Raw genomic sequence first — 72,089 nt, 5'->3', positions numbered from 1 at the left:
AACTGCAACAACTACCAGTGTGACAGTATTTATTTACAGGTAATTTTTGTTGGTAGCGTAATCTTATACACCTGCTAAATTTAACGTTTTATTGGTCTAGTAGACTAGTAAACGTAATTCCTTCTAGGAACGGTAGGTCCTACCCATAGATACCAGAATAATGATATGGATATGACACTAAATTAAAATGAGCTTCTTAAATTAATTTGCTGAATTCGTATATATCACTGATAACTTAGCACTATTTGTGTAGCTATGTAGCCTACTGTAATGTTGTAATGTGTAGAGCTAGCGTTAGTGCTACCTCCTGGGAAACGGTCTAACGTTAGGCTATTATAACGTTATATGAACTCATCACTTTATTCCTGTCACACTTAGCCTAATGTAGAGAGTAACACAACTTATAAAATCCTTGAACTTCCCTGTCAATGTAAGTTGTTTGGATCACCTAGCGCTGCAGATGTGTATGGAAGTGAGAACCGGAAATGATTACATCTGTTTTCCGGTTCGAACGCTGAGCGCTCCGCATAACCCCGATTCAACCAAGCCCCCACCCCTCGCCTCTGGGCTTGAGGCAACAGCCCCGGTGGATGTAGGTGGTATTGCATTTACGGTTAGGTTCCCGTGTCTTCTGGTCGTTTTTATTCTATTAACTCCAGTCAACATTTACAAAACTATCTCCCCCCCCAAAAAATTTGTGATTCTCGAACCTGGCTCATACTACTAGCTTTTTCATAGAAGAATTTTTCCTGATTTTTGCTAAGTTTGAAACCAATTCGAAATGGGTAAACTAGCACCCCATTTATTAGCCTACGTAAATAAAAGTTGCCTGCAAATGTGTTTGCGGATACTAACAGGGCACGAGCACAATAGTTCACCTTGGCCGATAGCCGATTTACATTGAGCTGAATGAGCCGACTTATATTCAATGAGCACAGGGAGAAATGGCTTGAGTTGCCTGCCTTGTTGTAGCAAGTTTAGCAAATCTTTGTCACATATACATGAAATGTTGTTAATATAGTTTATTCCCGTTATTTTAAAACACATTTGATTCTTCGTAAAAACGTTCATGACATGATGGCAAATATATTATGTTAAGCGCGAGCATAGATTGTTGACATGTCTATCTGGAGCAAAGACGAAGATTAATACTTTAACTGTTAACCACAATAGGAAATTATATATATATTTAAATAATATTAGTCTTGCCTTCAGAAGCTTTTGTTAAACACACCCATTATTCTTTTTTTGATCGTGTCATCAAGCCAGACTGCTTTTGTGGGACAATGAACGTCCTCAGTGACTATGTTTCACCCCCACTTACATGTGATGGAAACGTCTTGTAGCCTAGATATGGTTCTATGAATATGCCCTTTCAAAGGCAAATGTTCAATAAAGTATATTTTAGACACACTTCTCAAGCTTTTATTTATTACATTATTAACACGTCTTGTTAGATCACATTATATCCATTAATAGACGTTTGGTTTTCTAGGTTGAACATATAAAACACAGGTCACATTTCGACACTGATGTGAAATTGAAGGCAGTGTGAATTTCGTGGCATTTCGTTTGAATATAAAGTTGACAGTAAGCTATGGTATGTCTGCATTATGGAAGATTTCGGTTACCAAAATAACTACTAAGCTTTCTTTGCCTGGCGAGAACAACGACGGAGCTTTTCATGTTAACAGTTTATTTCATCCGATACAATGCATTGGAAATCATACTCATATCCATCCATCCATCATCTGCCGCTTGTCCGGGGATCGGGTCGCGGGGGCAGCGACCTAAGCAGGGAGGCCCAGACTTCCCTCTCCCCGGCCACTTCCACCAGCTCTTCCTGGGGGACCCCGAGGCGTTCCCAGGCCAGCCGAGAGACATAGTCCCTCCAGCGTGTCCTGGGTCTTCCCCGGGGCCTCTTCCCAGTGGGACGTGCCCGGAACACCTCACCAGGGAGGCGTCCAGGAGGCATCCTAATCAGATGCCCGAGCCACTTCAGCTGGCTCCTCTCGACGCGGAGGAGCAGCGGTTCTACTCTGAGCCCCTCCCGGATGACCGAGCTTTTCTCACCCTATCTCTAAGGGAGAGCCCGGACACCCTGCGGAGAAAGCTCATTTCGGCCGCTTGTATTCGCGATCTTGTTCTTTCGGTCACTACCCATAGTTTGTGACCATAGGTGAGGGTAGGAACGTAGATCAACTGGTAAATAGAGAGCTTCGCCTTTCGACTCAGCTCCGTCTTCACCACGACGGACCGATGCAGAGACCGCATCACTGCGGACGCCGCACCGATCCGCCTGTCGACCTCGCGCTCCATTCTTCCCTCACTCGTGAACAAGACCCCGAGATACTTGAACTCCTCCGCTTGGTTCAGGATCTCCTCCCCGACCCGGAGATGGCACTCCACCCTTTTCCAGTCGATTACCATGGCCTCAGATTTGGAGGTGCTGATTCGCATCCCAGCCGCTTCACATTCGGTTGCGAACCGCTCCAGTGAGAGCTGAAGGTCACGGCCCGATGAAGCCAACAGGACCACATCATCTGCAAAAAGCAGCGACCAGATCCTGAGGTCACCAAACCGAACCCCCTCAACACCCTGGCTACGCCTAGAAATTCTGTCCATATAGGTAATGAACAGAATCGGTGACATAGGGCAGCCCTGGCAGAGTCCAACCCTCACCGGAAACAAGTTCGACTTACTACCGGCAATGCGGACCAAACTCTGGCACCGGTCGTACAGGGACCGGACAGCCCCGATCAGGGAATCCGGTACCCCATACTCTCGGAGCACCCCCCACATGAGCCCCCGAGGGACACGGTCGAACGCCTTTTCCAAATCCACAAAACATGTGTAGACTGGTTGGGCGAACTCCCATGTACCCTCCAGGACTCCGCGGAGGGTATAGAGCTGGTCCACTGTTCCACGGCCAGGACGAAAACCACATTGCTCCTCCTGAATCCGAGGTTCGACAATCCGACGGACCCTCCTCTCCAGGACCCCTGAATAGACTTTCCCAGGGAGGCTGAGGAGTGTGATCCCCCTAAAGTTGGAGCACACCCTCCGGTCCCCCTTTTTAAAGAGGGGAACCACCACCCCGGTCTGCCAGTCCAGAGGCACTGTCCCCGATGTCCACGCGATGTTGCTGAGTCGTGTCAGCCAAGACAGCCCTACAACATCCAGAGCCTTAAGGAACTCCGGGCGGACCTCATCCACCCCAGGGGCCCTGCCACCGCGGAGCTTTTTAACCACCTCGGCGACCTCAGCCCCAGAGATAGAAGGGCCCCCCCCCGATGTCCCCAGACTCTGCCTCCACGTCGGAAAGCGTGTTGGTGGAATTAAGGAGGTCTTCGAAGTATTCCTTCCACCGATCCAGGACGTCCCCTGTCGAGGTCAGCAGCGCACCATCCGCACCGTATACAGTGTTGACAGAGCACTGCTTCCCCCTCCTGAGCTGCCGAATGGTGGTCCAGAACCTTTTTGAAGCCGTTCGGAAGTCATTCTCCATGGCCTCGCCGAACTCCTCCCATGCCCGGGTTTTTGCCTCCGCGACCGCCAAAGCCGCATACCGCTTGGCCTGCCGGTACACATCAGCTGCCTCAGGAGTCCTACCAGCCAATAAATGTCCCCGGCTCCCCCCGAGACATGATCGAAGCTCTCCCGGAGGTGGGAGTTGAAGCTCCTTCTGACAGAGGGTTCCGCCAGCCGTTCCCAGCAGACCCTCACATTACGTTTGGGCCTGCCAGGCCTGACCGGCGTTTTCCCCCACCATCGAAGCCAACTCACCACCAGGTGGTGATCAGTTGACAGCTCCGCCCCTCTCTTCACCCGAGTGTCCAAGACATGCGGCCCCAAGTCCGACGACACGACTACAAAGTCGATCATCGAACTGAGACCTCGGGTGTCCTGGTGCCAGGTGCACATATGAACACCCTTATGCTTGAACAAGGTGTTCGTTATGGACAAGCCGTGTCTAGCACAGAAGTCCAACAACAAGACACCACTCGGGTTCAGATCGGGGGGGCCGTTTCTCCCAATCACGCCCCTCCAGGTCTCACTGTCATTGCCCACATGAGCATTGAAGTCCCCCAGGAGGACGAGGAAATCCCCAGGAGGAGCGCTTTCCAGCACCCCCCCCAGAGACTCCAAAAAGGGTGGGTACTCTGAGCTGCCGTTTGGTGCATAAGCACAAACGTCAGTGAGGACCCGTCCCCCCACCCGAAGGCGGAGGGAGGCTACCCTCTCGTCCACCGGGGTGAACCCCAATGTACAGGTGCCGAACCGAGGGGAAACAAGTATTCCCACCCCAGCTCGACGCCTCTCACCAAGGGCAACTCCAGAGTGGAAGAGAGTCCAGCCCCTCTCAAGGAGACTGGTTCCGGAGCATATGCTGTGCGTCGAGGCGAGGCCGACTATATCTAGCCGGAAACTCTCTACCTCGCGCACCAGCTCAGTTTCCTTTCCCGCCAGCGAGGTGACATTCCACGTCCCTAAAGCTAGCTTCTGCAGCCGAGGATCGGACCGCCCCCTCCTTGAGTCACCACCTTACCGCGGTGGAGGGGTTTGCGTGTCCTAGTGATCCTGGAAGCTATGTTGTCGGGGGCTTTATGCCCCTGGTAGGGTCACCCAAGGCAAACAGGTTCCAGGTGAAAGACCAGACAAAGCGTGGCTCAAAAAACCAACCATGAAGAAAAACATAAATGGTTCTCAGTTGCCCCTGCCCGGAAGCGGGTCACCGGGGCCCCTCCCTGGAGCCAGGCCCGGGGGTGGGGCTCGATGGCGAGCGCCTGGTGGCCGGGCCTTTTCCCATGGGGCCCGGTCGGGCACACCGAAGAGACAACGTGGGACCCTCTTCCAGTGGGCTCACCATCCGCAGGAGGGGTCATGGGGGTCGGGTGCAGTGTGAGACGGGCGGCGGCCGAAGGCGGCGGCCGAAGGCGGGGGCCTTGGCGGTCCCATACTCATATCACGAAGAAAAAAAGCAACACATGTGATGAGTTCCATCTAGAATAGTAGGTTACTATATTTAGCCCTATAGCCTATTTCTAAAAAAACAAGTGAAAGGAATACTATACAGTGACAGAATACATTTCCGTTAAGTTTGCATCATGTGTCTGATTCTTATCGGACTTGTACCCCATTCTGCCCATAGATTCTGCAACTGCAATTCCTTAAGGCCGTTATATGCTACTCCGTACTATACGATTACGGACACATGGGAAGACCCTACGCATAGTTGGAACACCCTGAAACGCCCTCTCCGTTGTCTGCGGGGCCGACGGAGACCTTTCCCGCGCACCGTTTAAATTCCTGTCGTTCCGTCGTGCCGTGCTGTACGCAACGGATACCCCTTGGCCGTGATTGGTCCGCTACGACATCATTTCCAAACGACATCATTTCCGACTTCGACAGAAAGGCGTTTTCTCTAAGGTCGTCTTTTTGAAAGACGTCTGTGATGAGAACTTCTTGGAGAGAAATGTTATTGTGAGCTAGTTTATGCTCTACTCTAGCGAATTCAGAAACGTGAGTTTGTTGTCTGTGCACTGGCTGCCACAGTTTAGTGACCTAGAGTAGTACATTGTAGTTTTGACTGTACATACAGTTTGTATGGATCTTTTTGTTTCCAATTATATCAGTCTTTTTGTTTATCATTTTTCACATTGGATTATACACTTGGTGGAGAAATGAATTCACAAAACCGTAACGGAGTCGGAGTTCCATACTGGCACCTTTAGCTCACACGCTCGTAACCATATAAATCTATGCTTGCGACTGGTTGTCGCAAAGTATGACGTATACAGCTAGTTGCAAGCGTGCATGAGGTCTCGGAGCTCAAGAAAAAAAGAGCCACTGTTTAAAGCTAGACCGGAAGACACGGAAGTGGAAAGATGACCGCGTCCAGTCTCGCGCTCTCGCTTGCCTCACTGCGCCACTGAGCACTTTTCATAGAAATGAATGGGGACGCCATCTTGGAAGACAAAAGTAGCGTACTTTAGTTATATTAACTCTTTGGATTCAACCCAAGCGCTCTTTCGTGACGTTGTTGATTACGTTACTGTTGATCATTTGTCCATCATCGTATAAAGCCCGCCCTGGCAATTTCATTGGTCCGCCCAGGTCTTGGTTTTATATAGTTTGTCCCCAATACGAGCCCCTCCATTTCACCAAGGACTGTTTTGCAAACTTGGAACAATGTAAAGCACGATTTGATTTGAAGCTGTTGCTGAGAGGTGCGTTCCAACCTTATGTTCATCACAACCGCACAGCTGTAGGATGATTTTGTCGGTAACAGTTATTAGCAAAGCTAACGTATCCTGTACAGTGTTGGGTAAGTTACTTCAAAAAAGTAACTAATTACTAATTCCTTCATCAATATTGTAATTTAAATACTTTTGTAATTACTCTTTCTGAAAAGTAATTTAATTACTCAATAAGTAATGCAATTTATTACTTCTTACAATCCCTATAAACCTTGACCAGATAGACGACAGAAAGGAAATAATTAAATACGAGTCAAACTTGGAATAGTTTAGCCTTTTAGCTTTTTAAAAGATCTTAGCTTTTTAAAACATAGCCTACTAATACTTAGCATTTTTGTAACTAACACAACTTTCTTTACTCTTTAGTTACCAAACAATATGTGCATAACAAGAGCTTAACTTTAAGTTAAACATTACATCAAGCTGTAAACATGAAACTTACTTTCAAAGCAATGAGTACCATATATCATACATTTTGTAGATATTTCTAATTCACTGTAACCTTTAGTTAATTAACAGAATTCCTGTGAAAAATATCTGAATAACAAAAAATAATGACTGCAAAATTCATGAATAAAATAAATAAATGTAATTACTCTGCAAAATATACAAATGACAAAAAATATAATTACTCTGTAAAATATCAAGCTGTAAATTTTACATTTTTCAAAGCAATGAGCACCATATTTCATTTACATTTAATTTTTGGATACATCATACTGTAGTAATTTCAGACATTTTTTTGATCACACATACTATATGATAACATATGTTTTTCAGCCAAATAAACTATTTCCACTATTTCTACTAAATTCATTTCTACTGCTCAGCTGACTGCCCTGCCTCATTTTTGAAAAAAGTGGTTGTATCTCATTAATGTAAGACTCTCAAAACGTTTGCTTGACAGTCTGTTCCTTCTGGGGGTGAGCACAAGATTGCCCAGACTGAAAAGCCTTTCCACTGGTGCGCTTGATGGTGTGGCTGTGTTGTACCTCAGTGAAATGACCTTGATCCTGGGAAACTGTCTAAGAACACCCAGCTCGGACCCTGCAGATTTCAGATATTCTATGACCTCTGTTTCAGCAGAGTAGGCACAATCCTCCTCCTCAAATGAAAAAAAGTCATCAGTGGAGTCAGCAGGCTTCTTGTCATGTTGAGCATTATGCTGTTGGTCTTCAAGGGGCAACCCACGGCACTCTGTTGTAAGCATTGCCCTAACCATGTGTTTTTTCTCTTCTTCTCTGATCCAGCGTAACTTAAATTTGGGTAAAGTGACTGCAGCCAGGAGAGCTTCTTTGTTGTCCATCATAGAGGAAAAGCATACCTTGATTGCCTATGAAGGGAAAAAATACATCAGACACTTCACTTTATACAGGAGTATGAAAGATAATATACCAAGAATGTGGGGAGTCAGGTGGCTCAACGGTGAGGGAATCGGGCTCGTAATCTGAAGGTTGCGGGATCGAATCCCCGCCGTGCCAAATGACATTGTGTCCTTGGGCAAGGCACTTCACCCTACTTGCCTCGGGGGAATGTCCCTGTACTGACTGTAAGTCGCTCTGGATAAGAGCGTCCGCTAAATGACTAAATGTAAATGTAAGAATAAGTACCAATAGATAATAACCAAGAATTTAGCAATCTATATAAATCTCAGATTACCTGAACAATGACATCAGGGAGAGATGCTATCATCCCGCAGTGCCAGCGTCCTGGACATTAGAATATCCAGAGTTGGAAGAAGGGTTCCAAAATAGCAGTTATCTTCTCCTTGCAGTATGTCAAGGGCTACAGTGAGTGGCAATATTCCTTTAGGAACAGATACTCCCTATCAGAGAAGCATTTTATTCCAAACTGAGTGCAAACAGTATTTAACTCAGCAACTGGAATGTCAGTGATCCTGGACAGGGCGTTGTGAAAGGAATTCCATCGTGTTGAAGTTGGCACTATGAGTTTTTTCTTGAAAAGTTCTCTACTAACTCTGAAGCCACAGAAGAACGGTTTGCTTTTGTCCACAGTGCAGAACACTTTGAAATTGCATTTTTGTAGATGACTTTGGACTCGTTTTCTTTTAGCCATTTCTCAACATCATGACAGATTAAGTTTAGTGTGTGTGATGCACACCGTAAGTGAGGAGGGAGAGAAAACTGTCCATCAGAGTCTGTGGAGAGAGACTGCTCAACATCAGTAAATGTCACCTCTTCCTCTGACTCCTCATCACAATCTGATTGTTGGAACATTCTAAAAGCTTTGATGAAATTGGACCCGTTATCTGTCACAGTTGCTGTCACTTTAGAGTTAAGTCCATAAGCTGAATGGACTTGCTCGATGTCATTGGCGATGACATCATGTGTGTCTCCCTTTAACTCTTTTGCAAGCTAATGCTGCATGTCCACGTACAAAAGAAATTGGATCAATCCAATGTGCCGTCAATCCGAGAAAACTTTTGTTATGGCTCGTCCAAATGTCGGCAGTTGTGTAAATATATTCCAAACTCTCAAATGTCATTTTAAGCTCTGTTTCCATTTCGGTGTAACACTTATCTAGGTACGAGGCAAACGTTTTTCGATCAGGTAGGGCTGCTTTTTTGCTACACACAGGTACTTTGTCTAATATGCGCCTAAAAGATGGAGATTCTACAGTACGCAGCGGTAGCATCTCTTCCACTATGTAGCCTGCAATCATCTTTTTAAGCTCACCTTCAGATACTTTCTGCATTGGCGATGTGAAAGAAAGTTTTGCCTGCTTAACAGGTGTTGCTGAGGTAGTAGCGTTATCTGTTGATGAACATGGATCACTTAAAAGTGTTCTTCGATGCTGCTTTGTAAGGTGCTTCAGGAGATTACTGGTGCTAGCCGCAGCCGCAGAGAGTTTTTTCTCCCCAGGACATAGATTGCAATTAACATGAATGTTCTTGTCAACTTTTGACAAAAAAGTGAAGTATTTGGAATATTTCCATTTGCTAAAACAGTTAAGGATACTAGCTTTGGCCGAGTCCGACATCTTCAAACCGCTAGAGCCCGCACTTATGCAGCAAACTCACGTCTCACGTGCAGCTACAGCTAACGATTTTAAAGAGGCGCATTCACTTTAACCTAAGACGATAAATTTAGATTATAATTCAATATTGATTTATACAGGATTGTTTGACTAATTTACAGTATGTAACGCAAGTACATTACAGGTAACTGTAATTAAATTACTTAATGAACAGTAATCCCTTACTTTTCTTTTTCAGTGGATAAGTAATTTAATTACAGTAACGCGTTACTTAGTAATGTGTTACACCCAACACTGATCCTGTATCTAGCACCTGCCTTTCTCCAGTTCTTTCAAATAGATAATCTAGACAGGTGTTAACAATAGTCTAAACTGCTATTCGTTTTCTGGCTATTTTTTCGGAAGCGTCCCTGTTAATGCCGAATACAGCTAGTCTAGCTAGAGTCATTTGCTAAGTAAGGTATGTTGATGTGTTTAGACACGTACTTAGCATTTCTAACGATGCTAGATACAGGAGACGTTAGCATTGCTAATAGGCTAACTGTTAGCGACAGAATCATACTTACAGCTTTACGGTTGGAACAGCCCCTCTTTTCATCAACAGCGGCTAAGCAAATCCTTCTTTAAATTGTCCAAGGTTTTTATTCAAAACTGTCCTCTGTGAAATGGTTTGAGCAAATGTGTAATTGAGGGCCGAACTGCACAGATCTTCTCATATAGACAAACATGAGACAGCCCATTGAGTGTTTGGTTCTTTAGGAAGACTCTGAAAAGTGTAAACATTCCCTGTACACTCTGGTACACTACATTTATTCTCGTAGTCCAGTTTTGCTAGAAAAAAAACGTTCTTCTTTAGCCTGACGTTGTCATACTCATAATTCTAGTCAGAATATGAGTGTGAAAACTCTCCGTTGGGCTGTGAATAGTGATGTTTCGTCGATACCGTGCTCACGAAGCGGTATCAACCTTTCGAAACAATTGGTACCGATGCAAACGTGTCGAGCGTGGCTTCAAATGGGCAAAAACCACGTGATCAAAGTCGAAGTTTCGAACACGAGCAGCTGAGACAAACTGCGTTTTATTCAAAGGCTTAAACATCAGAAATCACTAATCTTTGTAGGTTATAGAGAGGAGACATAGGCCTATTTACGACGCTATAGAATACATTTATTGAGAAAGCCAGAGATACAGATAGATTGCCAGAGCTAGATAGACAGAGATAGATACAGATGCGATCGTACACAAGCACATAGCCTACATATTTCCGTAGTTTTACCAGCCTTCAAATGTGGCCATCCCTTTTCCGGTTGCAAAAGCATGTTCCAAAACCTTAACCGCTAGCTTACATTATCATATAATAATGTATTCATTTAGCATATACTTGAACAGGGTGAGCGGATGCGATCTCACAATGTCTGAGTGAGAGGCTGCGCACTTACCACGAAGCCATACTCAATTGAACACTTTGTGTAATTAATGTTATAAGAACCTAAAAATAAATGTTATAAACCTAAAGTAGCAAAGACGTTACGTTGTTTATAATACAACAAGATATATGATATATGATACATATTTTTGACACTTGCAAATCGAAACATTTGTCACACAACCTTTATTTATCAAGTTGTCAATGACAATTGTGAGACTGACGTCTCGAGGACTTGACGTCACTTGATTCCTTCCTTCGCGCGATACAGTCGCCATACCATAAACTGACCAGCAGATGTCCCTATGGAGAAGATGTATCGAACGCTTCGAAAAAGCGATACTTTTTCGAGACAATTGTGTCAAATAGCTCATTCCTTCGGAAAGCTTTGTTTCCCCCATCACTAGCTGTGACTATGGGGCGTGTTTCAACCGAACTCGTAAAACAAATGCCTCTTCGCTCAATTGGATAGACCTACAACCAGAGCAACGTAATATGTTGTTTGTTGAAAATGAATTCAACCCAAGGGCTCTTTCGTGACTTTGTTGATTACGTTACTGTTGATCATCTGTCCATCATCGTCTAAAGCCCGCCCTGGCAATTTCATTGGTCCGTCCAGATCCTGGTTTTATGTAGTTGTTCCCAATACGAGACCCTCCAGAACCAACTTCCCGACCAAATTTTTTTGTGGACAGGGAGAAGTTGGTCTGGCAGCCAAGCTAGTTCTTCTGTGTAATTCTGTGGAAATACATAGAGCAGCGCGCAGCAAATGGGGCATGACACAGGTACAGACCAGAGCCAAAAAAGGGTGGAGCCCTGTTGGGATTTTTCAAGAACTACTGTTTCACAGTTACATTTTTTAGAGATCCTGTAAAACGGAATTCAAAACGAGTTTCAAGTTCACCACACCACAGAATAATGTGTTATTAACTACTCATGCAAATTCTAATGACAAAAAACAGACAAGTATGTTAAATTAGGCTTTGAAATCGTAAAGAACATTTTCTGTTCAAGAATGGGGGGGCGTGTCGCCTGAAGGAGCTGAAGCTCGGCCCCCTCGCTGGAAGGCGCCGCCTCTCTCAAGTAAGCTACTTACAACCCAGATAATGGCACTACGTCAAGCCGAACAAAACAGTATAGAGTATAGAATTAGAATGTATTTGTTCAATGAGTGAAATGAAATGAAATATACACATGCGTATAAATGAAATATTCCCCTGAGCTGTAACACAGGAGTAAACATTTACAGTAGAGACAGCAGACAGTGAGGTCTCCAACTACTTCTAGGACATTAGCTACCATTTCACCAAAATACCATCATTCTACACTGAGTAGCCTAATATCAAGTTAGCGGTTTGCACTAATTATGTCAGAGATACCTCTGGAAAAGTGATCTAGTATAATTCTAACAAGCACACAGAACTGAGTGATGAACTGCTAGCGGCGGTGGATGGTCCAGGTGCGACGGGAGGATGAACGGCCGGGGGGGCGATACTCGGTACGGCTCCGCGCTGCAAGAAAAGCCGTGTTTTGGTGAACCCCGTCTGTCTCTGGTCCATGTTAAAACTGTCCGCCATGAAATGATCAGTGGCGCAGAGGCGGCTGTTGGAATTTATCCAAAGCTTTCCATGAGCGTGGCTCTTCACAAAATGTATCCACCTATTTTTCCTTTCATTATCATCAGGGAACTTACAGTCAGGTCCATAAATATTTGGACTTTGACACAATTTTCTTCATTTTGGCTCTGTATACGATCACAATGGATTTGAAATGAAACAATTAAGATGTGCTTTAAGTGCAGACTTTCAGCTTTAATTGCAGGGTATTTACATCCAAATCAGGTGAACGGTGTAGGAATTACAACACATTTGATATGTGGCCCCCCCCCCTTTTTAAGGGAAGTAATTGGACAATTGGCTGCTCAGCTGTTCCATGCTCAGGTGTATGTTATTCCCATAAAGGGAGTTCGTTATTTCAATGACAAGGAGCAGATAAAAGGTCTAGAGTTCATTTCAAGTATGGTATTTGTGTTTGGAATCTGTTGCTGTCAACTCTCAATATGAAGTCCAAAAAGCTGTCACCATCAGTGAAGCAAGCCATCGTTAGGCTGAAAAATCAAAACAAACCTATCAGAGAGATAGCAAAAACATTAGGTGTGGCCAAATCAACTGTTTGGTACATTCTTAAAAAGAAAGAACACACTGGTGAGCTCAGCAACACCAAAAGACCCGGAAGACCACGGAAAACAACTGTGGTGGATGACAGAAGAATTCTTTCCCTGGTGAAGAAAAACCCCTTCACAACAGTTGGCCAGATCAAGAACACTCTCCAGGAGGCAGGCATATCTGTGTCAAAGTCAACAATTAAGAGAAGACTTCACCAGAGTAAATACAGAGGGTTCACCACAAGATGTGAACCATTGGTGAGTCTCAAAAACTGGTAGACCAGATTAGAGTTTGCCATCTAAAAGAGCCTGTACAGTTCTGGAACAACATCCTATGGACAGATGAGACCAAGATCAACTTGTACCAGAATGATGGGAAGAGAAGAGTATGGAGAAGGGAAGGAACTGCTCATGATCCAAAGCATACCACCTCATCAGGGAAGCATGGTGGAGGTAGTGTTATGGCGTGGGCATGTATGGCTGCCAATGGAACTGGTTCCCTTGTATTTATCGATGATGTGACTGGTGACAAAAGCAGTAGGATGAATTCTGAAGTGTTTCGGGCAATATTATCTGCTCAGATTCAGTCAAATGCTTCAGAACTCATAGGACGGCGCTTCACAGTGCAGACGGACAATGACCCGAAGCATACTGCGAAAGCAACCAAATACTTTTTTAAGACAAAGAAGTGGAATGTTCTGCAATGGCCAAGTCAATCACCTGACCTAAATCCAGTTGAGCATGCATTTCACTTGCTTAAGACAAAACTGAAGGGAAAATGCCTCAAGAACAAGCAGGAACTGAAGACAGTTGCAGTAGAGGCCTGGCAGAGCATCAACAGGGACGAAACCCAGCGTCTGGTGATGTCTATGGGTTCCAGACTTCAGACTGTCATTGACTGCAAATACAAATATTTGCAACCAAGTATTAAAAGTGACAATTAGATTTATGATTATGTTAGTTTGTCCAATTATTTTTGGTCCCTTAAAAAGGGGGGGGCCACATATAAAATGTGTTGTAATTCCTACACCGTTCACCTGATTTGGATGTAAATACCCTGAAATAAAAGCTGAAAGTCTGCAATTAAAGCACATCTTGATTGTTTCATTTAAAATCCATTGTGGTGGTATACAGAGCCAAAATGATATATTGTGTCAATGTCCAAATATTTATGGACCTGACTGTAAATGGTTTTGCAGCGCAGCTGGAGTTCTTGCATCCAGGGAAGATGCAGTTGCGGGCGGTGGGAGACATCCTGAAGCTAGCTGGCTGATGTAAGCAACAATAACAGCACAGCAGGAGGAGCCATTCAGTGATCTGACGTAGATGGGGCAAAGTGACATAGATGGGGCCTTTTTTGGCTTCACCCTTTAAAACCTGATCTGAAAACGGAGAGATTTTTGGTAACTCAACCCCTTCCCCCCCAAGATTTGCAAGCTTCACCCCCCGCCCCCCCCCCCCAAGGCGAGTTTACACGGCTGTATGCGCGTCAATGTTGCTTCACTCCGTTAACCTGCGCGCCGTCTGTTACTGTTTACAACATTAGCTTGGCTACTTGTTTGGCGGTGCCTTTTCAGCGTGAGGTACACACAGTGTGGCGTGACAGCGTGAGAATTGGTTGAAATGAGTGTGTCACACGGCTGTGAGAGTTGGCAGTTCTGATAGCAAAGAGGTGTCAATGGACTTTGAGGTTCACTGTATCTCCATTTTACCCACTGAACTGTCGTTATTCAACTGTGACAAGGGAAATTCGGATCTGCAATCAATCGCCCCTTTAACATTTGGGGCTTAGCCCAAACCTAACATACCGTGAGGGAATTTTATTCTGATCCTCTGTGGATTTTGCACGTGTGACAACTGACCAAGAAATGATCAGTTTATAATTTTAATGGTAGGTTTATTTGAACAGTGAGAGACAGAATAACACCAAAATCCAGAAAAACACATGTTGACATTTTTATACATTGATTTGCATTTGAATGTGTGAAATAAGTATTTGACCTCCTCTCAATCAGAAAGATTTCTGGCTCCCAGGTCAAATCAAATCAAATGTATTTGAATAGCCCTTTTTACACGCAAGCATGTCACAGAGGGCTTCACATACGCCCATAGAACTGCCCCTCAACCAACCTAAACCCTCAAGGAAGACAAGGAATAACAGGTGTCTGGGAGGCCAAGGCAACAAAGGAGTAGCCTAAGAAGAACCACATTAAATTCCTGGAGTGGCCTAGCTAATCTCCGACCTTAATCCCATAGAAAATCTGTGGAGGGAGCTGAAGGTTCAAGTTGCCAAACGTCAGCCTCAAAACCTTTCATGACTTGGAGAAGATCTGCAAAGAGGAGTGGAACAAAATCCCTCTTGAGATGTGTGCAAATCTGGTGGCCAACTACAAGAAACGTCTGACCTCTGTGATTGCCAACAAGGGTTTTGCCACCAAGTACTAAGACATGTTTTGCAGAGGGGTCAAATACTTATTTCAATTTTCGAACTAAACATGGTGACAGCGGTCACGGACTTGACCAGTTTTGCGAGTGTCTAGCTTTAGTTTGAGTGTCGTCAGCAAAAGTACTGTTTTCGAGGGAGAAGAGCTGCCTGCAATGTTCGGCGAGAATTAGCATAAGTCTAGCTGGAGAATTAGCATACTACCACCCGAAATCGATGGACTGAAACCCCCCCCCCTACAGTTGTGCATGGACTCGGGTAATCTTTCAAAGTCATGGACGACCTGGAGGGAAGAGTTTATGCTGTATGCCGATTTGACCGTGTGTGACGACGAAAATAAAAAAGTCAAACTTTTCAGCTATCTCTTCGGTGAGAGTGGGAGAGAGCTGTTGGACACGCTGATGGGTGTGACAGCAAAGGCCGATTGGAAGATGACGGATATTATAGATCAAATGAATGCACACTGCAACCCTAGAGTCAACGAGACTGTGGAACGTTATTGTTTTTTCTCGAGGAACCAAGGCTCGAGTGAAACTATAGACAGTTATGTCACAGACCTGAAAGTGTTAGCTAAGACGTGTAACTTTGGGACTTTAAGAGACTCGCTCATTCGGGATCAGATAGTGTTTGGAAGCAGCAACGCCGGCATGAGGGAGCGGTTGCTCCACGAGAAGAACATGACGCTCGACACATGTTATCAGTTGTGCAGGGCCTCGGAGTTGTTGCGCGAGAACGTTATAACCATCTCCAGACCGGTCCGCTCCGACCAGGGCGCTACCAACGCCCAGCTGATACAGTGGACTGTAAATTTAGTGGCAAATCACATGAGAGAAGCAAACAGAAATTCTCAGCATACGGTAAGACATGCAAAAGGTGTGGCAAAGAGAATAATTTTGCAGCTAAATGTAAGGCAAGTCAGCACCCAAGGGAAAGGGAACAGAGAAAGACAATAGTGCACAATGTAGCAAAACTCGAGAGTGATGAGTTAGATGAAATTCTCTGTGTAACAGCAGCAGAGACAGACAGCGAGTTCAGTAGACTCCGATAAACGTCTCAACACACAGCTTTTTGCTGGAATGCTTTTAGCATAGCATAGTTACAGCAGTGCCAGAAATGAAGACTACAAGGGGCCAATGGACAATGGAGCAGATACAAGCAGAGTATGCTGACGTGTTCAAGGGTAATGGCTGCCTTGAAGGAAAATATGCTGGTGATAGATGAAACGGTGAAACTTGTGCAGCTGCCAAAGAGGCGGGTGCCCCTAGCCATGATGAAACCACTGAAGGCCGAACTTCAGGACCTACAGCGCAGAGGAATCATCACACCTGTAGAATGCAGCATAGACTGGATTAATGGAATGGTTGTTGTCCAAAAACAGAACGGGAAACTACGGATATGTATAGATCCAAGAGCCTTGAACAAGGTGCTGAAGCGTAGCCACTTCCCTTTGCAGACAATTGAGGACATTCTCCCAGATCTGGCTAAAGTCTTTACAGTATGTGATGTTAAAAGTGGTTTCTGGCATGTGAAATTAGATGAACAGTCAAGCTTTCTGACTACATTTGCTACGCCATTTGGACGATACCGATGGCTGAGGCTTCCAGTGGGGGTCAGCCCCGCACCAGAGATCTTTCAGCGTAAGTTCACACAGGCGCTGGAGGATCTGCCGGGTCTGTACATCATTGCTGACAATGTGCTGATCATGGGACAAGTTGAGACACAAAAAATGGCACAGCAAGACCACGATGAGAAGCTGAGACTGTTCCTGAATAGATGCAGACAAAATAACATCAAACTGAATGTGGACAAGTTCAAGCTGAGGGAAAAAGAGGCTACTTACATAGGACATCTCCTGACAGCGGATGGTCTAAGGATACATCCAGAAAAAGTATGTACCATTGAACAAATGCCAAAACCAACAGACGTGAAAGCAGTTCAGAGGCTGTTGGGTATGGTAAACTACCTGGCTAAGTTCTGTCCTCATCTGTCTGACCACTGTCAGCCACTCAGGCAGCTGACACACCAGGACGGTGAATGGAAGTGGACAGAGCAGCATGACCAGTAGGGGTGGGCGATATGGCCAAAATCTTCTATCACAGTATTTTATATCTTGTATTTTATTTTGTATTTTATATAGTATTTTATATCACGGTTACGGTATATATCACGGTATGAGTAATTGTTCTGTGAATTCAATTAAGAAATGGTACAAAATAACCATACCGTACTTCATCATCGCACTCGATTATTTATTACAAACAAAAACAACTGCCTCACATGAGACAACACTTGAGTTAAAAACAAAAGACTCAAAGTTACGAGTACGAGCGTCACGATTGACTGATGCACAGTCATGCCATCTGCGTGGTGACCTACTCACAGCTCAATGCTGATCCGTAATGCCCTTCGACAAAAATTTCAAAATGAGCGGAAGCGATCAGTCTGAGTTTTACTATCCATATAACTTGGGTTTCGGCGTATCAACCTCGTTAAAGCTCGGTCGATACGTTAAAGCCTCAGTTTGATATTTCCCGGCATGACCTCACTCTCAGTTAGTAAGTAGTTAGCCTTCACTAGTCATCCTAGATCAAGAATGCTAGCAACGCCACCAGAGTAATTTTACAACAATAATTTTACAGCACGAGACATAACTTGAACAACAAATCGAATTGGTTACCTGCAGAATGGGTCCTCAAATATATAATTAATTAGCATCAGCATGAATGTGGTCTGCTTAAACAAAATACACTTCACATCGAAAATTCCGTCAGACCAACGCAAATGTGCTTCAAGGTCAAACAAAAATAGCTAATCAAATAAAAGTTCAACTGCAATTCTAATTATCGCAAGAATGCGATTTATATGATGGCTTATATACAATACAACAACCAGACATTTAATTGACACGTGTAATACAAAAATGTACTATAAGAGTATATTTCTACCGTTGCACGGTATATACCGTCATACCGCCCAGCCCTAATGACCAGGCGTTTCTCAAAGTGAAAGAGACTATTTCAAACACACCGGTGCTGAAGTACTACAGCCCAGAGGAGGAATTGACGGTGCAGTGTGATGCCTCAGACACAGGTTTGGGCGCAGCACTGGTCCAGAGGGGTAAGCCCGTAGCATTTGCAAGCAGACCACTCACACAGACAGAGAAGGGCTATGCCCAAATAGAGAAGGAGTTTTAGTGAGGATTTTCAGTTTGGAGACATTCCATCAGTACACGTATGGACGCAAGGTAACGGTACAAAGTGACCACAAACCTTTAGAGAACATTGTGAAAAAGCCAATATTGAGTGCACCCAAAAGACTACAAAGAATGATGATGTGTATTCAAAAGTATGATGTTGATGTTGTGTACTTACCAGAAAAAGACATGGTGTTGGCAGACACCTTGAGTCGAGCGTACCTCCCTGAGTGTTTATCCTTTGGATCAGTGTAAGCTGAAATAGAGGCTGTTAATATGTTGCAGCATGTACCTATCTTGGCGGACAGCCTCAGTTTGATCCGCTCTGCAACAACACAGGATTCGACACTGCAGAAATTCATTGAAACCAAACAGCAAAGATGGCCAAATGACAAGACGAAGACACCATGCAAAATCAGACCACACTTTTCGATCCAGGATGAACTGAGTCACCAAGATGGAATAGTGTTTCAGGGTGAACGTGTTGTCATACCTGATGCGCTAAGGAGAGACATGACATACCGTCTACACTCCTCTCATTTTGGGGTGGAAGGATGCCTATGACGAGCCAGAGAGTGCATATGACATGTGACGTGTGACATCTGCAGGTCAATGGACTATAAGCAACAAAGGGAAACAATGATCTCACATGAAATGCCAAACAGACCATGGGCTAGATTGGGCACAGATTTGTATTGTTTTGACAACAAGGACTATCTCATCACTGTTGATTATTATTCGAATTTCTGGGAAATAGACTCTCTTGGACACAAAATCTACAACTGTGATAAAGAAACTGAAAGCTCACTTTGCCAGACAAGGAATCCCTGATGTTGTCATCTCAAACAACGGACCACAATACTCATCTCAAGAATTCCACAGGTTCAGCGAACGGTCACCTGGATACGCTCAGAGCAATAGCAAAGCGGAATCAGCCGTCAAGACAGCCAAAACACTTTTTCACAAAGCTAAACTGGCTGGACAGGATCCTTACCTTGCTCTTTAAAGATCACCGTAACACACCGTCACAAGGCCTGGACACCAGTCCAGCACAAAGACTTCTCAGTGGCCTCACCAGAACACTGCAGCCCACAAAAGCAAGCCTTCTGCAGCCAAAAGTCGAACAGGTGCAGCAAGGACTAAGAAGTAACCAAGAACGCCAGTCTGCCTACTACAACAGATCAGCCAAGGATCTGGACACATTAAAACCAGGGAACTGTGTGCAAATACAGCCATTTGGACCTCACACATACTGGAGACTAGGCAAAATTCTCAAGGCTGTGGATGTGAGATCCTACGAAGTCCAGCTGCAGTCTGGTGGTGTTCTGCACAGGAATTGCAAACATCTTAGGCGTGCCCACGGACAGACCCTCAGTGAGCCTATGGACATAGAGATTGTTGTTCTTCCACAGACTGTTCCTGAACCACACACACACACCCACAGACGCGGGTGACACCCACCCAACTGGTAACAAGGTCTTACCGGTGACCACAAGGGCTGGTCGCACAGTGGTGAAGCCACAACGCTACAAAGACTGTGTACTAAGAGTTGTGGACAGCTCATGGACTTTGGGGGGACATAAAACAAATGTTGAGAAAAGTATTACCTGTTTGACAAATGTGTGTGAATGGTAACAAGGAATATCATTGCAGTTAAATTGTGAAGACAATAAGTTTTTTCAGAGTAACAGGAATGAGTTCTGTCATTTAGAGATGATTTGTATTGTGTGCATTTTTGACAGTTCATTACATGTCAAACAAACAGCATAAAAAAAAGAGAAAGGATGTAACAATATTAATTGTGTCAACACGGACATGTTGGAATGTGGCACGGGAAGGGGGAGTTGAATGTTTTATGCACGTAGGTTGTACTGTACGTTTGGAGTAAGCAAATAAAGCGTTGCCCGGCTTGGCTGTTCAATAGTAATTTTGTAGTCCTTTTAATGTGGAAAGGAGCAGAACTAAACAATAAGTATTTGACCCCTCTGCAATTCTGGATTTTGTTGTTGGTATTCTGTCTCTCACTGTTCACATAAACCTACCATTAAAATTATAGACCATAGAATTATAGATAATTTCTTTGTCAGTGTGAAAATGTACAAAATCAGTAAGGGATCAAATGATTTTTTTCCCTCACTGTAGTACCTTGACTAGGCTTGATTTGATCTGATATAGCAACATTAACAGAAAATGTGAGCATGTGCAAAATCTTTCAAAATCAAACCCACACCCTTTCAGACAGAGCTAATTAGTTAGTTAGACGTTCACTGACATGCTAGAGACCCTGCATTTATTTTGTCAGACTGTTACAGCATGTTATGAACTCACACATTACACTCATTTTTTTTTTGCTGAGATATAAAAATAATATTTAGGGCTACACTCAAAAGGTTTTGGGCTGCGGCCCTGGCAAAAAATGCTGGTGACGCCACTGTTCCCAACCCTTTTGTTTACATGCTGGAAAACATAAAGGTGCATACAGTTCTATATTTTGATAAAAATCTGTCATTATGGTCATAGTTTGAGTGGTTGACCCCCATGGAAATAAAAGACTCTCAATTCTACCTCAAGGGTGATCCTCACCCTCGTAGACAATGTGGAACCCAGGCTTGTTCTGGGAATAGTCACTGTGGAAGACCAAGCTGGTCTCATGGGTGGTACTGAAGAGAGACTCGGGCACAGCAGGTCCACTGAAGCGATCGATCACAGAGCCCCTCTCCGGGTCCCCACTGCGAACCTCCAGGTAGTCATGCACTGCTTCGGTAGAGAAGTTTAGAAACTGCAGGTGGATGCCTAGAAAACAACAACAACAACGCACAGTCCTTTCTAGAGATGCCTTTAGTCAAACAAAACTTTGAAAAGGTTTCAGCCTTTGTGAGAAGTATTGTGGGTATTATATGATGATAAAGAATGAGAATCAGGGCATCTACATCATAAAATCAGTAAAAATTATTGCTTGGTAGGAAACAAACCAAAGCCAATGGTGAGTTTGACTCTCCAGCTGCAGTCCAGGCTGCTCTGGTAATTCCCTGGATAACCGGGGCTCAGGATCACACCGCTGAACTCTGTCATGGAGCCACCGCACTGAGCTAGAGACACCAGCCAAGGATAACATGTTAGACACACTGCTGAGAGGGTGGAATACATTTATGCGTATGTTAGTGGCAGCTGCTGGTCTTTCAAATTGTTTTTTTATTGTCTGCCATTGTGTGCAGTTTGCTAGCTGACTAGTTCACCCCTACTACTAATAATTTGATGAAACAGCAATAGCTAGCAAGAAAGCAAATACAAAGAAACAAGTGGTCGCAGTTTCTTTCAGCGAGTTGCAAAATCCACGATGGGACTGAGCTTGAATAGCTTTGGTGACTTTTTATAGTACAAAATCGTTGTCAATCAAAAGGAGATCTTTCGACAGACCCTCCAATCATCATGCGGAAGCCCAGCGTCCAGGCCAGCCCACTCCTCCATTCACCCCCAGAGACGCTGAGCGTGACCATATAGTTTCAAAGCACTGAAAAAAAACGTTCAAAGCAGTCCCATTGAAGTCCATGGGAGCTTAGCTTCAACAGGGAAATGCACAGTGGCGCTAAAGGAATGTATGAGAGGAAATCAGTCAGTCGACCTGCTAATATTTGTAGCTGATTCTGAACAAACTTGTCTTCTGCAGTCTTAAAGAAATTGCCACTGGCGTATGTATGTGCTAGCATGTATAAGTGTGATTCACTGAGGTATTTCAAAAAACATTCTCCCTTTCTTGACATTGAAAACATTTATCATCAGCGTCACTGCACTGCAGTGGCACTGATCAATTCACCTCCCTCTGTGACACCTTCTTATCTGTATCTCAGAATGACTGCAAGGCAGTGAAGGTTAAACGAATTCACTTGTATATTGCCACATACTTCTTTTATGTATATACCCATGTGTAATGCACTTACATTCACAAGAGTCATAGATAAAAAATTAGTCTGAAGTCTGAATCTTTCACCATCCCTCCCTTTGGCGGCCTGGACTAAATGTGTACTACCTCTGCGGCTTTCTGGGATTGAAGTAACTGCCATGGGGTTTAATTGTGGTTGAGATTTGTTGACCTGCCTGTGTAAAATGAGAGCGCGTATGGATGAATGGGCACACAGCCTGCTGCTTTCCTGTTGGTTTATTTGAAGAAAAAAAAGAATGCAGTCTACCTGTGAAGAGGTACCATATGACAACCACAAGCATCCATCAGGCCTAGGATATCTGTAAACCTGGATTCACTGCTGCAGTGAATTGTAAAATTAGATGTGTGTGTGTGTGTTTAGGGAGAGTGCTGCCAAAGAGAAAGCGAGCTACACCCCTGTGTAATCCTGAGAATCAGTGTGGAAATCAGCAGTGGAAGAAGGAGGAACTGCATAACTATACTCGTCAGACAAAGTTGAAATCAAAACAAGCTGTATTAAGGAGCAAATCCTTATTGACTGGCACAGAGATACATACAGATACATATCCAGACAGATACATATTCACAGGTGAAAATTAGACCTGAACAAAACAATAACATAATGCTAATTGTAGCTGACAGTCAATGGTCAGATGCAAATATCTTGTAAATCTTTATTAAATCGTATGTCAATCACTGTTCACTATAGATTTATGGGATTAAATGGAATATTACCTAGACAAAGTGGCACAGGGTAATTCCATCTTCTTACTGGTCCGGGCATACATGTAATGTGTGAATTACCCTGTTGGGAGACATACAAAAGGCATACAAACATGTCTCATCGTATTTTAAATCACATGGTGACTGTGCAGAGATCAAACACATGGCATGAATGCATGTCAAGCTTAGTGCACTACCAGAGATACCATTATGCAGCATTTCAACAATCGACCCTGTGTGTCAGTGTTTTGATCATGTTAACAGTGGGTGGATGAGCTCCTACTGTGGTTCAGGGGTGCAAACTCATCATCTTTCAGCAAAATTTGCAGTTTTTGATCCAAAATAGGTCATTTGTGTGCTTCGTGTAGATCTGCAATAGGGGGGGGGGGTCCTCCAAGTATCCTAGTCTGTGATAGCAAGCTGTCATGTTCAACCTTGTTGTTTGTCATCAATGTCAACATGACACACACGCTTTTTATTTCGAGTCTTCAGGTCTGTAACTCCCAGAGCCCCAGACGTGATATCTGAAATTTGTGGCCACAAAATCCTAATTTGTGGCCACAAAATGCTATTTTGGGGATAACGACCTAACCTACCTTTATTGCGGGCAGTTCAGTTATGTGTGGGGCACATAAGCTACCCAGAGCAAGCTAACGGTGAAGTCATGGACAGAGATTATTTGACTGTATTGAATTTTAAGCTCGTAAATAGACCGTGGTAAATTTGGTTTGAAGTTCGATATTTAACAGACGCCTAATAGGCTATTGTGTTATTTTAACCGGTGTTAGGACCACTATGACCGGCCGCTTAGCCAATGCTTTCGGCTGCCTAAACAACACGTATGTTTAGGGACCATTAACAAATTACATGTTTCAAAAGTCAATAGCTTCTCAACAACATGATAATAATAATAATAATTATAAATTATTATTATTATTAATAATAATAATAATTATAAATTATTATTATTATTAATAGCGTCAAAATAATGTTACACTGTTGAAGATGTATGCATTCATGCTGCAAAGCCTTTATTTTGTAAAGTTATTAAGTTATTAAAAAGTAATTCTTTATTCAAAATAAACCTTCAAACTTCAATCCCTTTTTGGTCATGTGACCTATAATCCTCAAATTCATTTCAGTGTTCACTGACTATGCATATATTATATATATATTAGCCTACATATGTATATATATTTAAATATAAAAAAATATATTCTCAGAGGAGCATGCCCCAGACCCCCGAGGGGGTTTGGATCCTTGTCACCTTTTTCATCCCTGATGAGTTTGCACCCCTGGTGGTTATTGACAGAACATAACCGGGGAAATTAATTAATCCCCCTAATGCCATGTTATGTGTGATATTATTTTGACTTTAATAGGAAGTTTGTTTTTTGAGCGATACAATTTCATCAGTCTAGAGCAGGGGTGTCAAACTCTTGCCAGTGGGCTAAATCTGGCCCGTGGTGTATTTATATTTGGCCCGCAAGATAATATCAAATTTATATTTGAGCTGGCCCGTCGATAACACAGTGGTGGGCTGTCAGGGCCAGCAATGCCTTCTCTGCTGGCCTAAACACTATCAGAATCACTGACTTATGTTTTAATATATATATATATATTTGTTTTTAACTGACGCCCCCCCCCCCTCCCCCCCACTGCTCTAACGCATGCACCGCTAATACTACAAATCCCAGATATTTTTCTCTTCAATAAATATAAAATCTGGCCGGTGACTTTGTCCCAGTTTTTAATTTTGGCCCCTGAGTATCTGAGAGCTTTCTGATTAAGGGGAGCCGAGGTTTATTTCAGGGTAGGTTCCATTACGGAAGGAAAATATATTGCAGTATATTGGAAAATATAATGTGATACATTAGGCAATATATGTCCATATATGGGATTTAATATTTATATTGTACGGAAATACATGGGATAATATATTGATGATAAATATATTACTAATATATTATAAACTTTAATATATATTCTTGTAATATATTGACATATATTGCAGAATACAGCAATGATTGCCGTTTTCCATATATTGCAACATATTCAACATGAATATATAATATATGTGTTTATATATCCCAAAATATATGCAATTTATGTCTATAAATACCACCATAATGTATTTGATTTATGTGGGAAAATGTATTGGTAATATATGTAAAGATATAGTGTCACATGTATGTTTAATATATGGTAGAATATATTTGAATTATATGTAAAAAAAAAAATATAGCTGCAAGCAGTAATGGCGAATTCCTCCTTCAAAATGGCAAAATATTGTAAAATTGACATAATAGATAGTTACACCGGGATTACCCAGAAAACTAGAGAAAGCCTAGAAAGCCTATGTCTGGATTTGAACCTGGAACCCTTTGTTTACCAGCACAACCTCTCATCCAATTGAGCCATTCCAAGATTTTGTGATGTTCAGTTACTGAATAATAAAATAAGACATTTCTCCTATGGCAATCATAGTCACATTTGGTCCAAGCTCAAACAGCTGATTCAGTCATATTTTCACATATTAAGGGGAAAATTTGCAGGGTACTTTAGGGGGAAGTCACCTTAAAGCCTATTCCTGACGGGGGAATCCTAATTATATGTAAAGATATACATGAAATAAATGTACAGATTTATTATTCAATTTATTGTGGAATATATTTGAAATATAGGTAAAATTATATGGAAAAATATTTGAAATATATACTGACAATGATCGCTTGAAGCGCAAAAATGAAGCTGTGTCCTTGGGCAAGGCAATTCACCCTACTTGCCTCGGGGTATGTCCCTGTACTAACTGTAACTTACTGTAAGTCACTCTGCATAAGATTGTCTGCTAAATGACTAAATGTAAATCTCACCATGTATGTCTGTACATTGTATGGGCATGTTCTCATGTATGTACACATGCATTGTACAATATATCTTTCCATATAATTTTACATATATTTAGAATATATTCTACCATATATGAAGCATACATGTGACACTATATCTTTACATATATTACCCATACATTTTCCCATATAAAGCGGCATGCATTATGGTGGTTATTTATGAATACATCATTGCATATATTTTGGGATATATAACCACATATATTATATATTCATGTTCCATATATTGCAATATATGGAAAACGGCAATCACTGCTGTATTCTGCAATATATTGCAATATATTACATGAATATATATGATAGTTTATAATATATTAGAAATATATTTATCATCAATATATTATCCCATGTATTTCCATATATAATATATTGGTCAATGTTATGGAAAATAAAATATTGCAATATATTAAAATGTATTTCAAATCATATATTGGTGAATATATTTTCTTTCCATAAGGGCTTTCTGAACAGGGTGCTAGACTAGATATTAGGGACTTGCCTTATGTGGTTTGAACAGTAACACAAGGACATGAGCTATGTCGGTGAGCATGTTGTGGAACACTCCGGTGAAAAACTCAATATGGGATTACTGAAGATGCTAGATGTTTGCCATGCTCCTTGACTCGGAATGTGTCTCAGCTGAAACGTCATGGCTATCCAGTCAGGCAGGACTGAGACAGTTTCAGCCTCATAACTGGAGTCTGCTTCTGCCCCTCACCTTTGGGGTCCCCCCACCCTCAGCACAAAAGCTATAAATATCCTCGGATGATGAGTTGACTCCCTAACCACAAGTGTTTCTGACATGGTTTGAGTTTCTCACCTGCAAAGAGTATCCTTGGTCGCACTGAAAGGACACCATATCACCCACAGTGTAGCGATCCCCGACTTTTGCACTGTGGCTGGGGACTTGAGGCTCTGGGCAAGAATCCAAACCTATTGCTTAGAACAGAGTCACAAACACACAAGTGGCGACAGCAATCACTCATCGGCAAACAAGGGAATGTTGGTAAACACAGAACAACAAGCATTCCAAACAATTTAACCAGAGTATGTCTTTCTGGTTGATGACTATTAACACTTAGCACTGAATGACAACACATCTGTGTAATTACAGTAAAATAATGATAATGATTATACATTCTGTATCTACATGTGTAAATAAAAAGTAAAGGTAAAATGGTCCCAGATACCAAATAAGTACAGACAAAATAAGGATAAGAGGTCACAGAAAACAGCCATCTTAAGAGGAAAAACCACAGTATGAAGGGCATCTGAAGTTATTCTCTAAATATTAACATACAGTACTGTACATAGAACAGCTTAGAAAAATACCATGGGTAATGGGAATGGAGTCAGACTACTAGAATGGTGGGAGGGTTAACAAATGCAGAAGGGCAACTGGAACTTTCATTCTCCTCATACCTGTGTAGTCAAGGTGAAACCCCGCGGATGACAAGCTGATGTCTGACTGGAAGTTTAGGTACAGGTTGTTGGATGTGCTGTTTAGCAACTGAGGGATGGTGGTGCCTAAAACATTCCACAGGAGTGAGAAGTAAGTGCATGTCCCTGATCCCAGATGTGACATTAAGCCTGTTTCACACTCTATGGTAGCTACACATACACACAGTGCACGTAGTGCGTACTTGCAATATGTTGGGAAAATACGCAGAAGGGTGTAGTCATTGTGATTGCCAGTTTGCGTTGGCTATGCATACTTAAAAAGAGTTGAAATCATGCTTATGCCTCTACATTGTGTTCCATCAAGATGAGAAGGGTTGTGAAGTTATAATAATGGTGAGAAAGCGATGTTAAGCTTCCCATTTCCACACTGTTTATACCGTAGCTTTTCGGATCTCCACAGATTCGCACAGGGCTATGAGCCCAGGGTTGATTTAAGGATATATCAATAGATCCCCACTGAGCAAAGCATGATACCAAAGCCCTCTTCCTCTCCATGACTCCCTGTCTGCTCAGTTTGTGAGGTTTTGAGAGCTCGCTCTCAAAGGACATGCCAAATGTCATCTTTCCCTGTCATATCTATCAACAGCTCTGTTGAGCTTTCAAGACATGACTTCAGTAGGGGTCAATTGAGATGCAGAATGGGATGAAAAGTTGTAGATGTCTACCTGAATAGCTACCAAGCCTGGGGGCATTACTGTCAACCCCATCAAAAAAGTCCAACGAATCCCAATTGTGCTCTGTGGCGAAGGTTATGACTTGGATCTAAGGACACGGTAAAACAGATGAGCAAGAAAAGAGAATATTGCATGAAAACATTGAAACACCTTTCTCATTAATTATTAGACAACCTTTTGATTAAAGATGTAAAACTCCTGTCAAAGTGTTTCATCAAATGTCAAATGTTCGGAGGTTTCCAAGTGTTTTTTTCTCACTTGAATGCCGGCTCCCTCCGGCACAGAAATCTTCCAGGCGCAGTTCAGATGGTTGGCGTAGGGTTCTGGGTATCCTGGAGATAGTATGGTCCCCCTGCGAGCAGTCAGCATCCCTCCACAGGGGACTGCTCAACAGACAGGAGTTCACACAAGGACATGTGGAGAACATCCACACACACACGTGGTGTGGCACATACGAGAAAAAGCAGAGGAAAGAGAGGATACGATTTAGACTAGCTAAACCTATGTATCAGATATATCAATATTCGAAATAATGAAATATAAAAATTAAGGTGAATGGGTATTTAATAAATGCGTCTTACACTAGAGTAATGTTTTATGTCAATGTACTTGTCCGTATAGCTATATGCATAAAAATAGAATACAGTTTTTTGTGTGTTCACACAAAAGTGTGTACAATAATAGAATATTTGAAAAGCAGACAAGTATGTTTCCTGATTTGTTGAGATAAATTGTTACCGTCACCACCAGTTATGTAAGTCATCACCTTGAGGTTTCCAGTAGATTTTTTTTTTTTAATTTTGAAGGAGGAGGGTGAAAAAGGCATCTTCTTTTGTCCAATTTTCTCCCTTATAAGAATTGTATTTTGTAAATGTCCCTCAAAAAATACAACTAGAAAAGGTACATTTCCTGAAGAAAATGTGTGTGTTTGCTGAAAACAGTTAAAACTATTTAGTTTTGATAGCTTGAATAGTGGTGAATGTTTAAAAGAGGTATGTGCCATAAACTGTGTGAAAGTCTGTTGTGAAGGTATGTCGGTGCGAAAAAGTGTTAGGTATTTAATTACATCACAATAGAAAAATATTTATTTACGCATTGCGATATTTTCTTACTGTTGAAATATGAGAAATAAGAGTGATGGAAAGAGTATCTAATTTATTTTCATCAATTTTAAAGCGTTAAAAGTATAAAAAATTGAAAAATTTAGCAAACAGAAAAAAGTTCAAACGTTGGAATAGTGTTTTCTAGCTCTGTAGTTTGAAAAATTAGATATTGCATAGCAGTTATTAATGTCATACCAGACAAAAGTATGTGTAAGTTGGAACGGTGTTTTCAGAATAAACAGTGTGAAAGTATGGAAGGGTCAGATGGCTGAGTGGTTAGGGAATCGTGCTATTAATCAGAAGGTTGCCGGTTTGATTCCTGGCTAGGCAAATGAAGTTGTGTCCTTGGGCAAGGCACTTCACCCTACTTTCCTCGGGTGGAATGTCCCTGTAGTTATGGTAAGTCACTCTACATGAGAGCATTGGATAAATGACTAAATGTAAAGTATGTAAACAGCGTGAAATTGACCGTTCCCCAGGCCACGCCCCCTTAGTTATTGTTGCTACGTCCGATACAATTCCCGGAACTGTCAACCCAAAGCCATGGCGAGTACGGGGATAAGCGCTACAGCTGTCAGTGTGAGTGAGGATTTTTTTGAGTGATACCTTTGCGATATCTTCCAGATCCAGGCAGAAGGGACTGCAATATGCAGTGGAAAGATTAATTCAAAATATTAAAATGAGCAACGATGGGGAAACAACAAAAATCGAAGCCAAAGCAAAGCATACAGGTCTCAAGTAGCCTTGTCTGGCCAGGCACTTGAACAGCACTTGGACAGGGTTGGGATACCCAGGAATAGGTCGCCCACTCACAAAATTCTACGAAGATCAAAATAAAATAAGTTTATAATGGCTTGTTTTAATGGATTGACGTTTTGTTCAACATTGATACAGTATTTTAAGCTCTTAGCAACTTGCTGGCGTTCGTTGGCTAGCTCAGCTTGCAATTTTACAGACATTAACATTTTGATTTTAACATTAACTAATTTGTTGGAGTCACTAGTTATGCACTAGTAGTGGCAATAATACTAGTTTACATTAACCATAACTGTTTGGGAATTGGGATGTTCTCTCAACTAACATCTTAGATATCGTTCACTAGCAGCTTAACTCTAGCTAGCTACCTTGGAGCAGACATGCTATATGTTTGGTGATATTTTCTAAATTAAGTTGGGAGTGGGGTCTCCCACACAGTTTTATCCACCGCCGGCACCTTCCCTCTTGAGTCTTCGGCTTTGTAAATGGAAAAAATACCACACCTCCCTCTAAACTTTTGGGATATCTAGTGTCAGATCGACACGTCCCATAGGCACACCGTTTAACCATGTTGCTTCTGAGTCAAAGCTTGACGGACCTTCTTCTCTTAGTAGCGGTTGTTAAGGTACAATTGGACGAGGGCCGTTCTAGGGAGGAGTTTCGGGAACGGTCAATTATGTAGGTGAGAAAAAGTTATGAAAGTTTTGTAATTACATCACAATAGAAAATGAATTTCCAGCCTTTCATATTGTAAAAATCATAACAGTTTGACAGTTCAAAACATGCCCTTTTCCATCAATTAAAGTTGTAAAGGTGTTTATAGCTTAAAGGTGACATGACATGCTGTTTTTGGATGCTTTTATATAGGCCTTAGTGGTCCCCTAATACTGTATCTGAAGTCTCTTTCCCGAAATTCAGCCATGGTGCAGAATTATAGCCACTACAAGTAGTCCCACAATCAGTTTTCCTCAGAACGCGCTGTTTCTGTGTCTGTAGCAATAAATGCTAATGAGCAGGAGAGGGGCGGCAACATGCGCTAATGTTTACAACGGATGTATCGCAATGGCTCGTAGCCCCCGTTGCTGTAAGATGCCTCAAATTTAGCCATTCTCTTCTGATCACCCTGGTTTGCAGAGGTGCACACTCATTCATTTCAATGTGGAGAAAGGCGGATATCGCGAGCCATAACACCAACAGCAGAACGGTTATCCAAATAACAAAGAAGTGTACAACACTGGCGTTACAGCGTTTGTATTTACACACACACTTGATGCCATCTACCTTTACATTAGCGACAGTAACTCAGCTGGCTCGTAGCCCCGTTGCTGTAAAATGCTTCGAATTTGCCCCTTCTCATCTGATCACCCTGGTTTGCAGAGGTGCACACTCATAATAATTTCAAAGAGGGGAAAGGCAGATATCGCGCACGCCATAACACCAACAGCATAACGGTTATCCAAATAACAAAGAGGTGTACAACACTGGCGTTACAGGGTTTGTACGTTAGCAACAGTAACTCAGCTGTTAGCTGCAGAGCTAATGTTACAGCCACATTCTAAGGTAGGTAACAATGTACAGTAAAGCATATAATTTCAATGAGGGGAAAGGCGGATATCGCGCACGCCCATAACGCTCGTGGGAATTTTCTTTACTCAACGTTGTCCTGAGGGCAGAAACGTTTGTGATTGTTTTGTTTTTTTTTAAGTATGAAAGTGAAAAAAGTGTTGCTTTAGCAACAAAAGGTGACAAAAAATGTTCACAGTATGTCATTGTTATGCATTGCAATATTTTCTCACTGTTAAAAAAGGAGAAAAAGACGAAATTAAAAGAGTATCTTATTTAATTTCATAAATGTTAAAGCGTTTAAAATCGTTGGCGTTAATCGAGATTAATCTAGATTAAAATGGCTCATTTGAATTCCGCCAAAGGCATTCAGAATATGTGTGCTACCCAAAAAATGACTTAAAAAAGTAAGTCTTTGAAAATGGGTTTCTCAAGCCAGGTGGCGCATTAGACCAGGGGCTCATCTCCTCTTTCCAAAATGCATCACAAACTGCTTGAGAAAGCTGTTCTACTATGATAATTGGTGATGAAAATAAATTATGTTCAATAAGATGTACTTGTGTTTATTAACTGTTTATTAGATTAGTTAGTTTGGCTGATAGAGCTGTGCTTACGGGCTTGCCTCGGTTGCACTCAAACATAGTTTGACGACGACTCTTCCCCTGCGCTACATCAGTGCTTGGCCCGGAATCTTTCGCATTAGCTAAGGGATGCTTTGCGTTTAGGTGTTATTTGAGACTGGAAGAACTCCTACAGTCAACTAATTCTGCATAGTACAAGGTGCAAACAACCTTTATCTTGTCGAGGTTTCTATTGGGAAGCTTCTTAAAAATACATTTTCCCTGAAGCAAACCAGGCGGCTTCATAGCTGCATCCATGTTAGCACATCGCGTTTGATGTGATAATTTCATACACAAGGCATACACACTGGTTCGAAGACTCGTTCTCGCCCCCTACAGTGCAATTCGGCTAGGTATACACCCACGCTAAAATATCAAGGTGAAAGTCATCATAGCTTGCGTAGTATAGACCCAGCTCCAACCCAACTTTGAGAAAAGATTAACGGCGATATATTTTTTATCAAGAGTCTCACGTTAACGCCGATAACGGCCCACCACTAAGAATTATATATAGATATCCAGTGCCTGTGATACAGCTAGTGATGACAGTTCTTCTCTGTGGCTTTGGTACCTATATTTCTCAGATCACAATTGAAATGATCTGTCATCTCTGAAGTACTTGTTCAACCTCCACATCATCTATTCTAGTCACTTAAGCATGTCATAAATGCAGTTTATAATTATTTTAAACAAATTGCCAATGCTCTTGTACATTCATGCATTATTATATAGTTTGCTATGTTTATTTTAACAGTTGTATTTGTTTTCAGTTTCTGTATTGCATTCTCATAAATATGACACGACAACTGACAGTTTGTTTCGTAAATTCGTACGAACATTAAATCCGCTATATCCATGCCGTAAGAAAGTTAGTTAATTTGAGTGTGCACTAATATGGAACGCTCCCTTTTTAAGGTAAATGTAAAAAGGCGTACAGTACTTTATCGCTCAATAATGCACACCCCGGAACTCCCTCTCAACCAATCAGAATGCTTGATTTCATCCACCCGTATTATAAACAAGGCATACACACTGGTTCGAAGACTCGTTCTCGCCCCTTAAAGTGTTCGGCTAGGTACACATCCACGCTAAAATATCAAGGTCATCATAGCTTGCGTAGTATAGGCTAGACCCAGCTCCCAACCCAACTTTGAGAATAGATTAACGGCAATAGTTTTTTATCACCCGATAAGAGTCTCACGTTTACGCAGCACGTTAACGCCGATAACGGCCCACCACTAGTTAAAAGAATTAAAGACTGAAAGTTGGTACAGTGTTTCTAGTTCTCTAGATTGAAAAATTAACGAAAATAGTGATGAGTATATTGCATAACAGATATCAATACCATAGCAGACAAGTATGTCAGCAATAACTTTGGAAAGGTGTTTTTTAGGTTAAACAGTCTGAAAAGTGATTAGGTGAGAAGAAATTCTGAAAGTACTTTATGACATCACAATAGCGAAATATTTTTCAGTCTCAGAATTTGACGTAAACATTCTGAATCATTGGAACCCATTAATTTATTTGCTTTCAGCAAACACACTAATAAATATAGCTGCAGGCAGCAATGCGGGTTCCTCCCCAAAATGGCAAAATATTGTAAACATGTACACTGTAGAAGATCGAGACTTGGACAACAAGAGAGCAAAACAACTTCATGTTTGGCCAACGACAATCGGCTGAACGGGGATTTTAACTCATGAGCAAAAGGTAACAAGTCAGTCTCTCTAGCCTCTCTGCTACACATCAACGGCTGAGATATTATAAATAGTAAGGGCTGAGTATTAACTTTTCATAGGATATTGAAACTCTTCTTGAGTTGATCTCTTTCTAGACTCTCAGTCAATGCACAACTAATAAGTCATGTGGACAACCGGGCTTAGGCAGAGCTCATATTCAGCTCCTTGCAAGAATAGCCTGTGACAGTGTAGCAGCGGACTCTCTGGTCCCATTAAACTACACAACATACACAATCAGGGTGACCAACAAGATTATATTAACTAACCAACAATAACATTACAAACATCTAACTGAACGAACACAACAACTGAAATCCCTCGCACGGCTTTTGTAACCAAACTATTTTCCACAAGTCTGCGTTTTTGGACATGCCGCACTGCATCCTGGGTACCCAAGTAGCTGACGCAGATTATTTAGCTGTGCTCCGACTGCGTGATATGAGTATTCGTTTTTGGTCAGCTTTGGGACAAAGGTTAAGAAACGTTGACATTTCAAAGTGAAATTGCATAAAAAGACTGTGCCTGGATACGAACCTGTGACCTTGCGCTTTGCAGCACAACAATTCAACCTATTGAGCTACCCGCAAAGCTGAGAAATTTTGGTCAGTTTTTGTATAAAAAAGAAAGCCGTTTCTCCTGTAGCGTGGATTGGTAAATTCGGCCGAAGTTTAAACAGCTGTAATTCAATGATCTTTTGACATATCAAAGTGAAATTGCACATGATACTTCAGAACGATGTCATCCTGTTTAACTAAACATATATTCAAATTTAAGACAGACTCAAACAGTGTGGCTGAATTCGAAACTACACTCCCTTATACTTTGCAGGTCACTGTTCCAACTCGTTGAGCTATTCTCAGTGTTGAATATTGTCATGTTCAGTTACTGTACAAAAAAGTAAGCTGTTTCTCCTGTGGTAAGCGTTGTTAGATTCAGCCAAGGTTGAAACAGGTCTAATTCAATCAAGGTGAAATTGTTTATGGTACTTCAGAGAGATGTCTGATGATCAATATACTTCATTCAAGCTAATTTGGTTGTAAATCTGACACTACCATACGTAGACTCCAAGTAGTTAGCGACTGTTGTAAACCTGGCTTGTTTTGCAGTGGTTGACACAGTCTCGCTTAACAGATGATTGGACTGTTGTTATGGGCTCAAATAAACACTCATTGCTATGTTTTACAACCGGAGGATTGACCGGAACACTAGAAACCGTTCTGTAAAAAAAAAAAAAAAAAAGAAATGCCTCTGACTGGTTTTGAACCTACAACCCTTCCATTATCAGCATAACATCTCAGCCGATTGAGCCATTGCTAGATCTGGCCTCTGCACTGTTCAGTCATCAACTGTATAATGAAATAAGATGTTTCTCCAATGGCAAGCATTGTCAGATTTGGTCCAAGCTCTAACAGCTGTAATTCAGTCATATTTTTACATATCAAGGTGAAACTTTGCAGGGTACTTCATGGTGGTGTCATCTTAACGCCTATTGGGTTTGAAAAACCATCATTCAAAATTACATTTGATTTAGTGACACAAACTTATTGAGGCAATGTGGACATTTACATAAATACACCCCTTTCAGACATTTTGTATTTGATTCAACTGTCTTAAATACATATCTGTACAAAATGTCGTCAATTTGACCTTTTTTGTAGGAGATCTATTTTGAAGGTTTTCCCAAATTATCACTGTACAGGAAAATCCATCATGGCGGACCTTATGGGTCATTGAGGCTTTTTTGTTCCTCATGAAAAATGAGGCATGAAAACCAAGTTTCAGAAGGATTGGAGCAATAAGGTGGAAATACAATCACTCTGAAAAGGGACATTTGGGCGTGGCCTGTGGCACCCCCTATGGTCTGATGTGGGCCAGTCTGTGTTTGGGCCGTAGTTGTGGCATGTTGTATCAATATGCCAAATTTCAAAACTTTTTACCAATGTGTTCATGAGATAAATTACAAGGATAATAATAAGAATAAGAATAATACCAACAATTACAATAGGGTCCTCCTGACGGAGGAACCCTAAATATAGCTGCAAGCAGCAATGGAGGGGCCAAGTAGTCCAGAGCTGGACAAGGCCTCCATAGCACTTGCGCAACAATTAAGTCACAGCAACCTGTTGCACTCATGCAACACACCAAGTTTAGTTGAAATATCTGTTTGCATTCAAGAGTACTGAGTGTTCAAATGTTTTTTTTTCTGGTATAAAACCACAGGCCTCCTCTGCTCCTCGTGGGAATGAAGGAACCGAAGTTTGGTGATGATCGGACACATTTTTGCTGAGTTATGCTCTCACGTGTCTTTTGCGGCTTCGCAGCAAATTTAGTAAACATTGGACAAAATTTGGGGCATGTAAAAGGTTTTTACACTTTTCCATTAAATCCAAAATGGCGGCCGCGTCAATTCGGTTGTTATGAAATATTATCGATGGTCAAGCTTGATTTCTCACAAGACATCAACTGACAATAAATTACTTTATTAAAGGTGACATGACATGAAAACTTCATTTTATGAGGTTATTTAACATTAATATGAGTTCCCCTAGCCTGCCTTTGGTCCCCCAGTGGCTAGAATTTTCGATAGGTCTAAACAAAGCCCTGGGTGTTCTTCTCCGTCTTTGACAAAATGAAGGCTCAAACGCTCTGTTTGAAAATCTCCTCCAAGTGACGTAGATACGAGAAAGGTTACCTCCCCCCTCTCTGCTTTGCCCGCCCAGATCATCTGGCCCGCCCGTTAGAAACTGAGCTACAGTACCACCGTGCAAGGGCAAGTGCGATATCGGTTTTTCCTGGAGAGACATCATGGCGAGCAAACAAACGAAGCACAACAGTTGCTCAGTGCTTGGATGTACAAATGCAAGCTCAAATCTTTATTTAATTCCTTCATCCGAGCCTCTGCACAACCAATATCTCAATTTTATTTTCGCTGGAAATGCGCCAACACAACTTCCCAAAGTTTTGCATGTCTGCGCCAAACATTTCAGCCACTACTGTTTCCTCAACTTGAGCCAACACAAAGCTGGCCTTGCTGAAATTAAATTCTGGATCATTACTAAATCTCCTTGGTCAAGCTACAAAACTTGGACAAGTAAGTTAACTAACGCTATATAATTGTGTTGCTTTACTGTACATTGTTACCTACCTTAGAATGTGGCTGTAACATTAGCTCTGCAGCTAACAGCTGAGTTACTGTTGCTAACGTACAAACCCTGTAACGCCAGTGTTGTACACCTCTTTGTTATTTGGATAACCGTTATGCTGTTGGTGTTATGGCGTGCGCGATATCTGCCTTTCCCCTCTTTGAAATTATTATGAGTGTGCACCTCTGCAAACCAGGGTGATCAGATGAGAAGGGGCAAATTCGAAGCATTTTACAGCAACGGGGCTACGAGCCAGCTGAGTTACTGTCGCTAATGTAAAGGTAGATGGCATCAAGTGTGTGTGTAAATACAAACGCTGTAACGCCAGTGTTGTACACTTCTTTGTTATTTGGATAACCGTTCTGCTGTTGGTGTTATGGCTCGCGATATCCGCCTTTCTCCACATTGAAATGAATGAGTGTGCACCTCTGCAAACCAGGGTGATCAGAAGAGAATGGCTAAATTTGAGGCATCTTACAGCAACGGGGGCTACGAGCCATTGCGATACATCCGTTGTAAACATTAGCGCATGTTGCCGCCCCTCTCCTCCTCATTAGCATTTAAAGCCACAGACACAGAAACAGCGCGTTATGAGGAAAGCTGATTGTGGGACTACTTGTAGTGGCTATAATTCTGCACCATGGCTGAATTTCGGGAAAGAGACTTCAGATACAGTATTAGGGGACCACTAAGGCCTATATAAAAGCATCCAAAAACAGCATGTCATGTCACCTTTAAGGTAAACACTTCAACAGTTATTAGCCAAAACACGTTTTTGTTTCCTGCCACGCCCCCTTTTAGTCACATGACACAATCTTTGGAGGACATCCTCAGAATAAGGTTCCGAGGCGGCGGTCCAAATTTGGTGTCACTGCCTAAAAGAACTGCTGAGATATTACTTCATTTCCTGTTTGGTGGCTTTTCTGCTGAATTTGATTGGCTGTCACGGACAAATGGTTGAGAAGATCAATATTTTCTATCATAACTTTTGTGAGGCTTGGTCTGAAGAGCATATCTGGTCATTTTGAAGAAGAGTTGACAATTACTGTAGGAGGAGTAGGCTTTCAAAGGTTTTTGATAAAACCGGAAATAGCGGAAAATTTATAAAACCGGAAATTGACCCCATAGGGTGTGTTGAACTGGTCTTGATCCAGGGAATCCAATGGTACCTCATTTTTGAAAATGGGTCATACGGTTCAAAAGTTGCGTGTGTAAACAAAAGTCCAACTGTGACCCATTGGTGGCGCTAGAGTGCCCAAGTATGAGACATGAAACTTTGTTAATTGGACCAGGGGAATGTCCCCAATGAGTGTGCCAAATTTCACAAGTTTCGACCAAGCGCCTTTAGGACCTGCCATAGGACCCCATGGCGGAAGAATAATAATAATAGAAAAACTAACAAATATAGCTGCAAGCAGCAATGGAGGGGCCAAGCAGTCCAGAGCAGGACATGGCCTCCATAGCACTTGCGCAACAATTAAGTCACAACAACCTTTTGCACTCATGCAACACACCAAGTTTGGTTGAAATATCTGTTTGCGTTCAAGAGTACTGAGAATTCAAAGTTTTTTTTCTGGTATAACACTGCAGGCCTCCTCTGCTCCTCGTGGGAACGAAGGAACCGAAGTTTGGTGATGATCGGACACATTTTTGCTGAGTTATGCTCTCACGTGTCTTTTGCGGCTTCACCGCCGCCTTTGATCAGCTCTACCGAACAAACGGTTTTGAAAATGGAAAATCCAAAAAATGGCTATGTTTATTTTACATAAAGCTCAAAAAACTATTTTGCGCTCATAAAAAGGCCCCAAATTTTTGCTTGTGCGTGCCTGCATTAAGTGTGGAAGTACCTATCTTTCTTTCCAAACTAGCATCACATCAAACACAGACTGTGCATGCATTAGCAGGACAGCTGTGGTGACGTATATTATTACTGATGGCAATTAGAACAAATTATTCTGTTAAAACTTGAAGAAGTAAATAATAACGATAGGAAAATTGTATATTTGCAAACACCCCTTTTCATTTAATTTGGGTCGCGATGGTTAGTCATTTAGAAAATGTGGGTGGCCGAAAAAAAGTTTGAAAACCACTGCCCTACATGGTCATTTGAGTGAAGGAAGCCAGTACTGATCTGCATCAGGCCCTGTTCACCTTCACGACAGGCACATTCTCAATGAAATTACTCTAACTTAATGACTTAAACACCCAAGACCTGGAAGTGAATGTTATTGGTCAGGTATGATTAGAGACCATGACTGTCAAACACTGGTGGATCTGTTGACTTGAAGTAAGGTGTTGGACGAAGGCTTACATTTATTTTCTACAGCAATAGAGCCTTTTTTTTGCAAACCCAGAACTATAAAGCCTTATAAGGTTAATGAGGTTCATCAAGTGGTTTTTCCAAGACTTTTACCAAAGAGACAATCAAACAACCCCTCTGGGAACTTTTCATTGCTACAGCAAATAGTGCTAGACACTTCACCAGGTTTGATTCTGTCTGGGCTTTTTGCTCAGTTAAGGATATTCAAATGTATTGTGTTCATTCAAGTAAGCATAATCAAATCAAGACATAGTAGAATGTTGTATTAGTGTTGCTAAACAATAAAGTATAATTTGAGAGCATTTAGGAATTGTAGTGAGGTCAACAAGACCACACAGAGCCAACATCTTGCCACACCTGGGGGGTGTTCCATCAACGTCGATTAAGGGAAAGCGAGACTTATTTCGCCAAGTCTCACTTACTTTAGCGAGAGTTCCGTTCCATTAAGGTGGATTATTGTAGTTTGAGCTACATAACCAAGGATCGGGACTAGCCTGATCCGTGTCAGGCTAAAAGTCAAGCTAAACTAAAATGTGTTGCAAATAATTTCAAACAGGCGGAAACAGAATCTCAAAAGACAGTTCTGTCAAATAAATTCCTGCGCTCAAAGCACTTTAGTCCATGTTCGGGAACGTAAATTCAGACTTTTTGAAGTGCAGACATGAATGATTCGCGTGTTTAGGCCTACTTCATTTCCAAAAAACATATTAATTTAAATTAACAAGTTAATAAATAATGTCACTTTATCTGTTTTCAAAAGCCATTGATTAATTGACATAAGACATATTGGCCTTAGAAACTAAGCAGAGCCTCAAGACAAGTTACAATCAATTATGGCGTATCCGTTCTTTGACAAGCCTGTGGTGGATGAAGGTGCTCAGAGTAGACAAAGAGCGTTTATCCCACCAGCCCCAAGGGTCTTCAGAGACAGAAGTAATGCTTCCCTGACCAGTATCTGTGGAAGAAGTATAGGTTCAGCAGGCCCAGCATAGTTTATGTAGATAGATTTAATTGTCATTCTTAAATAAAATAAAACATATATATTAGTGCTGTCAGTTTAACGCGTTATTAACGGCGTTAACGCAAACCCAAATTAACGGCGTCAATTATTTTATCGCGCGATTAACGCTCTTTTTGGCCTAGCAAACTTTGTAGTTTTTTTCACATGCTGTTGCAACAACTACCGACGTTAGAAAAACTACAACACCACACCGGATCTAGCTAGACCAGAAACAAAACAACAGGCACGCCAAACACTCGTTTGGCTTGCGAGCTGGCTAAAGAGTAGTAGCAGAGCCCGTTTACGGATATTAGACATTCTCTGGTAGCAGGCTAACGTTACGTTTTGAGTGGATGACGAGCGCGAGATGCCGAAATGGATGCCAATAAGATTCTGAATGGAAAGTTTGCTTTTAAAAAGTTGCCAAATGGTTCTATTGACAAGACCAGTGATCTGTGTGTTTTGTCGTTGTAAACTGAGCTATCATCGCAGCACGTCCAGTCTGAAATACCACTTGATGGCCAAGCACACAGCTGATGCGAATTCTCTGCCCCCTCGTCAAAGCCAGGCGATGTTGTTTTCAATAAAAAAAATATTTGCACAAAGCAATCCGAACCACTTTTCTATGTTGATAAGAGCATTAAAATTTGAAAAATGATTGGGACAAAAAGAAATCAGGGACATTTAGAATAGATAAAAATATGCGATTAATTGTGATTAATCGCAAGTTAACTATGACATTAATGCGATTAATCGCGATTAAATATTTTAATCGTTTGACAGCACTAATATATATATATATATAATAACACTTTAGCAACTCTTAAGGATGGCAATGAACACATAAGAGCAGCCTACCATCCTTTTTAGAAAGTAATAGAAAGGAGAGTAGACTATAATAGTAGAAAGGAGGGTAGTAGACTGCAGTTTATGTAGGTAGGACTAGACTATGTAGTCTGCTGGAATCACACACAAGGAAGCAAACCCACTGTAGCCAAGCCTTGACACTGTTCAGTCTGTCTGCATCTGTCTATGTCTTTGCATGTGGGACGTTCTTGAACTATGCCAGGAAATATGAAGGGTATACTTTGCTCCAAGCAGTACCTGAATATTATCATCAGTTTTTCAGGTAATTCTGAAACACAAAGAATCAAGGAGACTTTTTATTCAATTGCATTAAGTATTTTCATTGTTTAAAGTACCCTATATGTTGACAAGCCTCTATATTACCTCTCCTCTGGCTTCCTCAATATTATAGGTGCAATATACTGTCCCCATGGGTGTTTACAGGCCCATTGGAAGACTAAGGGGGTGACTGCCTGGTGCCCCCATGGTTGAAAGTGTTTCTAAAATGCCATAGAGTGGCAAAAATAAGTGCCCTACTGTCTGCCATTCACATTGTGAAATATGCTTGTGTGCCCAGGATGCCCCACGCAATAAATGACAGAGTGCCCTCTATAAATGTAAAAACATGTCTTAATGAGTTCCTTTATAGTATAGAAAATGTGATGCAGTACCCTATATGGTGCCCTTATAATGGCCTAAATTGGACTGTTCCCATGCCCTTACTTCCAATGGAAAAGGGTGCTGTTATGAAGCGCCCTTTATGCTGCCCCTACATGTCAGTGCCCCACATGTTGCCCTTTCCAAAGAAGGCAATTAGATGCTGTGCCCAACCGTCTCCCCTAATGTTCCCAGTAGGGCATGCTTTCCCAAAGTGAGTCTATCACTGTCCAAGCCCCCTCTGGATCTGTGGAGGCAGACTATGTTAATTGGAAATACTCGTGATATAATAATGATAGTCATGCTGAGCAATTTAAAATGAAAGTATGCAGTTTGGGTCACCTTCTGATCTAAAAAGTCAGTGCTGGATTTGTACAATACTAGTCATTTCAGTGAATCCCTATTTTAGTCATGGTTATCTTTCCCTTTTATCTTAAAGCTCAGCATTTAGCCTATCAGTTAATAAATGCGTGTGGCAAAGTTATTTTGAAGAAATGTATTGATTTTGTTCAAGATGTGAAGACAAAAACATTATTAGCCCACATCAAGTGCAATTAACCATTGTTAACCAACTATTATTCTCAATCTCCTGTTGAGAATATTGGCCATAGGCTAGCCTGTCAGAACGGTTTCAGACAGCTCATCAAATTATGCTAATTATCAGTAGGCCTAAATGCATATATGTTAAGTAGATTTGGTAGGTCTACAATATACGCATTTTAACGGTCGTAATGGTTTGACAAGTTGTCTCCTTTGCCATGTTAATTGCGGCAACATTGCCCTTTTTGGGGACAACTCCCAAAAAACTCAAAAAATCAATTTACGCTGCTGAAACAACACTCTGCTGCTTTACGCTTTGCTTTATGCGACATAACTCCTCTTTTCGACGATCGCCTGATCTGGGCTGCAGAGTCTAAGGTTATTGAGGTCTACCTTGAATTAGCGTTGCCTGTTAGTGGAACGGAACGTTAGTGGAACGGCTTGAGGCTTAAGTCTACGTTGACGTTTACCCAAGTGAGACTTATTCGTGTTAGCGCGACTTGCGTTAGCGACGTTGATGGAACACCCCCTGGAAGAGTGATTCAATCACATCAGACAAACCTAATCAGCACTTGTGACACCCTCAGTATGCTGATTACCCACCAAACGCCGATGCAAAGGAACCATAGAATTGGGGCGGGGACCTCCCCAATCTACCTAATCAGCCCTCTTGTAGCTTGCAAGCTTCAAAGGGCCTGCTTGAGACAACACGTCTCCAGCAACCATTTGCTATCCGTTTTGGCGGCAGTTGAACAAAGAACATACCTTAATCAGAACTTTTGAGGAACGTTCTTCAGACTTCACCTTAACCACAAGAGTACAAGGTGGAGAATTATGAGAGGCTTTTTTTGTCATGTTTGTTACTTTGTTTAATGTTGTGTTCACTGAAATCTTGATTCTAGGGACTACTCCTTCTTCCTGAAAGATAACTACGTCATTCTTGGTATCTACACCAAACTTATATAGTAAAACAATCATTCAACTATATTTTGTAACTGTACCAAGATGTCCACATAAAATTTGAACAATCTTATGAACCAGCCAGAGACCAGATCACACCTTTGGTAGGTGTGAAGGAAGGAGGGGGGAGTTGAGAACCCAGCTTCCCCCAATCAACGTCTGACCCCAGACAGGTCCTCCCTCGAACTCTGAACAGTATAAAGATCTAAGATGACCATCGATCTCTGACTCCAGCGAAACCAACCATGGCATGAACGCCATCAGGATTGGCGTTCCAAAGGACGCGCCAAGCTTCTCCTGAGATTCAACTTTATAGTGATCGGTTACTATCTGAACAGAAGAACCAAAACGCAATTCTAATTGCGACTTGACTGAGATCACGCAGACTCAGTCACATGCAGCAAAGCCGCGCTTTGACTTCAGATTCTTCAAATTGAGGCCGGTTCGCGCCAAAAGTCAATCTCATTGATCAACCCCTGATCGAACATAACTATGGCTAAGGCTCTTTCCCCCCCGACACATCATTCTGTATGCTTTTGGTGTATAGTACTGAAGCCTTGTTATGCTTGACAACTTGATGTTCACAACTGTCAGCATTGTTGTATTAAAAAGAATAAAAGAGATCTTGTGTATGTCCTCATTATAATAAGAATTTGAGTTGATTTGGGCATATGGTACATATATTGTTATTTGGCAAGTAAGTTATAGTGCATCTCAGGTGATGTTACGGAGTATTTCAAAAGTAATGTAACTAGTAGTGTAACTAGTTACTTTCAGCAGTGAGTAATCTAGTAAAGTAAAGCATTACTTTACAAAAAAGTAACTAGTAATGTGTAATATATTACTTTTTTTGAGTAACTACCCCAACTCTGGTCCTAAACCAATATTAGGGTGGTGCCCCGAAACTTTATGATAAATTAAGTATTTCTGTTTTAACACAAGGAAACCCCGCTACAGAATAAAGCTAAGTGTGACAAGCATTGTGTGACTGTTGTGGTCAATTCAGTTGGTGTGAATGGAACAGCGAGAAAGAGAGGAGCTAGAGAGAAAGAAAGAGAGTGAGTGAAAGAAAGAAAATACATTTCAAGCAGGTTCACCATCAGAGACATCTGCCATTAAAAAGGTTGGAATAATTTAGCATATTGTTTTTGTTAAAGTTATATATATTATATCCAACTATCAAACTATATCAATTTTTCTAGATGACTGAACAGCCTGTGGAGGGATGAATCAGCAGGCTTCTATCCAGCAGATAAAAACCATTGTGCTTAAAACACCACTTACAGAATTCCCTATGCCATAAGTGAGTGGCTGTGGACCTCGAAACCACTTCACAAGAGAACCCTTACACATTTTTATTACACAACACAGGCTAAAGTTGTTTGCCCTTCCAGATTAGTCACAGAGAACACAGTCTATCGAATTGTGTGTGTCCCTAGGTATACAGTACATGTATTCCTGTGCATGTCCCTGTATTAGTCTGGATTTTGTGTGTGCAAGTATATCTACTTGTGAAGATGTTCGCTTACCAACACAGGTGGGTACAGTGCCGTTCCACTGTGCGAGCATGTTGGGAACTGCCTCACAGCGGATGGCACTGTCGCCATGCAGAGTGTAACCTGAGTTGCACTCAAACAGCACCAGCGTGCCTATACTGAAGTCATTCCCCACACGCTTTCCAAACCGGGGCTCGGGGACAGAGCTGCACTGGGATGCACTGGTCCTGGGGACAGCTGGAGGTATGGAGAAGCATGACCAGATGGATGTGAGGTTACACCCAGGACACACACTCAGCACCAGTCTCCCACACAGTATGTGACACATACTGAACAAGGCTGTCCCTCAGCCTACATAATGTATTTTAGGCCTGACCACTGATCTATACATGACTGTCATCAACACACAATATTGGCTACAATAAGAACAAATAATGAAAAATATGAAATAATATATATGAGCAGACAATAAGGCAATAGCTGTTCTACTGACTGTCGTTAAGATAAGCACAGAAAGTTCTTGAGAATACGGAATACATTCAATACAGATTGAAGATACAAAGATAGTGTGATGATCAGTCATTCTTTTGTCTGTTGCAAAACAAAATTGTTTCCTGACCCCGAGCTGGACTGGTCAGCCCACACACAGAACTGAGCTGAGAGCAGTTTTCAAAAAGGAATTGACAAATGTGCTTCTGATATTGTAGGAGCTCTCCCCAAACCAGCCCATGCAATCTGTGCCAGAATATTCTGCCCACAAGAAGGGTTCCTTTTAAACAAAGATGTTTTAAAGCATGCGGTAGAATAGAACTTACCTTGGTAGACAAAGTGAAATCCCTTGGCAGTCTCTGTACCCACAGTGGTGAATTTGATGGTGATTTTGTTGCCAGAACTCAAAGGCAATGTTTCTCCTGACAGGAGAAAATGTAATTTAGCCCATTGCATGTGCTTTTTTATAATCATAGTGTCACAATTGTGGCACTTCATTGTAATTGTAACAATTATAAACGGGGAACTAGAATATGTTTACAGGCGTTTTTGTTTATTGTTCTTTATCATGTTAGTAAAATACAATTCCAGTCTTCCACCTGAGTGAAATCCATAGATGGAGGAGAGCAGGGGTGGTTCTAGGGACTGCCCATCGTAGATCTCCACAACATCAGTGGGTAACGTCTGGAAAACCACAAACTGCCCAAAAAGCACTGCAGAAGGATATAGTGAAAAGCATTACTGGTCAATACAAAATATGCTGTAATTACTGTGTAGGCTTTGTCAATTTTTAACAAGTGTGGCCAGAGGAAGCCGGAAAGGAGTTCAGCACTGTGCCCAAACTCAGCAGGTAAACCCTCATAAGGGAGCACACCTGAGAGCGATTCCTGGGGAGTTAAAAAGGGCTGGGAGGGCAGCCCCATGGGAAACGAGGTAGGAGAGAGAAACCAACTTCTGCAAGTGTTTGCCCCACAGGCAGTGAGGTGGAGGACTGGACCTTGACTGAAGCACCTAGCTGGTGCTTCCCCAACTGGTGAGAACCAGTTGCCTGCAGACACGAAAGCGGCCCTCAACGAAGAGTTATTTTTGTTTTTTTGTGCCTTAGTTCTTTGAATTAATGCCCTTAGGGCCCACCCTTCCTCCATGTCAGCATGATCTCCTCTGCTTTGTCACACAAGGATAGATAATTAATCCATCAGATCTACATAAATAATACATAATATTTTTTACGATCTAGTTGATCTTCATTATATTAAGTATTTACATATTCTGATGTAATCATATCATCCACCAACTCAATAAATGGATATGGCCAATTGGATCAGCCAGTTTTTTATTTTGGGAGTCAGAAGAAATACCAGGTCTAATCTCACCCTCTGGTGCACAGGCATCATCTGATAGCTAAACATTCTTTGACCTTGGTGATGAAGATGGTTGAAAACCAGAGGTGGGAGTTCAGTCTGAGAAGGCCAGACAGGCACCATCCTCCCCCTCTGACAGAAAGGTTCATATGTATAACTTCCAAAAGACATGAGGCCAGTGATCCCACTTCCCACTCTCCCCGCATTTTATACTGTAGTCAACACATGCAAATAAAATGGGTATTGGAGTGACTGATATTAAATTGCTGGAACAGAAAGCTTTGGCACATGAGCAACCACTCATGTGTGCTATTAATAAGACGGATAGAGATGGAGGTAAGAAAGAGAGAGAGAAGTGAGAAGGACACTGCTAATGAAGTTGCCACCAGTTTAGCCCAGAGCCACAGAATTAGCTAAATGCCTGCAGGTGAGAGACTAGGACATCTAAAATATGTTACAGGCAGTCATAACAACATAATAAATGGTGGACGTAAGAAAAATTGCAACATATGTTTGTCCTTATGGCTATGAATAATTCAGATAAATCTTTGGAACAATATGGAGTATTATGGCCCTCCCCAGCAGTGAAGAACAGGAGGTAGCCTGCATGTGTGTTCCAGATATAAAACTTTTGAGAGGGTACACATTACAATTTCTTAGTTTTTTATTAAAGGTGACTCACTCGCTCTTTGTTGTGTGTAGAGGGAAACGGATTGAATATCAGCAGCAGAGAAGAATGACATCCAGGAGGCGTTAACTAAGCCTACACACGGTACAGTATGGCTGGGGCTGAGGCCTGTCTCCTCAAGGGAAAACTGTGAAAAACACATCGTACGACCAGAGCTACGGCTTTACGGCAAGCTCTGGTCACTTCCTTTTTTCTTTCAAGGCATCAACAATACAGCTGACAAGTTAGGCTCTCCTTGTCAATACACATGCTAGAAAGATTTTTGGCTTGCTAATGTTGTTGCTAATGTTGCTAATGCTCTGACGTTCTGATTCCGCTTTGGATGCCATCAAGCGGGAGCTCTGGTCGTACCAGTCCTTCACTAACCAATCAGGATTCATTAGCAGAATGCTAGCGTGTTATGGGCAACAACAACTCACCCTGTAAGAAATCAAAAGGACACAAGTACTCGTTCATTCAACTTTCGCCCAATAATCCATGTTGAACATGCAAAAACTACAATCAAATCTGAGATTTCTCAACGACAATCAGGCGAAAGAGACAAATTTAGCCGTTTAGCTCCATAGACTCCCATTCAACACGCACTCGCTCGCGATCACCCCCAGTGGGACTCTTTTGGAACTGCAGCCAAATTCGGTACAATGGGGCTTAATAGGTAGTGGTAAGGCTCTCCTTATATGGAGGACCAAACCTGCCATATTTAAAAATGAATGAATGAATAAATAAATGTCCACATCCATGCATTTAGACATAAATAAATGAATACATGTACTAATTAATGCACAATTGTCAATCAATATTACCTTATAATTTACATGTATTTATTTGTGTATTCATTTATTTATTCATTTATTTATTCATTCATTTATTCATTCATGTGTTCATTCATTTATTCATTCATTCATTTATTCATTCATTTATTCATTCATTCATTCCTGTATTTCTTCTTCTCAATATGTTAATGAGATGTGTCAATCAAAATAGGTAGACGGTATTTGACACACCATTGGCTAATCGTTTTCCACGCTTTGTATTCGATTATGTAGCCTTACATCCATCCTTGCTGTCATGGACAACATAGCCTACATGGACAGGCTGGCCGACCTTGTTGAAAACAAAGATTTAATTCACCATATATGATATTTGGATAAACAAACATGTTATAAAGATTTTACTACGTTAGTTGTGGGCTATCAGTTAACACCCAACTTCACTACGCTGACCGGCCAACCATGTGTTTACCCCGTTAAAAACGTAAACATTTTAAAATAAAAAATCCTTGTTGATTGTCAAACCAACATATTTGTCCTGTGTGTAAGAGCGAGATAGACAATCTGGCATATAGCCCCCAATCAAGCAGAAGAGAAATTTGTGAAGATTGACGACACAAAGTTAATCATTGAAGATGAAAAGTAGCTTAGTCCTAAATGGAGTTGTATGCCCCATAGCACATATTTTACAAAGACTACGGCAACAAAAGCCAAACGTTGCCACGTTATGTTGGGAATGGGATGCCGTTGCGACGGTTATTGTTGGAGCAACAAGTTGCCTAAATAGCCTGTAGCCTATGCCATGTTTATGTACATGTCAGCTTTACATGTAGAAAAGAAAATCTCAGAGAAGGTGAAAGGCTTGGTGACCGGCGTGGAGAAATGCGCGTCTAGTGTGAACAGCATCGCGCCATTCGTAGTATATTGTGGCGCTCCAGGGCGCTTCGCAGCCAGTGTGTCCCAGGCGTTAGCTAGATTGAATCTATGGCTCTGGATTGATTGCAATGTCTGAACATCAGTTTCCACGCCTACTGGCCTCATTATCATATTGGGAACAATGAATGAATGAATGAATAAATAAATGAATAAATAAATGAATGAATAAATAAATGAATAAATACATGAATATATAAATGAATGAATAAATCAATAAATCAATACATAAATGAATACAAAATAAATAAATACATACATGTAAAATATATGTAACTATTGATTGACAATTGTGCATTAATTAATATATATATTCGTTTATTTCTGTCTAAATGCATGGATGTGGACATTTATTTATTCATTCATTCATTTGTAAATATGGCAGGTTTGGTCCTACATATCCTTAAACATGCTCTGGTTATAGCTAAGTGCCTTATCAATCTAGCTATCCACATAATAGCAGAGCGATGTAGTGATAGCATTGATTGTCTTCTTTGTTAGGCGTAGCGACGGTTGCTAGTTGTGTTAGCTAACATTACCTGGCACTAATCACCCCCCACTACCTGAAGATCTTGCACACGAACAGTGCTCGATAAGTCTCAAACTATTTAAGACTTTAATATCTATGTTCTGTGGAGCACTTATCCGCACAAGTACCTCTACAATCTCTACTATGTGTGCCAAAATAATATATCCTGACAAGCCACGCTGATCAATTTGATATATAAAGCCAGCATGCGATCTCTGACACGGCTAACGTCTTCCATTATCTACCGAATCTAGGTGTCCCTATCTGCCTTCAATCTTGTGTGCAGCTGCGTTGGTCTGAATATAACCACGCCCCTCTCGTTTGCATGTGAGATCGGAAATAAATACAGCACAGAAATAAATGTGGTCTGGAAATATATGTGGAGATAGATATGGTGTGTAAAAGTTAAAAAAATAAAAAATAAATGTGGCATTAGGAAATAAAAGTCCCATGAAATAAATAAATGTTGTCTTTACAAAAACGTCATTTTGAAATAAATAAAAGTGTAAAAAAAAAAAAAAGACTAAATGTTTATTTATTGATGTCGGTAAATGGAGATGTGTGAGTATTTAAAAAAAGTTTAGTTGAGCGCGGAGCGGAGGTATAGGAAAGGCCATCGGAGAGACGTTTGAGTCTCTCCGACGTTGAGTAACGTTGTTCTAAAACACATGGCGGAGGCAGAGAAATCAGTGCGACCCAAGTCATCCAAGGTGTGGGAGCATTTCACACTAAATACATCGAAATAGTGTGTTAATTGACCGAGGTGAAGTTAGTTTCATATTCAACATTTGTCTCACATTCGGAAGACGCTACTTTGTAGCATCGCGTTAGGGACCGGGTGAAAACAACCCATACCATTTTGAAAAATGTAGACTCAAACGTCTGGTATACTTCCACAGCCTTTACTTTTTCAATGAAGTTTCAAATAAATGATAGAAAATCACTAATCTTTGAAAATATCTTAATCCTCGCAAATCTGAACTTTCAAAATTGTGTCAAAAAAATCTTACATATACACCAGATTATTCTAAAGTCTGGCCTACTTCCACAACCTTTCAATTTTCAATAAAGTTTTAAACAAACCTCAAATAAATTGCTCATCTTGGAACATAGCATTAAATCCACACTAATTGTAGAGGTTTGAAATCTCGAGATATGTAATGGCTTACGCTGTAACTATCTAACACTATTCCAGTCCGCTAATCCCATTTGCAATGTCCATTAAAAGCGCAGCAACACAGTCCAATACATCCACATCCGCAACGTTGTTGAAATAAAAGTAAAATCTCCGTTTTTTATTTCTTGGTTTCCGATTTACAAAATAAATTCTTAATAGACATAGCTAGAAGTTAGCAGTTAGCAGCTAGCAGGTAAAAAAAACGTTTACTTCCACAGCTCTCGAGATCTGAACCACACCAAAATGAAAATCAACGTAACATAGCCGGAGTAGGCTGGTTCTTAAAGAGGCAGTACATTATTTTACCAATATGTACATAATCCTATAAAAACGTGGATTCTAGTATGCTTTTAACCTTTTAACATTAAGTCTTATTCACATTACTTATGAACTGTACTTTGGCCTCTACACTAATGTTAATAACTTTTTTAAGATTGTGTGCCTATTTGGCACATTCTGAAGATTTTTTGCACTGTCAGTTCTGTTTTTGAATAAAGGGTTGGAAGTTAATGCTTTTTTGTTTTTGTATCCGATTAATCGATTAATCAAAAAAAGAATCAACAGACTAAACGATTATAAAAATAATTGTTAGTTGCAGCCCTAATATACATGTTTTTTTTTGTTTAATTGCTGACTTCCAGTGCAACTTTAATCTTTATTCTGTCTGTTACCTCCTCCTAAATGCAGACAAATCAACTTGAAACATATTGGATATTTGGCTATACCCTGTTTATGTTGCAGTTAAGTTTGTTAATAAGCTACTGTATAAGCGCCAAGTTCTCTTGAGAGCCTCTCAAGAGTGGAATGTTGCACATGTGATTCTATTGTTGTAATTTTTATTTAAAGATGTATATATATATATATATATATATTTTTTTTTTAAACATGTTATAGTTAGCGAGAGAGCTTCTAAACTGGAATGTTGCACATTCCCTGCAATAGAACTGATGGTTGTCAATTCATGATACTCTCTCATCTTGTAATTTAAATATTTAAAATACAATACCAATGTTGTTAAGAATAATACATTTCATAAATAATGCTACACAATAAATAGAATGCTTCAATCGACACCGTGATCGGGGATCAGTATTATCGGATCAGTGGTCGGTGATCGGCACCAAAAAACCTGATCGGAGCATCTCTAAAGATTTCCACACACTATTTTAGTTCCCGTTTATTTCAATGTTTAAGCACATCAAAGAAAATCTGATAACGGGTCGTTTTTTTGTTTTCCGTTTTCTATTATCAAAACAAAAAAACTGGGTAGTTTTCAGTTTTTTGTTTTCATATTTCTAAATGGTAGTAGGGAAACAGCTCATTTACCGGTATCTAATTTTCTATTTCAAAACGAAAATCCATTTACACGGACCGAGACCCCACTCCCAACTTAATTTAGCGAACATCAACAACCACAAATATGTCTGCTCAAAGATAGCTAAGTTAAGCTGCTAGCGAAAGACTAATCTAAGATATATTAGTTGAGAGAACATCTCCAAACAGTTACGGTTCATGTCAACTAGTGTTATTACCACCAGGCACTAGTGCATAACTAGTCACTCCAACAAATTTGTTAATGTTGAAATCAATGTGTTGATGTCTGTAAAATTGCAAGCTGAGCTAGCCAGCGAACACCAGCAAGTTGCCAGGAGCTTAAAATACTATCAATGTTGAACAAAACATCCCTACAGGCCATTATGAACTTATTTTATTTGTTATCTTTGTAGCATTTTGTGAGTGGGGGACCTACTCCTGAGTATCCCAACCTTGAGTTTGCTGTGAAGTGCCTGGCCAGAAGGCGACTTGAGACCTGTATGCTTTGGCTTCGATTTTTGTTGTTTCCCCTTTGTTGCTAATTTTAATATTTTGAATATATCCTTCCACTGCATATTGCAGTCCCTTCTGCCTGGATCTGGAGGATATCGCGGAGGTATTACTCCAAAAATCATCACTCACACTGACAGCGCTTATACCCGTACTCGCTATGGCTTTTGGGTTAACATTTCTGGAAATTGTGTCGGACGTAGCAACAGTAACTAAGGGGGCAGGGCCCTGGGGAACGGTCTATTAGGATGCTGAAACAGTTACATAGAACAACAGCAATAAAACCACATCAGCATCACCACACAGCATGCTTAGCCTCACAAGGGGTTTAACAGGAAACTTCATGGTGTGCAAACAGTTAAAGCTGCTAGTTTACTACTATACTATATATGGAAAATTCTGAAGTAAATTCATGCAGTGTCCTTTTGGTAACTTGTCTAGGGCTCAGCTAAACCCTACTTTCAGAAAGCACTACAGCACTATCCACTGGTAGAACAGGCAAACCTGGTCCTCGTGCCTCCTATTAGATATACATTTACCCAGAGACTGCAGAGGGAGCAATCAGACTGGAATTGTGCGTGGGAAGAGCCAGCCATGGACCAGATAGCCTCATGCACAATCTCACTCTCCAATGAGCATCACCCATAGTCAACAATGTGCCCCAGGGCTAAGGATTTCATAATTATTCCACACAGTCCTTTTTAACTTGTTACTGGGCCTGATTTATCACTGGAGCCTGTTGGTGCTCAGGACACTCACCATCATGTGTTCACCGTTTCACATGATGTTAAGTAGACGCATGCCTATAAAGTCTGCAGCTGCATCCCAGGACTAAATGCTGTGGCTGTAAAACATCTACATTTGAATGGCTCGGCTCATTATGATCTGAGAGCAAACACATAGCAAAGCGATGGAGAAAAGGACTGTCCAAGGACTGAGTCCTCGTTTGTCATACAAAAGAAGTACAAAGAAGCCTTCCTGGACTTTGTCACCCACAGTTTTTTAATTGTATACATATTGTGTACACTACTATAGTATAAAAGGTGAGTTCAGTCTTAAGTCATGTTGGTACACATTTTCAAAAAAGAATACTTTTAGTCATGTTAGTTGACACATGCATGCAGTGAGTGGTGATACCAACATACACACATGCTTGAGTGTCCACACAATAAAACTCTTTCTCTGCATTATCCCACCCTGTTGTCCTTGCTCTGAGGGCAGCCAAGAACAGTAATTGAACATATTAACTGGCAGCCAAGACCAAGTACACACCTCAAACCTGGCCAGGGACATGGGCAGGAGAGCGATCTGTTCTGCATTTTCTTATTGGGGTTCTATGCAAGGGGAAACCCTGTAAGCAAACTTCAAGCAGTACTAAAGATAAGCCACAAACGGGAATCAAACCCACAACGTTCTTGCTGCCACTTTGTGACTTCTTCATCTTTAGTTTACAATCTCTCTAATAATGCCAATAATGCCTCTCTCTGTGTTTGTGTGTTTGTCTGTACAAATTAAAATGGGTTTAGTTTCCCACAACTCAAGAACTGGGCACTCTTTACAACCCAACAGAGTGCAGTGCCGTGATTGATGTTGTTTGGATGAGCATTTCGACATCAAATAATAAAAAATTATGAAAAAATAGTTTGCCATAGCTTGGCTTGCTCTTTTCGCATCACAAGCCCTTCACTCTGATTGGTCCTCTGGTCTGCAGCGAGTTTCATAAGAGGGAAGGTTACCTCCCCTTTCTCTGCTTTGCCCTTACAGAGAATTTGGCCTACCAATGAGAAAATTAGCTACAACTGTGCAAGTGCGATATTGGCTTGCAAACGACTGAAGCATAGCAGTTAGCCCCGCCTTTTTCTTCCTCATAGCATTTAAAGGTACAGACACAAAAGCTGCACATCCTGATGAAAGCTCATTGTGGGACTGCTCGTAGTGGCTGTAATTCTGTAACCAAGGCTGAATTTCGGGGAAAGAAACTTCAGATACAGTAGGGGACCACTAAGGCCTATATAAAAGCATCCAAAAACAGCATGTCATTGGATCTTTAATCACCGACTGCATCACAGGCATTCTGCATTAGTGACTTAAAATTCCCATCAAGTTTTTCCCATCTCGTGATATTTTAAAGCATTTACTGGTATTGCTTTCATTTATAGAGAACCCCCTTTGAAACAATCTGATTCTAACAACGTTGTCACTGGCAGTATCTTAAGGCCCCATCACACCATAACGTTCTGGTCAACGTTCTCTGAACGTTCTAATCGTTCAATTTCAAACGTTCTAGGGCGAGGTGGACACATCTGGCGAGGTGAGCCGAAAAAAAGTTCTCCATGTGGAATCCTGCAGAAAAGTTCTTTCATCGCAAAATTATATTTTGATCATGAGTGATGAGGAAATCATCATGTGCTTACCACTAGACCAATGAAGTGGCCGTTTTTTGTAACAACGTTTAAAGAGTCCAAGATGTTTTCTCAATCAATCTCGCCAATATCAAGTAGCGAAAACGAGGAAATTAAGGACTAACCAAAAACTACGTGGTAAGGATTTTAAACAATGCTATATGCATCTCACGTCCATAAAGAAAGAAAAAGTATGTTACCTGCACACAGTGGGATACATTCAGAAACAGGGCCAAACGGTGGCTTGGCTTGGCAGAATCGGAAAATAGCGGAAACATACAAACATTGTCTAGAAGTTGAGTTTGACAATGTTCCCGAAGACACTGGGTTTCACTCCACTTGCTACAGGCGTTTCATTGACATTTATGGCAAAGGCAAAAGAAAGGCATTTTCTGTTGCTTGTGAGAAAGATGAATACCTGACTGCATTTACAAATCTGGGCAGGGGTGCAGATGGAATTTTTGAACTGGGGGGACCAAGCTGTAAGCAAATGATTCCAACTCAATTAGTTATTTTGTGTGTATGTATGTATGTATGTATGTATGTATGTATGTATGTATGTATGTATGTATGTATGTATGTATGTATGTATGTATGTATGTATGTATGTATGTATGTGTGTATATATATATGTGTGTATATATATATATATATATATATATACATATATATACATACATACACATAATGTATGTTGACATACTATTATATGTATGTATTAGTATGTCAATCACGCACCAAAACTTCATGCCCTCTGCAAATGTTTTATCTAAACATTTGCTGATCTCAACAAGATGTAAATTATTTGTAATTGTAAAACACTTTAAATTCAATATTCAATAGTGGACAATAGTTTCTTTCCAAGGGCCATCAGGCTTCTGAATGAACATTGACATGGACACGAATACACTTCTCACGAGTCACTTTACACACTGCCACTTTCAGCTACTGGTTGCACAATCAGCAATATTGCACTACTGTACTTCACTTGTCTTAAGTTAGTTTAGGTTTATAAGGTTACTGTCGGAGAAATTATGAATGTGATGTTTTATACTGTATAATACAGATGTTTAGCATTGTTTGTCAGCAAATAACAGAGCCTCTAAACTAGACTCTAGGCTGTCTTATCACCTTGGGGGAAGGGTGAGCATTTGTTCAGACTAGAAGATGTTGGAGGTTTGTTTGTTTTAAGGAGATGCTGTTTGACAAGGACTAAGATTGGGTGTAAGGTCTGGAGACCTTTTGCTTGACACCTTTGTGAAGGAGCTTTTACGACATCAGGAGATACTGTTGTTGTGTTTCAATCAGGGTTCATGTCGTAAACACGCACGCACTCTTAACACGCACGTTCACACACGCGCGCCAGGTCTATGCAAGGAGCCAATGAAGAAGAGCAATGGAATATTTGCATGCCTTTGTCTTAACCAATGACTGTAAAGAGCGGTTCTGCTTAAATAGCTAGTGTTAACCTTTCCAGGTCTGTCTCTGACCGTAGTTGGAGATTGCAGGGGAGACGTTGTTAAACGTTCCAGGGCCGAAGTATTAGCAAGACTTCGGGGTTAATTTCCCTTTCTTCTCTGTCTGCTGCTGGTTAGCAAATAATGCCCACTGTGTTCTTTGGTTTCGATTTATTATTGACACTGAAATCCAGTTACATGCACACACATATGCTCCGGTCGTTGCATACCAAACTTATACGTTAGCATCACCACTTTCTTCTCGCTCTCTCTCCCTTCCTTGCTTTGAATGCCATTGGAGGGTAGAGTTCTGCATTTGTGCGTTCATTAATGCTGAGATGTGTTTGTTTTGATAGATCTGGGTCTGGTAGTAGACACGTGCCTTACAAACGTGTTATTAAATCCTAGCCAAACTAACAGGTTGATAAGGCCTGGGCGACCAGGACTCAGATATATGTGTGAACAATAAGATCAGTTCAGTGTACAATGCAGAATTTTTCAACGGCGAGTCAGTTGCTTTCAACTGACCTTTGTGAGTGTAATTTTAATTGCTGTGTAGTCTACTGAAATTTGCAGACAGGAGAGAGATGCTGTCTCAATCCAGTGACAGATACCCTACCTAAGGACACTGGATTGTGGTGACCGATTTGACACATTAGTCCTGGAAAATTACGCAAGGTGAACGGTGTAATTCCTGGCTAGTTTCAGAGAGGATGGCATGGTAGACGTGAGTCAAGCGTGCACTTTGTTTGATGTCAAAATAAGGAAAACTCTGCGCTGTGCCTATAGTACAGTGCGTTGAGGTTGCCGTTTTAATCAACTAGACTACATTTTCTATGAGAAGATTACACAATCACCATGTACATGATCATGGCATCCGTTTCAACAATTGGACTTTGAGAAACAAGGGGAATTGTCTTGGGGATGACATTCCGTTTTGTATGTTGAAAAACGTATGAACAGTTCTGAATGGTGCTATGACTATGGAAGTAAAGATTTACCCATTTCATTGATAACAATGGAAATGTTAATAGATTCAGAAGTGAAGTGTTAATCTTGAGATAGGTTAGAAACCTTTCTGTGGAATAAAATGTAGGTACAAACACTCCTTTCACAATACGTTCTACCAGTTACGTAAAGATGTTCCAGTTGATTTGTTATGTTCCAGGGCAGAAGTTTGACTGTTTTGAGAACAGTTATAGACTGTCGGAAGAGGTGATAGCAAAACTGTTTCATTTATGTGACCTGATGAAGTATTATTTGGGAGTTGTATTAAAGCTTGTTTTTGAGAAACCTGTTTGTACTACAGAAAGTTGGTATTAATTTGAAAAGAAACAGAAATTGAGAACATGTAATGAGATTTCAGGATGTGTGTCTTAGCAGCAGGCTGGAGAGAAATGTCTGTTGACCAAAAGTCCTGACCGCTCTGTAGGAGATCACCTTGGAGGGAGGGTGAGCTTCTTTTGCCATCTATAAAATGGAGATAAGTTTGACTGGGGGAGTACATTTGGAGACAGAATCTGGGGTGACTTAAGGGTCAAACAGGTTTTTGTTTGGTTAACTGAGGTTTATGACTCCCTGACCTGGAAAGAAATGCTTATCACCTAACTGGAGAGGAAGAGCACAATCAGGGCCTGTCTTAGAAAAACTTGACTGACAGTCTACTGAATGTTTGATGGTTTTAGAGATGACCATGTTGACAACAAATAGGAATGTTCTTATATCCTGATTATTTCTGTATCGATTTCTTTGTTGCAATCTTTGTTTCTATTTGATTTGGTGGTGAATGAGATCTGAGATGAAGTCCAGGTCTGCCGGGGAATGCAACAGACGTCAAATGATTGAGTAACAACAGGTTTTTATCCCAAACCATGGATTTCCCCGTCATGCTCAAGCATTCACACTACTGGACTATAAAGCTGTATAGTCTTATTGAATATTACACATTTTTATGAATTATTTAGATTTGATGTATTTTTGATTTATTGATTGTGCATAGGCATGGTTTTGGAATAACACATTTTATCACCTGTATGTTTCAGTATAATCAGGAGGGAAATGTCAGAGAAATTATGAATGTTTTATACTGAATAATACAGATGTTTAGCATTGTTTGTCAGCAGATAACAGAGCCCCCAAACTAGACTCTAGGCTGTCTCATCACCCTGGGGGAAGGGTGAGCATTTGTTCAGACTAGAAGATGTTGGGGGTTTGTTTGTTTTAAGGAGATGCTGTTGACAAGGACTAAGATTGGGTGTAAGGTCTGGAGACCTTTTGCTTGACACCTTTGTGAAGTAGCTTTTACGACATAAGGAGATCCTGTTGTTGTGTTTCAATCAGGGTTGATGTCGTAAACACGCACGCACTCTTAACATGCACACGCGCCAGGTCTATTCAGTGACCAGTCTGACCTTGTGTTGTTCTGTGCATCTGACAATAAGAGACTTGAACTTGACTATAAATCCAAGCTAGGATTGCCCCTGTGTGTTGCAGGTAGTCCACTGCAGCTGCAAGCAAGGCAAATGTGAGTCTGGAAGATGTTCCTGTATGTCTGCAAGACTTTCTTGTACTGATTTTTCTGTGCCAAAATTGTGCAAATGTTACCCAGGAAACAGAGGAAAGGGCTACATGGGATGACAGCTCTGTCTATAGCAATAGGGATGATACTGACGCTTAAGGATGATAGTTATGATTAGGGATGATACTGATGAGTAAAGATACGCTGTGTTGTATTTTAGGTTGATTTCGAGCTGCAATTTAACTATTGTAGAATTGTCAAATGTTTTGCATTATTCAGAATTAAGGGGGACGGGGTAGCATTTTGAGTCATTTCAGCCAACTTGGGCCAGTGTGCTTCTTTTGTTTTTATCTTTCTGTGATTACACTGTGCCTACTGAACATTTTGATGTATAAAACATCAGTCTTGCTGATTATACAAATGCACCAATACCTGTCTCAAATGTTTAGGTACATGTATAAATGACAGTTTGAGAGCTATTTTGTGTTGCTAAAATGAATAAAAATAAAGTTACAAGCAAAACCAGCAGCATAAAAATTTGGTTTTTTAAATGTACAATTATATACATTTATGGATTGTGACAAAAAACTGCAGGATATTTTGCGGAGAACTTTTAACAAAGTCCATAAGGGTGTTGTCTATCCAAAAATTATTTTTAAAAGTAGTGCCCAGGTGTGGGAACGAAAATCACTTTCTAGCCACTTTTTCCTAGTTCATCTTATGGCCTATTAGCTGGTATTGCGATTGAAACAGTACCATCTGCAAACTGAAAATATGCCCCCAAAAACAAATAAGCTTGAAATGTGTTTCTGTAAAACTAGCTAATATAACAAGTTTACTAGAAATTATCATTACGTGTCAGTAACAACGTCCCTGTCTGAAGGTCGTTATATGCTACTCCGTACTATACGATTACGGACACATGGGAAGGGCCTACGCATGGTTGGAACGCCGTGAAACGCCCTCTCCGTCGTCTGCGGGGCCGACGGAGACCTTTCCCGTGCACCGTTTAAATTCCTGTCGATCCGTCGTGCCGTGCTGTACGCGACGGATACCCCTTGGCCGTGATTGGTCCGCTACAACATCATCTCCAGACGACATCATTTCCGACTTCGACAGAAAGGCGTTTTCTCTAAGGTCGTCTTTTTGAAAGACGTCTGTGATGAGAACTTCTTGGAGATAAATGTTATTGTGAGCTAGTTTATGCTCTACTCTAGCGAATTCAGAAACGTGAGTTTGTTGTCTGTGCACTGGCTGCCACAGTTTAGTGACCTAGAGTAGTACACAGCAAAACTGCCGGTGTTACTTTTTCAGTGTTGGTGTTAATCAACAGGGTGCAGTGTTATTTTAACACTTAATAGATAAAAATGTACACTAAGAGAGTTTTTTGATGAAAGTGTTGGTGTAGATTTTGGTCGTTGGGGGGGGATTCTACACCGTGAGTGTTAAATTGACCACACCCTCGCATTTCCGGCAAAGAAGCGCCATCCAGAGCTGATCCAGAACTTTCGGTAGCCATCTTTCTAACCGCTGCGGTAAGTCAAACTCGGTTAATGTTAATGTTGTGCAGTTGATAAAGGCTTAAATAATTCGAAAAATCGTAGTTACTTTGCTTTTGTATGGATGTATGCTGTCTGTTACTTTCTAATCCCATTCTAAATAGATTTTTGTCGAACTGGCAATTGCTAGCTTACACTTGGTAAAGATGGTAGCTAATTTTAGACAACGGCTGTCGAGATAGTATAATATCAGTAATATCTGCGACTATTTTTTATTAATGTGCTTGTATTTCTTTTTACTAGCAAACATCGAAAAGATAAGTTTCACTTTGCTGACGAGTAAACTGAGGAGAGCTGGACAGGGCGGGAACAGTCGAGGAAGGAGAGGAGAGAGGTGAGTTTTCGCTATCATTCATAAGGAGAAGTTAATAATGCCTAGTATCTTGTTGAGGGAGTAGTAAATGTAGATATATTTATGTTTAGTCATAGCCGCAACAAACTCCGGTAGTTATCTCAATGCCGGAATAAAACCCTTGCGAGCACAGATATTTTTTAATATGCTCTGTAGCTCGCTATCTCAGCAGCAGCTAACAGCTTGTTAGCTAACTCTTACAAACAAGCTTAACAGAAAGCTGTCTGTATGTCCCTTCTGTTTAGCTTAGTTTGCCTGTATAGCGCTGTTGATCTGATATCAGCCCCCCTCCCTTTAGCAGCAGCACAGACAGGCTCACATCAGCAGCACAGGAGGACAGATAAGAGGAGAGGAGGAATAATCATGTTCTTCATTCTTAACCTCAGTCCCCCCTTTTAAAACCAACTATGTTGTCTTGTTTAATCATGTGCATGTTGTTTTATACCTTTTAGAATGTGTTTTATTTATTTATATATAAATGCCATTCTTTCCTTTGAAGGTGAAGACATGCTGGTTCCTGTCGAATATAAGGGGGTGAGCAAATGGGTCAGGGTACCAAAGGTGGAGGAGGTCTTCAATTTCTCTGAATTTTTACAAGGAGGTAACTAAAGTGTCAAACTTTATCCACGTCTTCTGTTTTGTGTAACTTACTTGGAAGTTATGCTATAATCCAAATTGTCTTTTGTTTTAGTGCTGGCAAAATTCAATTTGTCAGGTTTTACTGCTTTGATGCTCAAGGATTCTGCAGGAGTTGAAGTGGATTCTGACATCTTTGATGAGCTTCTGAAGTCATCTCAGGTGTCCTTCAAGGCCTTCACTGAAGATTGCAATGGTAAGAAAATGCAACTTAGTATTTCTCTTAACTATTTTAAATGTAATAATTTATATCCAAAGTTAGTTCTATACAAAAAATATGATTTTGTGTGTGTGCGTGTGTGTGTGTAGACAACAGTTTTGGAGATTCTTCAGAGGGCTCATCCTTAACTGATTGGTCACCATCACGTGCATCCCATGGGTCATCTCCAAGCTCAGACTCAACAATTATACTAGAATCCACCAAAGCTCGAAGAAAACGGCTGATTGAAGGACCCCCTGACAGCAGCAGTGCTCGCGATGTAAGTAATCTTTAAACTAAGGTCTCAAGCTGCAGATAATAAATTATTATTGGTTTAAAAAAAGAAGAAAAAAAACATGCGAAAGGGGCAACACTCCAGAGAGGAAATGTATTGGTCTAACCCCATTTAAATATGTTTTTGCCGTCTACTTTAAATGTCTGAATGCTAGGCAATTGTTGTTTCAGATTGTCAATGCAGCCCTGCATTCAAAGCCGGACGGTGACCAAATAATCAAAGAATACGAGAAAACAAAGAGTCTGTCGGATGGTACAAGAAGAAGGATGATCAACATGCTTGTGGCTGACATGGTAGAGAGCCATGGGTAAGTATTGCACACTTATAAACACATATTGATTTGACCAATGTTCATAATATAATATTTAACAATTATTTCTGTGTTCAATTCAAATATATATTGTTCTATCATGATTACAGTAATAATGAATAATATTGACAACAGCACAACAAAAGCAAAATGTACACAGCAAATTCTCAGCCTTTGTGCTGCATAATCCAAGTCTTAGATATGCAGCCATAGTTTCAATATGTCCCTTACATGTTTTACACTGTTTTCCCTTAATGTTTTTTTTATATTTCAAAATAAACTATTACCTGAAAAGTCTCCTTTTTTTTTTTTTTACAAAAAAAAATCTATCACAGCCTGCAATTAAACCTTTTTTCAGTCACTTGATTTATGGGTGAAGTATCACTTTAGTAATTCATCTATCTTTTTGCAGGAGGATCCCTCCAGTAAATATCCGCAGTACGTATGCACTTGGCATTACAACCTTGTTCCCAAATTTGAAGGACCCGGATTCAAAGAATGGTTATGTAAGTATTGATATAAATATACATCCATGCTGCAGTGTTTCAGTGCATTGAATTACACGCATGACAGCTCTGTTCAGGATCATTCCTTGTTCTAAACCAGGTAATGGATTATTTTTTTGCTATGTAATCTACAGGAGCATTTCTATGATCACCAGAGTGGTTCTGGTTACCTGGCATGGAGGCTGAAGACTGTGCAGCGCAACTCTGCTCAAGAGATCAAGAAATCCAGGTCCAGCTTTCAGGATGGCCCTAAGACTCATCGCAGCATGCATTCACCTGTGAGGCAGTTGTCAGGTGACGAATGCAATGAAGCTATATCAGTGATGAGGCACTCAAGTGACACAACCCTCGTCCAAGACAAAATGAGGGCAACATTTCAGAAAAGACAAAAGGTTGGTCAAGACCCAGCAACAGCTTCCACTGTCCTAGACCTTTTTCCGAGATTCCTGGACACACCAGGCTTGGTAAGAAATTATGACTTGTTGACAGCTTTGTTCTGTCTTTATTTGTTTGCTCTCTAATGTATTTTTTCCTGTCATATTTTGTGTTTAAGATCGACCAAGACTTCAATATGCTCTTTGGTGATGAAGTGACTGGTAAATTCCTCGCTAAATGGCCAACATTCTTCAAACCGAGGATCATTGCGGAGTGAAAAATCTTCCTCAAAGTGTGCACGTGGATGACCTCCTTTTGTCTGCCCAACAGGAATCTGATGATGGTGGTAAGTGTAAATAAGAGACTTAAAACTACACATGCCTGTATTCCATGCATCAAATATAATTTAGAGCCTGATTTTTTTTTTTTTTTTTATCTGCTGACTTTCACTCAAGTGTTTAAGGCAACAAAAAAGGTTGTTGAACATGGCTGTTTGTGTCATATCAACAAATATCTGTGATCCAGTTTGTTTTCTTTTTTGTCTTTATTGTGCAATCACTATTTTTTACATTAAAATTACATCACTGCAGCACAAATAATACTTGTAGCCCAGGTTGTCCTCATATTGATAGTTATTATAATACATATAGTGCTTAAATATACCTATACCAAAATGTAAAGATAATACCCCAAGTGCCTTAATTTCAACCCAATTGCTTTTAGCCAATGTATATTACAATAAATTGAATTTCCTGCACTCATTTTTGAAAGAAAAAGTATTCTAAAACGTTCAATGTTCTGACTTTAAATTAATATTGTCACAAATTCAAGCTGCTGTTCTGTAAGATTGCTGATTTACTATTGATTTTTTTCAGGCAGCCTTTGGTTTCCTTTCATTTAACATTAACAGTCAACAAAGCTATCTAGAGCCAATTCAGAGTCTCTGTAAGTGAACATTGAGAAGACATTGGTAAAGTAATTCAGGTAGCTGCAATGGTGTTTTTTTTTTTCTGTAGTATGGGACTGTGAGGTTGCCGCCATCTGCTTGTTGCTTCACCTGTTGCCGCCAACATCCAAGGGCAAGAAGTCTGCAAAGATCAGCGCAACAGATGCTGCTGTCCGCCTGGTGAAGTTCCTTAAGGTCTGTTCTCAGAATTGTGTTTAAAGTATTTTAGTAGTATTGGGTTCTCAAGGGCTGATAGTCATTTTGTGACATGGGGTGTAGCAAATTTCTTCTTTTGAAACATTTCTTCTTTCTAACAAGTTCAGCTTTGTCCTAATTTGAAATTAATTGCTCATGAAATGAATTAATAATAATTAATTAATAATTTTGCTTGAAGAATGTATCCTAATTCTAGGAAACAGTGCTGGCATTCCGCACCAAATCCCGACATTTTATTCCATGGAATTCATTCTCTCCCTCTCTCTTAGGTGGGGAGAAGCATGGAGACCTTCCTGAAGGAAACTGGCCCTGCTCAGCCCTTTCTCCTGTGTGTTGGAGAACGAAAAAACAGCATCCAGAATTTCTACATCATCCTGGACCAAAAGGCCATTCCCTCCAAGACACAGACTGGAGTTGCTGCCTTTGACGAGCTCTTCAAGGCACATTTTGCTTTTGCTGTGTCCTACGATGAGGCGCTGTGCAACTTCTACACCTTCATCCAGACAACCGTGTATGGCATTGACGTTGGCAGTGTGAAGGAGAGTCCTCGGGTGAAGGAAATTCGAGCAAGATTTCTTCACAGTTCATTTTGAAGAGGAACTAATTTCTGACTTGAAATGTTCACATGTTACATTTGCAAGGTACAGCACAGAAATGGTTCATTGTTATGTCGACATTTGAAGTTTCAGCATGGATTGTACCCAGGAAGGTCTTTGCGTTTGCATTGTGGAGAGGCTGGTTGTTCATTTGTTTTTTGCACATACTTTGGTTACCAGCGGCACTTATCTCGAGCACATAAGGATGGTGGTGATTCAGATTCCGTCAGTGATGTTGAGTTTGGTCCTGCAACTAATGTTGGAGCTTCTGTTTCACAACAACTTAATGTAGATCCTCCTGCGACTGTCACACACATTCCAATGGATAACACGAAAATACTAGACATGTGCAGCTCTGTTATTGCTCAACTGCAAGCCTCAGGAGTTCCTGAAAGTACGGTGCAGTGTTTAGTTGGTTCAATGGAGGAACTGGTCGATGACATCCATGCCCATGCAAAAGAAACTGTTGTTGAAAGTTTGTCATCTGAAGCATCCGGAGAAACATTAGAAAAAGTTCAGGACTGTTTTGGTCAACTTGAAAATCCATTTTCATCTCTTAACACAGAATCTAAACGAAAGAAGCACTTAGAAGAAAAATGGAAAATAGTGGAACCAGTGGAGTATATTCTTGGTGTGCGTTTTGATACACGCAGAGATAGAACAACAGGAACATACAGGCAAGTTCCTGTAAACGACAAGTTCATGTATGTACCAATCATGGGGTCTCTGTCATCTATGTTTAGGAACAGTGAACTTTGTAACAGTTTCCAAAAAACTTAACCACACCAGGAGGGTTTTTACAGAGATGTAAATGATGGCTCCTACTTCAGGAACCACATTTTATTCTCACAACAAGAACATGCTTTGCAGATACAGCTCTACTACGATGATTTTGAAACTGCTAATCCATTAGGCTCAAAAAAGGGAATTCACAAACTTGGCTGCATTTATTTTATTTTGAGAAATCTGTCCCCGAAGCTTAATTCTGTGTTGATGAACATACATCTTGTTGCCCTCTTTCACTCAGAGGATTTAAAGAAATATGGGTTTGATCCCATTCTAAAGCCACTTCTCAATGATTTAAAGATGTTAGAGGCTGAAGGAATGCAGGTGCCCTTTCAACCCACACCTTTGAAAGGTTCAGTTTTTCAGGTTACAGGTGACAACTTGGCTATACACGGCCTTTTTGGTTTGGTCGAATCGTTTAGTGCAAAGTACTGTTGTCGCTTTTGTTTAACTGAAAAGGGAGAGATGCAATCAGTTTTCAGTGAAGATCATCCAGGTTTAACTCTACGTTCTAAAGCCCTTCATTCAGAACACTGTGCTGCCGTACAACAAAATCCAGCTTTGGCCTCAACATTTGGTGTGAAAAAAGCATGTCCTCTCAATTCCCTCAAGCTGTTCCATACTTCAGACAACTACGCTGTAGATATAATGCATGATCTACTGGAAGGAGTGGTGCAGTACGAGTTGAAGCTTGTGTTTCAGTACTTGATAAAGAACTCGATATCTGTAAGCTCATTGTCAGAAAGAATCATGAGCTTTAACTATGGATTTACACAGAGAAAAAACCGGCCAAGTGGGGTAAAATTGGACGATGATAGCAACAATCTTGGCCTTAGTGCTGTTCAGTCATGGTGCCTCTTGCGCAATACCCCATTGATGTTTGGAGATTTAGTTGGGAGGAATGATAGCTGCTGGAACTTGCTGCTCCTCTTAATACAAATCGTCAACATTGTCTTTTCACCTATTGTAACCCATGGTATGACTTGCTATTTGAAACATCTGATTTTCGATCATCACAAGCTTTTTAAATCTGTGTTTCCAGAGCGAAATCTGCTTCCAAAGCACCACCACATGATACATTACCCAAGGTGTATTAGAAAGATTGGGCCACTATTACACATGTGGTGCATGAGGTTTGAAGGCAAGCACAACTTTTTTTAAAGGTCTGTGAAGAACTTTAAAAACATCACAAAAACACTGGCAAAGAGACATCAGAATCAACTGGCTTTTCATTTTGAAGGTTTTTATTTTAAAAGATTCCAATTCGGCCCCATTACTGAAGTCTTGGTCAGCAGTTTGGAGGGCAGTGAGGCGCTGAATGAAACTTTCGATTTGTCATGTGTTTCCACAACTTCCTGGGTCAAAAGCTATGGCACAGAGTATCAGCCTGGGATGTATGTATGTTCTGTTGTTGAAAATGAGATGCCTTTGTTTAACAGGATTGTCAGTGTTATTGTTAAAGATGACAGTGCTTATCTTCTAACTTGTGCTGTCTCAACAATGTATTTTGATGATCACTTAAATGCATTTAGCATTGAGGAGAAAAACAATGTCTTTGCGCTGCTGTGTGTAGATGATCTGATGTACTACAGGCCGTATGACAGGCAATTTTCAAGTGATTCTGACGACCAAATGTTTATTGTCCCATACTCTGTTTTTGTGTGACTCCATGCTGTACTTGTATTTAAGACCGTTTTGCATTTGTGCTGTACCTGTGCTTTCAATACACAATATTTTGTGAAATTACTTCTTGTATTGCCTTTTGTATTGTGGTTTTGGCTGGGGAGGAGGGTGGGTGGGTCCACAACGTTCTACACCCTCAGTGTTATTTTTTTTTTTTACACCTGTAAGTGTTGATAAATTGGAGTCCAGTGTAGTTTCTAGTGTAATATTAACACTGCTCAGTGTAGTCTGGCAGTGTGGATTCTATAACACTGACACTAGTGTAGAGTATTATTAACACTACTCGGTGTTGGCCAGTTTTGATTTTTTTAACACTGACACTAGTGTAGAGTATTAATAACACTACTCAGTGTTGGCCAGTGTTGATTTTCAACTCGTTTTAGTGTTGAATTAACACTGTGTGAGTGTAAAATCATTAACACTTTCAAAAGTGTTACTTTAACACCCAAAATAGTGGATGCATATGCACACTTTCTGGGTGTTAAATTTGACACTCAGAGTTGATTTAACACTAGCGATTTTGCTGTGTACATTGTAGTTTTGACTGTACATACAGTTTGTATGGATCTTTTTGTTTCCAATTATATCAGTATTTTTGTTTATCATTTTTCACATTGGATTATACACTTGGTGGAGAAATGAATTCACAAAACCAGAGCCTTTCGCAGGGGTGTCAAACCCATTTTCACCGAGGGCCACATCAGCATGGTTGCCGTCAAAGGGCCAGTTGTAACTACGATGTAACGTCAGTAACGATGTAAAAACATGGTGTTTTTGTTGTAGCTTTTGTGAACATAGGGCATATTATGCTGCAATTTAAGTCCGCCTTTTAATTCTTGGACAATCTGCTGTTTTTCTTGGAGGTTACATTAGCAAATTTTTCTCAGTGTTTGGTGACAAAATGCAAGCGCGCATAGCGCAAGAGCAAAACTTGTTTTGCCCTTCATCTGAACGCAGAATAGCTTTTTGAGCTTTATGTAAAATAAACATTGCCGTTTTCCAATAGCCTAGGTAAAACCTTGTCTAATGAAGGTGATGTCTTCATCATTGCTGGCTCCAAATTGTCGATAAGGGAAGCAGAAACATGCTAACTTGGCTGAGTACTCTAACCAAGTTCGAGAGCGATACCAACTTGGGTTGAATGCCCGAGGACCTTGGCTGAAAATGCACATGGGGTACGTTCGCAGAACCGGCTGCATTGGAGTGCTGTCATTCAAACCATGCTCGCCTTCACCCAGTTAAACTTTGCGTTTAACACTGATGTGCATACACTGCTTTCTAGAGGCGGGATGTCGTCACTTTGCCGTAACACAATTGAAATGCATGGTGAGAGATGTCGTTTATGGTCAATGCACGCTGTAAAGCAGCGTAGACTTATTTCAATAGCCCATTAATCTTCCGCGGGCCACATAAAGTGACGTGGCGGGCCTTGAGTTTGTCTTTAATATAATATTATGTGACTGCACCTGCTGCACTCATCGTCTGACTAGTGACAGCTGGTAAGAGTGTCACACGTGTGATGAGAGGTGGGAGATAAACAACGACGATTTCTAATTTACAAAGACGCAACAAAGCAACGTGTTTTCGACAAAAAACCGCTTCTCCACCTACTGTTCTGGCGGTGAATTGTTTTCAGCACCCCCAGCCTTCGGAGAACCATAAAGGCAACAGAAATGCTAATTAATCCGTCCTATCCGGCGGCCCGCCCATCCGTAACGGAGTCGGAGTACCATACTGGCACCTTAAGGGGTAGTGTGACCGGCTATCCGCGTCTCCGGCTATCCGCCTGTCGCTTGTCCACTCCAATCCTTCGGATATTGAATGGAATCAATTGGACTTAAGATCATCAGTTGATACCCCTCTCTCAACCGTGGTTAAGTTAGTTTCATATTCGACATTCGTCTCACATTCGGAAGACGCTACTTTGCAGCGTCGAGTTAGGGACCGGGTGAAATTACCCATACAATTTTGAAAAATGATGACATTTATAATATTTGTATGACTATAAAACCTCAAAAAACCAGCAGAGCATTCCAACAATGTCTGACCTACTCCCACACCCTTTACTTTTTCAATAAAACTTTTTTTTTTAAATGATAGAAAATCGCTAATCTAAAAAAAAAATAGCATGAAATCATTGATAATCTCAATAACTTTTTCAAACTTGTTTCAAAAAATCTCGAATATACACCAGATTATTCTAATAATGTCTGGTCTACTTGCACACCCTTACTTTTTCAATAAAGTTTTGAATACAATTCCAATTAATTGCTAATATCTGAAAATAGCATTAAATCCCTCTGAAATGTTATAGGAGACGAGTAATCATGTCATGCAGGAAGACAGGATCACAATCCACCACAAGGGATCAATTGACAGTCTCAGCTGTCAAGTCTTAGGTAAAACACTTTATATACAAGGAATATTTTGAATCCAGTCGATACTGACCTGACTGACTGATACTGAGAGAGAGAGAGAGGGAGGTATGTGTAAGATTACTCTGATGTAACCCCTTGACACACCCCATCACTTGGAGTGTCTGCCTGTCAGAAAAATTGAAGATGTAACTGTTTTATTCTGTATAAAATGATACTGTGTTCAGCATTCCTTGTGTGCAAAGAGAGGCCTACTCCCAAACCTGGGCGAGATGGAGACGTAAACTCTGGTGACCATTTGCTTGACACCTATATGGCTGACACCAGAACCAGAGATTCAACTAGGGTTAATGATGCAAACACTCACACACACGCGCGCAAGGTCTATGCAAGGGAGCTAATGAAAGTAGAGTTTTGAAGAAATTGGGATTTCCTATGTGCTTACATTATTCACTTATCAATAGAACTAGTCATTGGATACTAGTTAGTAAGTTCTCATGTAAACTTGCTATTAATAAGAGTAGATTGTGTCTATGTGTCAGGATTAATAGATGTTCGGGGTCAGGAGAAAGTACTGGCTAAACGTTCCTTGTCATGACTACAAGTAGGACAGACACTATTAGAATAATCTGCTGTTTATTTGACATTTTTGGACACAAGTCTGGAAATGTTATTGAGATTAGTGAAGATTTCATGCTATTTTCAGAGATTAGCGATTTTCTATCATTTAAAAAAAAGCATTGTTGAAAAGGTAAAGGGGGTGGAAGTAGGCCAGACACTATTAGAATAATCTGGTGTGTATTTGAGAATTTTTTAAACAAGTTTGAAAAAGTTATTGAGATTAGCAAGGATTTCATGCTATTTTCAGAGATTAACGATTTTCTATCATTTCTTAAAAGGTTTTATTGAAAACGTAAAGGGTATGGAAGTAGGCCAGACACTATTAGAATAATATGTTGTATATTTGAGATTTTTTGAAACAAGATGGGAAAAGTTATTGAGATTAGCAAGGATGTCATGCTATTTTCAGAGATTAGCGATTTTCTATCATTTTTTAAAACACATTATTGAAAAAGTAAAGGGTGTGGAAGTAGGACAGACAGTATTAGAATAATATGGTGTGTATTTGAGATTTTTTGACCCAAGTCTGGAAAAGTTATTGAGATTAGCAAGGATTTCATGCTATTTTCAGAGATTAGCAATTTTCTGTCATTTTTTAAAAGGTTTTATTGAAAAAGTAAAGGGTGTGGAAGTAGGTCAAACATTGTTGGAATGCTCTGCTGTTTTTTTTTAGGTTTTATAATCATACAAATATTATAAATGTCATCATTTTTCAAAATTGTATGGGTAATTTTCACCCGGTCCCTAACTCGACGCTGCAAAGTAGCGTCTTCCGAATGTGAGACGAATGTCGAATGTCGAATATGAAACTAACTTCACCTCGGTCCTCTCTCACCCCCCTATCTGGTTAATTACTTGAATAATATATCAGTCCCACCACAATACTAGCTCAACAGCGCAAATACAGGGAAAACAAAGCTGAATAAGTATACGCTAACTGGTTGGTAGCTAGTACTGTAGCTGGTACAACACTGGTACATCATGTGCTTTGTAGAACTGGATTATCTGCTACGGAAGAGCACCTGTGCTCCGAGATTCAGACCTGGGGTCTCATTTATAAAACTGTGTGTAGGATTATTATTAAAAGTGTACGTACGCCCAAAAGCCTAAAATGGCGTACGCACACAAAAATTCAGATTTATAAAAGCGTGCGTACACACACGTACGCAATGTTCCCGTTATAAATCACAGATTACCCACAAGTGTGCGTACGTGAATCAGCATTGTACCCCGCCCTGAACACGCCCATTTTTAACCATAAATAGTCAATGCAAAGCACCTCATGAATGCTAATCTAGTATCTCATCATGACCCTGGCATACGATTGTTCTTTACGGTGAATCATAGCGCATGACAACTTCTCAGACACTGTTAGCCAATTGGTGGAGCCCGAAAACTCCGAAAATGTGGTGGCCGGTAGATCACCAATTTAAAAAAAACTGTGGCAGTCAACTGTGGCAGTGATACTGCGAGTCGAGATACAATTTGAAAACAAAAGCGTTTTGTTATGAACAGTAATCTATTAAAGTCTGGACTGATAACGAGGACGTAGAGTGTAGAGATTGCACGGGAGC

General features: G+C 40.9%; 2 protein-coding genes across 2 annotated transcripts; one reads left to right on the top strand and one right to left on the bottom strand.

Annotated features, from left to right (window-relative positions):
* Positions 1–21,049: 21,049 nt before the first annotated feature.
* On the bottom strand, positions 21,050–46,324 carry LOC146300666 (CUB and sushi domain-containing protein 3-like). Its single transcript, XM_084667121.1, has 11 exons — positions 46,276–46,324; positions 46,001–46,114; positions 45,728–45,823; positions 44,946–45,149; positions 28,428–28,552; positions 28,161–28,257; positions 27,457–27,561; positions 26,855–26,973; positions 23,138–23,207; positions 21,456–21,572; positions 21,050–21,276 (listed from the first exon to the last, which is right to left on the bottom strand). Exons 1-11 carry the CDS (start codon positions 46,322–46,324, stop codon positions 21,050–21,052), a joined length of 1,323 nt encoding a protein of 440 aa, XP_084523247.1.
* A 13,913-nt stretch (positions 46,325–60,237) lies between these two features.
* LOC146300665 (uncharacterized) lies at positions 60,238–65,402 on the top strand. Its single transcript, XM_084704273.1, is given in 12 exon segments — positions 60,238–60,595; positions 60,863–60,953; positions 61,471–61,572; positions 61,663–61,803; positions 61,917–62,086; positions 62,272–62,408; positions 62,824–62,917; positions 63,052–63,381; positions 63,471–63,564; positions 63,567–63,638; positions 64,309–64,433; positions 64,724–65,402. Coding segments are annotated over 10 exon segments (1,581 nt in total). The 5' UTR covers positions 60,238–60,595; positions 60,863–60,953; positions 61,471–61,478; the 3' UTR covers positions 65,048–65,402.
* Positions 65,403–72,089: the final 6,687 nt, after the last annotated feature.

Source organism: Hypomesus nipponensis, chromosome 2 (assembly GCF_054491055.1).
Source record: "Hypomesus nipponensis isolate SF chromosome 2, ASM5449105v1, whole genome shotgun sequence".
NCBI lineage: Eukaryota > Metazoa > Chordata > Actinopteri > Osmeriformes > Osmeridae > Hypomesus > Hypomesus nipponensis.
The sequence above is the reverse complement of the archived record's forward strand: the minus strand, read 5'-3'. Positions and strand labels throughout refer to the sequence as shown.

Bases quoted from the DNA above. Each gene is read 5' to 3' on its own strand.
- LOC146300666 (XM_084667121.1), bottom strand. From the start codon at position 46,324: ATGGGGCTGCCCTCCCAGCCCTTTTTAACTCCCCAGGAATCGCTCTCA. The intron at 27,562-28,160 runs GTAGACATCTAC...GGAATGTTTTAG, and splicing joins CAGGCTTGGTAGCTATTCAG to GCACCACCATCCCTCAGTTG. The intron at 21,277-21,455 runs GTTTGTTTCCTA...GTTGTTTTCTAG, and splicing joins CAAACTCACCATTGGCTTTG to GCATCCACCTGCAGTTTCTA.